At 28.4% G+C, this 63435-nt stretch overlaps 1 protein-coding gene and 1 pseudogene across 1 annotated transcript in view; both read right to left on the reverse strand.

Annotated features, from left to right (window-relative positions):
* GC2 (golgin Putative 2) overlaps positions 1-3269 on the reverse strand; it is a 10568-nt gene extending 7299 nt beyond the window's left edge. The window contains exons 1-4 of the mRNA XM_022910614.2: positions 2978-3269; positions 1654-2781; positions 406-516; positions 224-283 (exon numbers count right to left, since the gene is read on the reverse strand). Of these exons, the coding sequence (XP_022766349.2) occupies positions 224-283; positions 406-516; positions 1654-2781; positions 2978-3031 (1353 nt within the window). The 5' untranslated portion in view covers positions 3032-3269. The remainder of the gene's footprint in view (positions 1-223; positions 284-405; positions 517-1653; positions 2782-2977) is intronic.
* Positions 3270-35605: 32336 nt separating this feature from the next.
* On the reverse strand, positions 35606-36533 carry LOC111316981 (putative calcium-binding protein CML27 pseudogene; annotated as a pseudogene).
* Positions 36534-63435: the final 26902 nt, after the last annotated feature.

A 63435-nucleotide genomic window follows, 5' to 3' on the forward strand; every position in this document is an offset into this window, starting at 1 on the left:
TTATTTCTTGGCTATGTGCTTTCTATCCTTTTATCTTTTCTGTTATAAGCTCAAAAACAAGCATGGTTCAGAAAGAAAAACAAAAGGATGAAAAGCCAGATTTTAGAACCCAGACTAATGATACATTGTACAACGAGCAAAGAAATTTTCTTCCAAATTTAAAACTGCAATAAAGAAGAAAGGGGATAGGTCCAACCAGAACTAATATTAGAGTTTATCATACCTCCACTTCAAGTTTCTTCTGTGAAATAGCAAGTGATCTTGCAAGATCAGCATTTGTGGTCTGCAATTACTAGTGATATTTAGAAACAAGAACTTCCTGCCAAATGCAATAGACAAACAAAAATATGGAGAAAACTGTGTAACAAAATATGAAGTAGATATCTAAACCAATTGTTGCAGCACCTCTAGCTTAGCCAAACGTTGGAGGGCCTCCATTCTAGTATTATTATGTTTCTGCTTTTCTAACTCAACAGCTTCCATCATTTCCATTGTAGTTGTCTGCAGCTCTGAAGCCTGATACAAGTAAGAAGATAACAAACCATTAATGCTACAGTTGAAAGACAACTTCAGCTGCAGAACAAGGGAGAGGAAAAGAAAGAGGAACAGAGGATAGAGGGAAATAAGGAAGAAAGTGGGAGAAACAGAGGAACTTTTGGTAGACTACAAAAAATAGGGATGAAAATCAAGTAATAAGACAAAAAGTAAAAGTAGGGATAGAATCCAATACTCAATCTCAATATTCTTAAACCAAATATACTAGAAACAAAGTGAATAGATACTTATAGACGACTCTCTAAACCATAACATAAATACAAAATACCAAATATAACCTTACATGCTCTAACTCTAACAATTCCTTAAATAGTAAAAATCATAATAAAGCAAATCTCTAAAGATAGTTAAATCCGTGGATAAGCAAGATCTTGTCCCACTTCAACTTAATAGACATTCAGAACAATTGCAAGCATAAATTTAAGAGAGAAAACTAAAGGAACACCCAATTAGATGCAGCTTAGGTGTAGCGGCTAATCTTTAATGAAAGAAAGAGGAAAAGAAGAATGTAGAAATGGCTATGATCTCATTCAAATTCAAAGCAAATATTGATGCATTAGTGCAAACATTGTTCCAGGCTTTTCCATTCTTTGCTATATTGCAGTATTTATTTATGCCAAGTTGAGGCTCTAGCTTAATAATCAAAGTAAAAGAGGTAGATTCAGATCTTTGAGGCATAACACTTAAATTTTTAGTGCCCTAAGTAATGACCAGGTTCTATAAAGAAGAAAAAAAAGAGGGTTAAAGAGACTGGGGAGAGTAGCCTCTAAAGAAGTCATGTGTTCTATTCTTAACAATATACAGAATTTGTTTAGTTGCAAATCCTGCGGCATTAATGTTGTTAGTTTCCAATTGTATGGCACTACCTTCAGCCCCTAAACACCCAACCCTCCACTAAAAAACAAAATATAATGAATTATGTTTTTCCTGTGAACAGCAAATTTCTGGTAAAGTATTTCAAAGCGTATAATCTTGAAATTTGATAGAAAAGAAAATCCCCATGGTCAGAACAAAATATTTTCCTAGTCAACCTCAACAAAGAATGAAATAAAGAATGCATGCATGCATGTAATATTGTAAAAAGCCTTGTAATGTTACCTCTTGTGCTTGTTGTTTGGCTTGTTCCTCAAGTATTTTCTCTAAGCTCTGCTTTTCTCCCTCCAATCTGGCAACCATATTCTCTCGTTCTTTGATAGCTTCCACAGCTTTAGCGGCTGCTTGCTCAGCCAAAATCCTCTCCTTTCTCCTCCTCCTTTCCTCCCTCTCATGTTCACTTTCAGAGTCAGACGTTGAATCAGAACCAGAATCTGAATCAGAGCTTCCATCACTTGTGGGCTGAGAGCCCCTTTTTACATCATCCGAGACTGGACTTCTGGATGAACCAATGGACTTGGATTTCCCACTTACAGTAGTTCTCAACTGATCATGACCATCAGCCATTCCTATCTTCACTTCAGGTACCCCATCAACTTCTCCCAATTCCAACATCTTTTGGAAAGAATGGTTCTTGTTTATGGCCCGTGAAAACCCTTCCACATCGGAAGAAAGGCCTTTAGAATCCAATTTCCAACCATTTTCATCATCTGTTTCATCTTTCAGTTTCAGCATAAAGCTTGCAGCAGTGTCCTTGTGATCCAACTCCAACCCCTCCGAATTCTTACCATCATTATGTATATCAACACTAGAAGGCCTCCCAGAAGAGCTTGATTCTTCACCATCACTCGGCTTCCCATTCGACTTATTTCCCAAAACAATATCTGATCTCCTCGCAGACTTAATAACATTAACATTACTCTTTTGATTCCTCTTCCCTTCCAGCAGTGACAAATTAGACCCTACATTTCCTCTCCTCCTAGCATCTTTCCTCAAGCCCCGAATCCCAGACACCCCATTACTAGAGCTCGTCCCCTGACTAGGTGTACTAAGAAGTTCAGTCCAATCACTATCTGTAAGTGTGGGCTTAGGTTTGGATGAATCTTTCGTGCTCGAAGCCTCTTTGTCTGGATTCGAAATATTAACTGAATTATTACTATTATTATTACTAGATAAGTTAGCATTGGGATCATTGAACAATTTGCCATGATAATCATTATGTTCTTGTGATTTCTTTTTTAATTGATCCTTTAAAGATACAACCCCACTGGTTTTCGTTGGAGTATCCAATGCAATCTCATCGGATAGTGGCTTCTCATTCTTCCCAAGCGACTCCGCCGCTTGCTGATCGATCTGATCCGTCCATCACAAAATTCAGTTACAACTACCCTAAATCAAACTAATATTGTTTAATAAAAATGAAAATAAAATGAAATGAAACCAGATGGATAAATTCACAGTGCTCATTAGATCTCCCTAGAGAATAGCATGAAACTTAAAAAAATAATAATAATAATAATAAACTAATTATAAAGAAGAAAAAACTTGCCTGTTGAAGGAGAGTTTCAGCGACTTTGAGCTTGGACGAGATCCAATTTGCCATTAGAACCTTGTTCCTTTTTTTGTTTATTTCTATTTTTTTATCAGCACATTCTTGTGGTTTTGGCGAAAAATTTTGGAGTTGGAAGAGAAGGCGAAGGACGAAGGAATAGATTTGGAGGGGACTAAGATAGGTTGGTGAAAGCGTTGGTTATTGCAGACGCAGGGAGACGAAATATTGCTGTTCCCGTAGCGTTTGGGCGATCAAAGGCGTATGGAATGGTTAGTGGGGTGTCTGTGATGGTGAATGTCACAGACTGGTGTGAGTTTATTGAAACATCAGCTGCACGTGAAACGTCCACGCCAATGACTGATCACACGTGCGCGATTGTGACCGTCCAACAGCAATAGCCGGACCGGTCATCTAAAAGAGGAATCGTTATCGCTTGCCACCAAAAAAATTTTAGGTTAAAATGGCAAAAGAAAATCCTTAAATTATTTATTCAAAATAAATTTATATATTTTTATTGTACTTAAATAAGTTATTATTTTATTTATATTTAAGTAAATTTTTATTTTAAATAAAAAATTAATTTATATTAAAATTTTATATAGATACAAATTAAAAATTAAGAATCTATTTAAATACAAATTAAAAATTAAAAACTTATTTAATATAAATTAAAATTAAATATTTATTTAAATGTAATAAAAATAAAAAAAATTATTTAATTAAATTGATAAAATTTGAAAACTTTTTAATTATGTCAGACAAAACTTTACATTTACAAAATTATTATTATAATTATTAAAAAAACTTAAAAATATTTATCATTATTTCGTTTCTTACCAAGATTTATCTTTATTATTGGAGTCAGTGAATATTAAAAAATTATTAATGAACTATGAAATATTAAATAATTAATATCAATAATATTTATATATAGATAAAATATGATCTTTGTAAAGGTGAAGATCAACTTATATCAATGTAAATTTTTTTAATTTTGTATATATTTTTAACAATTTATTTCTACATATCTCAAAAATAAGATTAAATCATTTTTTATTTTTTTTAATTTGTGTCTCTCATCTTTTAAATTTATTAAAATTAATTATTAAAAAATATAAAATTAAAAAATTTTACAATAATATAAATTAATTTTGTAGCTCGCTATAAATATATATAATTGCACAAAATACAAATAAAATATATCATGTTGGACATATTTTGCATGTTATGATTTTTACATTATATTATAAAAAAAAACTTACACATTTATAAAACATTACATTAACTAAATGATTTGCAAAAAATCTAAACCTACATATCTAATCAATATGGGTCATGTTTGATGCATAAATTATTGATAAGATATGATGATAATTATCTTATATCATGTTTAATTTGTATCTAAGAAAATGATAGGGATCGCAATGAAGATTAATATCTTATTGATGTAAGATTATTCAATCATCTCCAAGTAGAGAGAATTATTTTTAATCTATAGAATTAAACTTACATGTTCAATTATACCTTTTAAAATTACATCAATAATTTAAATTGTATAAATTTTAATAAAGATAATTTTGATAAATAAATAAATTATTATATCATAATACTTGCATACATCAAACATAAAATAAAATGATATTATTTAATCTAATTTTAATCATAATATTATATTATCTTATTCTATTATAATCTTGTAAATCAAACATAACTATAATTTTTTCAATAGGAAAAACCTATGCCAGATTTCCTTCTTATAAAACTCAGAACAACAATTACCAAAATCCAAAAAGAAAAAATTCTATTCAAAAATCTACTTTCTTTCTTCAATATTGAATTATTTTTAATCATAAATTTATATCTTAATATGATTTTTAATTTTAATATTATTTAAATAGTATTTTTATGTTGTTAATTATATTCCATTTTTAATTTTTTTAATTTATGCTAATTATGCTTTTCTTTTTATTTTCTATTTTTCTTAAATCTTTTTTGTTGATTATTTTTCCATTATTTCTTAAATCCTAAGAAATGCAAATTGATTGAAAACTTGTTAATTTTTATTAAATAATTCAAATTCATGATTCCTTGCTAGAAGTTATTTAAAAACAAAAAATTGATCAATGATTCCGTCAATAATGTAATCTATCTATAAACTAAAATTTCGTCAACAATAACTAAATTCCTTCAGTAAAATCCATTGTCATAATTTTAATTTCATCTATAATTTGAATAATTTCATCTATAATCATTTGATAAACCTATAAACATGTGTGCTTAATTAAAAAAAAAAACTTATTATTTTTATTATTAATAATAAAAATAAAAAATCCATATATGAAATCAACATTATAACCATTAAATGAATCCAAATTATAAATTAACATTCTTAACATCTATAATATCCACAAAATATAATATTAAAAGTCAATTCATAACATCGATAAAAATATCCATAAAGATAAGAGCTCACTGTCTTGCTGCATCTTCTGATCCAAAATCAGTGTTGCCATTGTCAAGTCTAAAAAATTGTGTTGGCAAAAATTGTTTAAATCTTATAACTACATCATCTAATCCATAAAAAGACCTAAGTTCAATCTTCAACTTAGTCCTTAACTTGGTCCTTAACTCATTAATTTGTTTTTGTATCTGAAGTTAAGGAGGCACTAATGATGGACCATAAACAAAGTAAGACGTTGTTGCTGCAGCAATGGACTAATTTAAGTAAAAAAGGTCTTTAAATCTATCTGCAGATCCAAAGCTATATACATGAGTACGTGTAGCTTCAACCCCTCAAATAGCTTTAATCTATGCCTATGGATCAAAATTTAGATGATTGGAAGAGTCTTCACCATATTTTTTAGATAATGCAGTAACATAATTTTCTTACAAAAAATTTAAAACAATTATCATTCCAACACAAGTACAGTATCATTCCAACATAGTTCAATACCATTAGTCTTACAATGTTTAGGCTTTCAATTACTACATTATTTACTTCATCAATAATCACAATACACAACTAGAATTACAAAGCAAAATATGCAATAGTTTTCACTTTTCATAAAAGTCATTACATCTCAATAAGCACGATACAAAATATAGTTCAATATTAAATTTCCTACAATATTTTAGTCTTTCAAGACATAGGCACCGAGGCCAACGAGGATTACCAATGAAGAGAAAAGAGAAGAGAGAATAGAGAATAGAGAGGGAGGAGAAAGAAAACAAGAATTAGGGATTGGAATTAGGGCAAAAAAGAAAGGGGAAGGGAATTTTGACTAAAAACACACTTTTAGCAATGGATTACTGAGGATTTTTTGTTGGTAATTCAAAAATATTTTTTTTTTACTTTTAACGATAAATTACTAATAAAATCCATCATTAAAAAAAATTTTCCTTTAAAAAAATTAAAAAAATTTATTGAAATTCCTTTTAGTGATGAATTTTTTCTGTCAATAATTTATCGTTAAAACTTTTAGCCACAGATTACAAACAAAATTTTTTTGATCGGTAAATTCCATTGGAAAAAATTTTTTTTTTTTTGTATTTTCATCGGCAAACCATCGTAAATTAGTAAGTAATTAATAATGAAAAAATTTTGTCATTAAAAATCCATTGGTATTAGACTTATTTTTGGTAGTGTGTGACCTATGCAATACACATGATAGTTTTGTCTACTTAAATCTTTGTAAACACATAAAAATTAGTATTTTATGCGCACTTATGTAACTTTTAAATTTTATACCATACTTAAAATTCAAATATTGAAATGACATATCATAAAAAATAAACTTATTTAAAAAATAGATGGTAAATAATATTAAAATCATAAAATAAAAAATACAAATGATAAAAAAATAGAAATTTGCATTTGTACCTTTATGTTATATCATTAATAAAGATAAGTTATATTTATTTTAAAAAGTATGAAATTATTATTACGTAGGTTTTTGAGAAAATGAATTTTTGAGATTTTATCTATTTCCAATTAAATAAAATTAAACTTTAATTTTGAATTAAATAAAAAAATTCCATTGCTAATAACTTGAGTTACAATCAATAGTGATAATATCTATAATACTTCTTTACGCATTTTGCATTATGAATTGCATTATTAGTAATGCAAAATTCAAACCCTACTGAGCTTAATTGGCTTCTTACCTAACATGTTGCCTATCATTAACCGGTTTGTTAAGACTAGCTAGATCAAGTTTATTATGCCTAGTACATCTTTTTCATAAACTACGTAAAGTGAATGTAAACCTCACGCCCTTAACAAATTTAAGAGCTTTTACAACAACAAAAGCCCATGTTGTAATAGCATATGTGATCATTCCTTTAACTTAAGATTAAAAAGCACTAATAACCATCACATCCCTATCTCAAGCAACTCTATACCACCAATTGCATTTGCCATATAAATAGTTTCATCAAAATTAACTTTAATAAAATTTAACTGTTAACTATTTCACTAAATAAAAAACTTTAATCAAGATTAAATCAAATTAAAATAAAGAGGAAAACAAAAGAAAAAGCAACATGGATAGAAAATTTTTAAATTTTATTGGCATTTGTTGATTTGTTACAAATGTTACCACTAAAATAAAACAAAAGTAAGTGAAAGTAATAGTACAACTTACATTTGACTTTCTTTTATACTACATTTCACCAATCTTTATGACTTAATGGAATTGAAAATGAAGCAAGATGATTTGATTAAGCACTTAAAGGTTCCATTGACTTTAACTTGTAAAAGAGCTTTCACATGAAAGTCAAATTTTCAAATGTTTGTAGCTTGTATATTTTTATAGGTTTGTAGCTTTTTATCTCTCTTGCTTGAGCTAAAGTTAGCCAATTGCTTCTTCAGAATCTTTCATCTTTTTCTATGGTTGAAGCTCTAAAATCATTCTTTTTAGAAATGTTTCCCTTTTTCTTTTTTAGCTTTCTTAATTTATAAAAAAGTCCTAAGAGTTTGATTTTTCTTATATGTTAATGATTTGAATTTTAAAATCTTTAACCAAATCATATCACATTATACTGATTTAACAAATATTTATTATTTTCAATTTAGTTTAATTAGATTAACTGAATTAAATTTATTTAAACAGCTTTCAAAGGTTTATTTAATCTAAAGTTATTTATAATCCATATATAAGAAATAATATTATCATACGTAAATTTTAAGAGAATATTTAATAAGAAAACATTTGAGTCAAAAAGATAATTGGTGTTTTTGCTAATTTTGAATTAAGAATGATAAATTTGATTTTTTTTATTTTTAACTATAAATGAATTCAAAACATAAATAATTAATTATATATGATTCGGTCTTTACTTAAATTTTAAAAATTTTAAATAATTAAATAATCATTTTAATTTTAATTTGATAAATAGAATAAAAGATCTTTACTTAAAGTTTAAAAGATTTGGATAATTAAATAATTTTTTTAATTTATTTATTTGATAAATACCATAAAATTAGAAACCATTTTATGTATTAATTTTTATTATTATTTTGAATAATATATAATTTGATTTAGATATATTTGGATAAAAATGTGTTTAAATTCAAATCAATATTTTATATTCTAAATATTTAATATGATTTTTCATTTTTTGTGGGAAAACAAGAAATTAAATCAAGACTTTTTTTCATTTTTTTTCAAAATTTTCACTTTTTTAAAAAATAAAAAAATAAAATTAAAGAATTAAGATTAAACACTAATTAGGATATTAAACCAAAATTTAGGATAACATATAATCAATCTTTGGCCTAACTTTCTAAAAATATATCCGCAATGGAGCCACTGAGCTATTGCGATGTCTTGGGACTTGGATGTAGGTGATTCAAAAGTCGAACAAATGGGAAAATTGGGAAGGAGGCTAAAAATATTTTTGATGAAAACAAAATAAGAAGTTACTACCGATCTTTTTTAAGGTATAGTTGACCATCCAAAAAAATTTATCATTTTAATAAAACATTTTAAAACAGGTTTAAAAGTTTTATAAAAATAACAAATTTGCAATATGTGAAATCATAGTTTAGATTCAAAACTAGGTTAAATGTAAAGAAAGATTAGCACCACCATAGCACTTGTTAAAGATGGTACCAATTGATTGCATGTTATCTTTTAATTTTGGTTAAAACAGTCCTATTTTTCTTAATGTTTAAGATTAATTCATTTTTTTTTATTTTTAAAATTTTTGAATCAAAGTGAAAACACTTTAAATATCGAAACACTTCTTTCACTCTCCTATAATTAGGTAGAGCTTTAAAAATATTTCTAATTGAAAAGTTTTCAAATTGCCTCACAAAATCGAGATAACACCTCTCATAAATAATAATCACCTCGAGTACCTAATAGTTAGACCAAATCTCGATAACTATATTTAATTAAGTTGTTATCTTATTTAAAACAATTTTCTTTTGAAAACCAATTTTTGAAAAACAACTGTATGAAATGCATAAACATAAGAAAATATGATGAATGTATGATAATATAACATGAATGACAAAGTATAAATGCATGACAACATAAAAATGCATGTGATGAAAAGATAATATGAAATGTAAATGCACGATTGACTTGAGGGTTTAGGTTAGTTTAGGGTCTAGGTTTAGGGTTTAGGGTTTAGGTTTAAGATTTAGGATTTGGTTTAGGGTTTAGGGTTTGTTTAGGACTAAGGGTTTAAGATTTAGGGTTTAAGGTTTGGGGTTTCAATTTTTAAGGTTTTATGGAAATGTACATGAAATAAAAGTAAATTACAAAAACATCATTAATAAATGCATGTGTTAAACCTTTGTGCTAATTCTTTAATCACATTTTCACTCCTTTTCACTTAAGCATGCATTGAGCATCATAAAAATCAAGACTAAAAAACCTTTTACTTCAAAAAAAAGTCCACCAAACATGTAACATACTAAAATAGCAAGAAAATTATATCAACAAAAATACAAATCAAACATCATCATATACCACAAAACTAGTTCATAAACTAAAAAATAACAACTACACCATCAACCAAACACACATGGGTAGCAAAAAAACAATATAACATATTTAGAGAAGAAGCCAAAAAAAAGTTTGGCCATGGGAGGGAAGGTTGGCCGAACCTCCAACTTGGTTTTTCAATGGTGGATTTGTGTTGTTTTGTTTTTTTTCTAACTTTAATTCAACCATTGATTAATTGGATGAAATTTGATTCAAACTTTAAACAAGAAAATAAACAAAAAACCTTCAAGAAAATTGTCGTAACATCTAAATCTGGGGATCTATCGCTAGACATTGACTTTTAGGGAGTCGCCACCAATCTTTTTTATCTAGGTGCGCTTGGCCACCTAAGGAATCTATCCTTTCAGGGAACACCTAAGTTTAAGGGTCCCTAAAAGAATAGGTTCGGGTCTACTAACTAGAATAGGGTTCGGGAGTTCGGTTACGTGTGAGGAAGGTTATAGCACCCTCACAACGCCCATCAAAAGATGGTACCAGCTTAAATTTGTGTTATCCAATTAGCCTTAAAATCTTACCAAGTAATTAATTATTGGAAATTATTCTCAATTGACTCTAATACTTTTAGCAAAAAATTGAGAAAATTCCCTCACCTCAGGAGTATGCAAGAAAAACTACTGTTTCACTTGCAGAGGCTCCGTCGTCGGATTAATTAAGGAAAAATCAAAATCAAAATCAAAATAGAAAGGAAGGAAAGGATGATTGTTCTTGTGTAGGAAAAATTGATACTTTCAACTTTTCCCCAAAAATTATTTTTTTGAAATTTATTTTTAAGGAAAATTGATACTTTCAACTTTTCCCTAAAAATATTTTTTTGGAAATTTCAATTTTCAAGGAAAATTGATACTTTCAACTTTTCCTCAAAAATCCTTTTTTTGAAAATTTATTTTTAAGGAAAATTGATACTTTCAACTTTTTCCTAAAAATATTTTTTGGAAATTTCGATTTTCAAGAAAAATTGATACTTTCAACTTTTCCTCAAAAATCTCTTTTTCTGAAAATTTACTTTTAAGGAAAATTGATACTTTAAACTTTTCCCCAAAAATATTTTTTGGAAATTTATTTTTCTTTTAAGGGAAATTGATACTTTCAACTTTTCCTCAAAAACCCTTTTTGAAATTTATTTTTAAGGAAAATTGATACTTTCAACTTTTCCCTAAAAATATTTTTTTTGGAATTTTTTATTTTTATTTAAAGAAAATAGAATAAAAAAATAAATAAAAATAAAATAAAAAAATAAAGAAAAGTAAAAAAATAAAAAAATAAAATAAAGATAAAAAGAATATTAAATAAACCTAATCTAATAAATAAATTAATTAATTAAAAAAAAAAACCTGGAGCGGCTCGGCTATCGGCTCGGCTCAGCTCAAGGCAGGGAAACGGGTCGGGGGGAGCGGCTTGGCAGCTTGGCTTGGCTCGGCTCGGCTCGGAGGGGGCTGGCACGAGCGGGTCAGGAAGCGGGTCGACGTTCGGGTCGGGTCGGGTTTCGACAAAATACGCGAATCCTCTGATTAACTTAAAGCCAAAACGACATCGTTTTGAGAGGGTATAAAAGGCAGTTCCCTTCGTTTTTCGACAGAACGCTCCTCCCTTCTCTCTCTTTTCTTTTTTTTTCTCTCTCTTCTCTCTAAAAGCTGAAGAACACCGGTGAAATTTTCATCGGATTTTGGAAAATGTCGTCGAAATCTAGAAATTTCGTCGGAGGTTCACCGAAAGTTAGCCGGAAGATCACCGATTTCTAGGGTTCTTCGTCGAAAACTGGACAGGTCGTCAGAAACTTCAAGGTTGGCCGAAATTTTCGCCGAAAAATTCAAACTTCACTGGAAAATACAACCGGAATCTGGAATTTTCCAGAAATTTCCAAAGAAAAAAAATTTTTGAAAAATTCCCAAAAAATTTCTGATGATTCCTAGAACTTTCCTAAACCTTTTCTTAGCCTTCTATACTCTTCTCTACACCTTTTCCTCTCAAATCAGTAGCTTTGGCTCACTCTTTTCTTTTCTATTCCAGGAGGTCCCTTTTATAAGGATTGATCAGGAGTTCCTGATCAATCTCAATTCCTCTTTGGATGGGAATTCAATCTTTGAGTCCAATCTGGACTCTTCTGATTGAATTCTCATTCACAATGGGATTCTTCAACTTTCAATCCGAGCCCTCCAAAATCAAATAAAAAAAATAATAGATAATTAGAAAAGATAGGATAAAAAAAAAATAATCAGATAAAATTAACAGTTAATTTAAAAAATAAAAGAAGATAAACCCAAAAATATATTACAAAATAAATAAATAAATAAATAAATAAATAATAATAAATATATACATATAAATCTATTCTAAATAAAAATAAATAAATACAGATATACAAAAGAAAAAAAAATATAGGATAAAAAATTCAATTGGGCCTTACCCATTTGGGCCAGGCCCAATTGATTTAGGCTTGGACCCAATTGGGTGTCTACAGCTGCGCCTCTTTCCACATTTTCTGTGAAACAGAAATTGCGCAAAGACGTAGACACCCAATCCAGACTCAACTCAACATTGTCATTTTTTGTTTTTTGTATTTTTTTGTGTTTTTTTTTGTATTTTTTTGTTTTTGTTTTTTTGTTTTTTTTGTATTTTTTTGTTTTTTTGTTTTTACCAAAGCTCCTCTAAACGGAGGCTCAACGACTTTGAAAAGTAAATTGCTCCTCTAAACAGAGGCACCACGACTTTGAAAAATAAATTGCTCCTCTAAACAGAGGCACCACGACTTTGAAAAATTAAATTGCTCCTCTAAACAGAGGCACCACGACTTTGAAAAATAAATTGCTCCTCTAAACAGAGGCACCACGACTTTGGAAAAATAAATTGCTCATCTAAACAGAGGCACCACGACTTTTGGAAAGTAAATTGCTCCTCTAAACAGAGGCACCACGACTTTGGAAAAGTAAATTGCTCCTCTAAACAGAGGCACCACGACTTTGGAAAGTAAATTGCTCCTTTAAACAGAGGCACCACGACTTTGAAAATAAATTGCTCCTCTAAACAGAGGCAAGGAACTTTGAAAAGTAAATTGCTCCTTGACAATCATGTCCAAAGGAGTTGAAAGTTGTGTTTGAAGGAATTTCAGGGGTTTATGCCCAAAGGTCTTATAAATCAACCCTGATACCAAAAGAAATCCTATTTCAAGGATTAGGAACTTACCTGACAAGCTTTTTTTTTTTAATTTTGCAAAATATCTTCATATCTATCTTCTCCATGTGGGATGTTAGAACACCCTTGCTTCTTGAATTTATACACTCTACTTTTCTGAAAGTAGTGTATGCTATGCAAATGCATATGAATTTCAATGCATGCTATGCAAATGTTGGCCAATTAATTCCTATTCAATGTATGGTACTCGAGTTTCTCAAGCTCTTTTTCCTTTCTTGGGTGTCAAGCCCTTTGATTCTTCAAGGATCCAATTGCACTGCTCTTCTAAAATCGAATCAGTGTAGCTCTTAATTGTTTCTTCCACTCATATTCTTCCTTGTTTAGTTTCTCAATACTTTGGAATAAGCTTCATCAATCGATCATCACTTTACCATCATTCAATGAATTTCTCAGCACTTTCAAAACAAGTTTCATCCACCATCACTGGGTCTGGCGTTCACGGTATCTTAGCATTAACCATTTCAAAACAAACTTTGTCCACTGATTATTCAATCATAACTTGCAAGTCATATCGACCAATTCATCTTTGTACTCATCACTTTTCAAGATTTACCCCATTATATTCTTCATTTGATCACATCATATATCTTTTCAAATCATCTCTTTTAGGTTTCTACCATTTCTTCATCATCTTAGATTTCTTTTCAAATGGATGTAAGATTCTTTTAAACACATATTCATTCATTCATTATCATTTCAAATCTTGACAAATACAATGCAATCAAGCATTTTCTCAATTCATTCTAGGGGTGAAACAATGAGAGAACACAAGGTGAATTATGGTAAAGATAATCAATAAAGATATATTTTGGTAAAAAACAAATGGGAAAGGAAATAAATTGGACATATGTCATTGGGATGGATGGTATGTCCAAATGATGAATATTCAAACAATTCTCAACATTAATCTAGGATTCTTTTTCAAAAACTCATTCCATTTACTGTTGAAGTCAGCTTGAGCTTGGCGAACTTTACCCCAGTCTTTGAGGGATCTTCAGATGTCTTTGATCTTCCATTTATGTGAGCTGTTTGACCTAGATATTTTTCTATCAACCTTTTAGGTTTTCAATTTGAATCTCTTTTTTTTCATTTTCTCATTTTTTTTTCTTTTTTTTTCTTTTTTTTTCTTTTTTTCATCATCTTTTTTCTCTTTTCTCATTTTTCATCCATTGTTGATATCTTTCATACATCAAACTTTAGAGCCTGATTCCATTGCTTTCTCATGAGCATACCCTCGCTCAACATATGATCATTCAAGTTGAGTATTCACATTTGATCCAAATGGACTTTTCAAGGTTGTAATGTAGGCCAAGGTGAATGGTCATAAAAAAAAAGGATATAATAGGCTCAAAACACGCATTAAAAAGGTTCAAGACCAAAGTATCATTTGATGCAACTTGGTATTTTGCCCCCACATCATTTCACTACTTTTTTTTCTCAAAAGATTCTCATTACTTTGCCCCAAGTCATGTGTGGCATTTATTTTTTCTTTTTCTTTTCTTTCTTTTTCCATTTTTGAGACCTTTTGTGAAATTTTTTCAAAAATTGCCCCCCAGTGTAGAGGGTGATCCTTGGTTAGGGTTCTTCAGAAAAAGAAATCATAACAGGCTCAAAGGGGTAGCAATAAATGGTTTTTCGAATGGTAACAGAAAGATGGCCATTTTTCATCTCAATTGTGAATACTTTTCTTGAACATCATCTATTGAACAAAGCTCATGAACTTGTATAAAAGATTGCACATCTTCAAGACATATCTATTTCACCTCCATTAACAACTTACCCTATTTATTTTTGCTCAAATCATCTTCTCTGTGAATGAGTTCTCAAAATTAAATCTCAAAATTATTGTTATCATTGTCTAAATATTCATCATTTGAAATTTAAGAATGGGAGTATAAAGTTATGAAAGATAACAGGGCATGGAGTAATGATCAAGTGAAAGAGAAAAATGAAATGCATTAACTTGCCTTTATTAAAATGATAATAAGTGAAGTCATATTGCAAAAAAAGAAATCTAACATTACTTGAAAAGAAATCTTAGAATGACAAAAAAACTTTCAACCAGCCTTATCTCCATTCTTAAAAATTATCCCCCTATATGATCAGGTGAAAAATCTCTATTGACATATTACCCCTCAATTCATTGTGATTCTCTGGATCCTTTCTGTTCTTGACTTTCGCTCAGTACGCTAACATTAGGTGCTGTTGCTTTTTTCTGATCAAAACTTACCATTTCATCATTGATCAACCGTTGCACCTTATGCTTTAAAGTAGTGTAATTTTCAGTAGAATGGCTAGTAATTCCATAATGGTAGTCACAGTGGGCTGTAGGATCATACCACTTTGGATAGAGTGGTTTAAGCGGTTCCACATGGCTAGGGGCAATCAAATGACTATTATAGAGTTCTCAATATAACTCTGTATAAGTCATAGGAATTGGATCAAATACAGGTTTTTCTCGAGTAGTCTGTTGTTCTCGTGAGCTACTTGCTGGGTTAGTAGGATGAATTTAGGTTCTTACAGGAGCTTGAATGTTAAGGCTATATGTAAGATCTTGAGGGCTAAAATAAGGTGGTTGTGAAGCTAGCTGGTATGGGTAGGATGAGGCATTATTCACAGTACGATAGTATGAAGAGTAACCTTGGGATGGATAAGGTTGATAACCCCTGAATTGTTGTCTATCAAAGCTTACAGCTTGAGCTTGAGCTTTCTTCTTTTCTGATGCCTTCTTGGTTTCTCCTTCTTTCAACTTATCATTTTTTATGACACTTTCAATAATTTCTCCAGAGATCACCATGTCGGTAAAATTTTTTGTTGCATTCCCTATCATCTTTTCATAATAGGAAGGTTTTAAAGTGCTAACAAATAGCACTGTGGTCTTTTTTTTTTGTCAATAGAGGTTGTACCTGTGAAGCTATATCTCTCCATCTCTGAACGTATTCTTTAAAAGACTCATTTGCCTTTTTCTCTAGATTCTGTAAAGATAAACGATCAGGGGTCAAATCGATAATATGTCGATATTGATCGATAAAGTCATGTGCCATATCGCTCCAAGAGCGAATGCGAGTTCTGTCTAACTGAACATACCATCTGGCTGCTGAGCCTGAAAGACATGCATAAGAGTTTTTCATCATGCGAATGAGCTGCTATCTTCCTGTAATACATGGTGATGTGGGTTTTGGGGTACTTTGTACCATCATATATTTCAAATTTTAGTACTTTAAACTTATGGGAGATAACCACATCAGGAACTAGGCAGAGCCCAGCAGCATCAATTGACCCATAAAAGCTAAATCCTTTCACGGCCCTTAGCTTTTGCTCTAGCATACTAATCTTAGAGCTTTCTTGAACTTCCACTCTCATCTTTTCTTTCTCCTTCTCTTTTAAATCATCTAGATCAAAATTTGGTTCTGCTACCTTTTCAGTGAAGACAGGATTTACATAGCTGTTATAATGCCCTGAGTTGAAAGCTGATAGCATTCCAGGATATGCGAAATGTTGTGGCGGGACCTCTTGGGCAGATTGGGCCTGAGGTGGGCCAAAATTTGAAGGGTACAAAAGGTCAGCCACTTCTTGTAATAAGGGAACTTGCTGGCTTGTATTTCCTTCAACTCTTTTTCCTTTATTCATGTTATTAAGAGCCTCCAGAATCTTGCTTAGCTCACTTTCAATCTTCTCTTGTGCTTTTTCTATTTTTTTCAAATCTATGGGAACTTTCCTCCTCCATTTGCCTTGCTCTGGATCTTGTATTGTATCGATGGGCAGGATTTTCGCTAGATGGAGCTATCCTGGAACCTTCAGTACCATACTTATGATTAGAAATGTTATGCTATGTATGATGCTTTGATGAATGAAATGCACATTTTTTTGAATGAAATCTAGTATGAAATGAATGCAAATTGTGTTAAAACATGATCATGAAAATAATGCAGATGCATACAATCAGACGAACAGCATAGTTAGTTTCATGGATGAAATGAAAGTGATGCTGATGCATAATGTTACATAATGAAAATGAAAATGATACACAAAGTTAAATAATCAAAATGATTAGATAAACACCCTTTTTGTGTCTTAATTTTAGGGTATATCTATCATTGGGTAGAAAGGGCTCTATCCTAGGTTAGGCACACTTAAGGTTCACTATATATGGTTTTAAGGTCAAAGTCTAAAGGTCCTCAAACTGTTCCTTACATCCTTGTCCATCAAAGACTAGTAAGGCACCCTAATCCTCACCCATTACAGGCTACAAACGGAAAAGGTTCAATTTGAGTGGGAGTATTTCGCTAGCCACCGCGGAGGTATTAGACCTCACCAAAGCAATAGGTACTTTACTCCCTCCTAGAGGGCCGGAGCTCGAGTGTAAAGCTCATGTTATGCACATGCATATGAATGACATAATTAACAAAGTACACAAACATGAATGAATAATAACACATATATACAACAAGGTTCAATTTTATTAGGCTTTTGGATAACACAAATTATTTGCTGGCCTGACTCTCAAGGTCCTCAGCGGAGTCGCCAAGTTGTCGTAACGTCTAAATCCGGGGATCTATCGCTAGACATTGACTTTTAGAGAGTCGCCACCAATCTTTTTTATCTAGGTGCACTTGATCACCTAAAGAATCTGTCCTTTCAGGGAACACCTAAGTTTAAGGGTCCCTAAAAGAATAGGTTCGGGTCTACTAACCAGAACAGGGTTCGAGAGTTCGGTTACGTGTGAGGAAGGTTATAGCACCCTCACAACGCCCATCAAAAGATGGTACCAACTTAAATTTGTGTTATCCAATTAGCCTTAAAATCTTACCAAGTAATTAATTATTGGAAATTATTCTCAATTGACTCTAATACTTTTAGCAAAAAATTGAAAAAATTCCCTCACCTCAGGAGTATGCAAGAAAAACTACTGTTTCACTTGCAAAGGCTCCGTCGTTGGATTAATTAAGAAAAAATCAAAATCAAAATCAAAATAGAAAGGAAGGAAATGATGATTGTTCTTGTGTAGGAAAAATTGATACTTTTAACTTTTCCCCAAAAATTATTTTTTTGAAATTTATTTTTAAGGAAAATTGATACTTTCAACTTTTCCCTAAAAATATTTTTTTGGAAATTTCGATTTTCAAGGAAAATTGATACTTTCAACTTTTCCCTAAAAATATTTTTTGAAAATTTCGATTTTCAAGGAAAATTGATACTTTCAACTTTTCCCCAAAAATATTTTTTGGAAATTTATTTTTCTTTTAAGAAAAATTGATACTTTCAACTTTTTCCTCAAAATATTTTTTTTGGAATTTTTTATTTTTATTTAAAGAAAATAGAATAAAATAAATAAATAAAAATAAAATAAAAAAATAAAGAAAAGTAAAAAAATAAAAAAATAAAATAAAGATAAAAAGAATATTAAATAAACCTAATCTAATAAATAAATAAATTAAAAAAAAAAACCTGGAGCGGCTCGGCTATCGACTCGGCCTGGCTCAAGGCAGGAAAACGGCTCGGGGGGAGCAGCTTGGCAGCTTGGCTCGGCTCGGAAGGGGGCTGGCACGTGCGGGTCAGGAAGCAGGTCAACGCTAGGGTCGGGTCGGGTTTCGGTAAAACGCGCAGATCTTCTGATTAACTTAAAGCCAAAACGACGTCGTTTTAGGAAGGTATAAAAGGCAGTTCCCTTCGTTTTTCGACAGAATACTCCTCCCCTCTCTCTCTCTTCTTTTTTTTTCTCTCCCTTCTCTCTAAAAGCTAAAGAACACCGGTGGAATTTTCGTCGAATTTTGGAAAATGTCATCGAAATCTGGAAATTTCGTCGGAGGTTCACCGGAAGTTGGCCGAAAGATCACCAGTTTCTGGGGTTCTTTGTCGGAAACTGGGCACATCGCCGGAAACTTCAAGGTTGGTCGAAATTTTTTTTGAAAAATTCAAACTTCGCCAGAAAATACAACTGGAATCTGGAATTTTCCAGAAATTCCCAAAGAAAAAAAAATTTCGAAAAATTCCCAAAAAATTTTTGATGATTCCTAGAACTTTCCTAAACCTTTTCTTAGCCTTCTATACTCTTCTCTACACCTTTTCCTCTCAAATCAATAGCTCTGGCTCACTCTTTTCTTCTCTGTTCCAGGAGGTCCCTTTTATAGGGATTGATCAGGAGTTCCTGATCAATCCTAATTCCTCTTTGGATGAGAATTCAATCTTTGAGTCCAATCTGGACTCTTCTGATTGAATTCTCATTCACAATGGGATTCTTCAACTTTCAATCCCAGCCCTCCAAAATCAATAATAAAAAATAATAGATAATTAGAAAATATAGGATAAAAAGGAAAAAAAATAATAATCAAATAATAAAAAAGAATCAGATAAAATTAACAGATAATTTAAAAAATAAAAGAAGATAAACCCAAAAATATATTACAAAAAAAAAATAATAAATAATAATAATAATAATAATAATAAATATATACATATAAATCTATTCTAAATAAAAATAAATAAATACAGATATACAAAAGAAAAAAGAAAAAAAATACAGGATAAAAAATTCAATTGGGCCTTACCCATTTGGGCCTGGACCCAATTGGGTGTCTACAAAAATCAATAAAAAATTGGATGAAACACAATGAAAATGCAATGAAAATTATGATAAGGATGCAAAAATAGAGGTTGAGAAAGGCTACCTTCAAGCAAGCAAGCAACAAAAAAATTTTTTACCCTTTTTTTCTCACATTTTTTTCTCACATTTTTTCCTTTATTTTTCTCTTCTTTGTTTCACATTTTTTTCCTCTAGTTTTTTCATGTAAAAATGCCCCTTTTTTTTTAAGAAAAAGCCCTTTAAAATATCCCTTTAAGATTGAATTATAGCCACTAGATCAAAAACTCATCCAAGGGCCAAAATTTTTTCCTTGTTTTTATTTCAAAGAGCAAACTTTAGCCTTCAACCAAGATTTCTCATGTGATCTAATGTTCCACATTGTTCACTACAAATGTTAGATTTTTACAGTCATTAAATCAAGTGAAAATACAATTTTGCCCTTAATACAAAGTTTTTAGTTTTTAGGACATTTTCTTGGAAATAAATGTTCACATGCTCATTTTTGTGATTTTAAAATACCAAAAATCTTGAAATATTATGAAATTAATATCTAAAAATTTTTGTAAAAATTTGACCTCGAGAAGGTTAAATTACGAAATTACCTTTAAGAAGTATTTTGGTAATTTCACACCTTTTTATAGTATTGTTGTGATTTTGAATGCATAAAAAATTATCAAATATTATAAAAATATGATTTCAAAAGTTTTGCAAAAAAAAGATCTTATGAAGACTAAATTATGAAATTACCCCTAAAGGGTATTTTAGTAATTTCACTTATCCCAAGGTATAATAAAGGTTTTCAAAATTTTAAAAATCATCAAATAATATCAAACCATGATTTAGAGTGTTTCACAAAATTTCAACCTTGAAAATGTCAAATTACAAAAATACCCCTAAAATTACAAAAATACCCCTAAGGGTATTTTGTAATTTCACACCTCTTAAGGTGTGATCTAGGTTTTCAATGCATCAAAATTATAAAAAAAAAAAATTCAATTATGATCTAAAAATTTTCACGAAAATTCAACTTTGAAAAAGTCAAATTACAATAATACTTTTAAAGACATTTTAGTAATTTTACACTTCTCGAAGTACAATTAAACTTTTCAATGCTTTAAAAAATCATAAATTTCAATCTTAATCCATATTGATTCCAAATTGATTGTGAAATTTAAAAATTGACTTGGGTTCTAATCGTTTTGATCAAGTTTGATCGATTTTGATCAAGTTTGACTATATTTGACCAAATATAACCTTTGGGTATTTAGGTTAAATTGGCTTTAATTTTGATTTTAAAAGCTTGTCAAAAATAAAGTAATGTTGGATTTGAACCAAGTTGGATTTTAAGAGCTTCACAAATTACTGGGATTTTGTCCGAACAAAATTAGGTATCATTAAAGGTCACATAAGGCATTTGTCAAAAAAGAAAAAAAAATGGCATAAAAACAAAAGGTGAAGATATTGGGGTAACCTCTAGAGTTTGAAAAAGCTAAACTAATCTTGAACATTAAATTAACATGATCAAGGAAAGCATGGTATAAATCATTGATTGCATTTCTATTATCTAGATCTTTTATAGTGGTCACATGCATTGCATACATTCTTTTGATAAATTATGTTAAAGTTATTTCAAAGGAAGATGTTAAATGGAATCATATTGTTTTTTCAAAACAAGGTTTCATTAGCTTAAGGAAGAAAATTTACCCTTTGGTCATTTTTATTTCTTGACTTGTGGGTCAGTCTTGGTCATATTTATTTTTTAACTTGTAACTTAGTATTGGTCATTCTTATTTCTCGACTTGCCACTAAATTCCAATCATCTTTATTTTTTAACTTGTGGCTCAATGTTGGTCATTCTTGTTTCTCGATTTATGGCTCAGTCTTGATCATCCTCTCTTTTTAACTTACGGCTTAGTCTCAATCATTTTGTTTCTTGACTTGCAGCTCAATTTCAGTCATGTTTATTTTCTAACCTACGATTCAATCCAATCATCTCTATTTTCTAACTTGCTGTTTAATTCCCAATCATTTTTATTTCCTGACTTCTGACTCAATCATGGTCATTCTTGTTTCTCGACTTACGACTCAGTCTTGATTATTTTTGTTTCTTAACTTACGACTCAGTCCCAATCATTCTTATTTCTTAACTTACGGCTCAGTCTAGGTCATCCTTATTTTTTAACTTGTGACTCAGTCTCTATCATCTTTATTTTATGACTTGTGGCTCAATTCCATTCGTTTTTTATTTTCTAACTTGCAGCTTAATCTTGGTTTTTTTTCTAGACACCCCATTTTGTTTGAATTTTTTTTAAAATCGAAAACGGGCATTCGATAATAAATTGGCCTTGATTGGAAGCTTTAGACCCGATAGGATAAAAGCCTAAAATTTTTAATTTGATTTTGATTTTGATTTTACTCAAAAGTTAAAAAAAAAGGTCAAAAGTCAAAAGTTACAAAAAAAGGGAAATTAAAAAAATTAAAAAAAAAAGTAATTATTGTTTAAAAGGAAACCTACAGATTTAGTCTTGAATTTGATTTTGGGAATCATGCAAAATCAAATTCTAGAAATTAATCAATAGCATAACCAAATCAAATCACAGTAAAAGGAATATCCAATTGAATTGATTGATTTTCCAAATTAAAAGATTGAATCTTTATAAAAAGTACACAAAAATTACAAAGGGGGAAAAACTTAGAAATCATAAGGGGAAAAGCAATTAAAAAGGGGTAGAAATTTTTTGGTTAGAGATTTTTTTTAGTTTCGGGTAAAGTCTGTGGATGATTTTTGGATTTAGGGAATTTTAATTTCTAGATTAGATTATTGTTTTTTTTTTAAGTTCTTTATATAATTTTTAGGTTTGTTCAATTTTTTTTATTTTGAATTCTAACGTTTTTCTAGGATTGGTGTGTGGATTTCTATTTAGGAATCTGAGAAATTCTGGAAAAAGTTGTAATTTTTTTAGGTTTAGTGAATGAATTCTAGAATTTTTGGGTTTTCTAGTTTAAACATTTGAATTTTCAAGTAACAGTTTGAATTTTTCGGCACGTATCATGGTGGTCGAAGGAATTATGTTGTCCAGTTTCTCGATTTTTAGGTTGCTTATGAGAAGGTTTGAATTTCCCGATGACCGGTTGAAGTTTTTAAAGCTAGAATCTGGGTTACTTGTCCAGTTTATGCATTTGTTTGAATTTTTTTATGGACCTTTTAGAGAGAGGTTGGATAAAAAAATTAGATAGAAAGAGAAAATGTCCAACCGTTATTAGGAAACCTGAATTTTTTTAGCTTTTATATTGAGCTAATGTGATGCCATCTTGGCAACAGGCTAACCCGCGTGGATTTAAGCCTTGACCCATTTTGTGATCTGTCCGATTCATAAGATTTTTATTTACCATTTTTTTATTTTTATTTTTGTTTTTTATTTTTTTGATTTTTGATTTATTATTTTTGATTTATTGATTTTTTTACTATGTTTGTTATTATTATTATTGTTATTATTATTAGCAGCAGCAGCAGTAGTAGTAGTAATAGTATTTTAATTGTTAATTAAATTTGAAAAAATGAGAAAAAGAAATTTGGTAAGAGTATTTATGATTTTCTATTATTATATTATTGCATGATTATATTATATTATTGTATGATATTGAAGTGATGATTTTTTCATGGTAATTTTTGTTTCTTTTAATTAATTTTTTTCAAACTAAAAAAAGGGGTTTCAAAAGAAATAAATTTCCAATTCTACCAACCTAGTAAAGGATTTAAATCTTGAATTAAGTCTTACTAAATTATTGGAAGACTTAACGAATTTTCTTAAAACAAATAATTTTTTCAATCTTACCCACATATTGAAAGATAATCTTTGATAGAAAATCTTACCAACATATTGGAGAATATTTTTAATAATAATTTGTTTATATTGGATTTTGAATTTTTGACAATGAAATTATTAAAAATGTTGTCAATAATAATCTTTATATAAATTTCTAGGTGAGAAAAGCTTTTCTAAATTTACCAACATATTGGAGAATTTGGATTAAAATTTTCAAAACTAAGATTCTAAATATCATTTGCTGTCACAAATAAAAGTTTTTTACAAAAGTTAAATGAATCGGATGATGAAACCTCTTCAAAGTGGGACATTAGTCTCTATGACTATTTCTAAGGTGAGAAAATTATCTTAAATTACTACCAAACTATTCGAGTAATTTAAGATCAATTTTCAATAATTAAATTATTTGATAAAATTTTAAAAATGTTTAAAGGCTTGGATAACTTGAAATCAAACTAATACCATCCTTTAGATGGATGCTGTAATGATGGTATAGCCTTCTTCGCGTGTAACTGCACTCTTGAACCTAAATTTGGTTTCGTAAACTGGAGTCTACCATTTAAAGATACCTAAGTCAAGCTTACGACTTCTCTTTAAAATGTGACAAATTTAGTTAGGTGGCTAAATAAAAAAAATTAGTGGCGACTTCTGAATTCTATGTCTAACTATAAGTCCACATCTCTATACATTATGATAGTCTTTATTTCTCGACTTGAGGCTCGATCTCGGTCATCTTTTATTTTTTCACTTACGATTAATCCTAATTATCCTTATCTTTCAACTTGTAGTTTAATCCTGATCGTCTTTTATTTTTTGACTTGTAATTTAGTCTTGATTTTCTTTGTCTTTTAATTCATGATTCAGTCTTGATCATTATTGTTCTCTATTTTGTGTGTTAATCCTAATCATTTTTCACGATTTGTGGATTAGTCTAGATTATTTTTAGCTTAGGTAACAAAAAAAAAAGTAGAAAAACAAAAAAAAAACAAAAATGAAAAAAATGAAAAACTCTCTTTATGAAGCAACATTTGGACAAAATTATTGTCTATATCTTTATATTATTCCTAATCTATAAAAATATATAAAGAAAGAAAATTGTAGGTACCTAATTTTGTCTGAAATATTTTATCTTTAAAATCCATGCTCATTTTTGCAATTGGGCACTGATTATCATTTTTTAAGCTCATTATACAGCTTACTTTTAAATGCTTTTATAGAGAAGTCCATTATATAAGCCTGAATGAATACTTAAAATAGTCCGATAAAAGGCTTGATAAAAGACCTATCTTTAAAGCTCATTAATGGCTTATTATTGGCCATTAAACAAAAAAAAAACAAATAAAAACATAAAAACCAAATAAAAATATAATAATAAAATAAATAAATAAAATAAAGATATAAAAAAAGAGGTTGGTTCGAAAAAATAATATAAAATAAAATAAAAAATAATATATATAAGCTTGAAACTTCCAAATGAAACCAATGAAGCTAGGCCCTAATAAAACAAGGCCTAAAAGTATTAAGTTTTTATTAGTCCAAAACATAGCCTATTCGGTTTAGCATGGAGGAAAAATTGGTGCAAAATTGATGCAAAATAAGCCATGCATGGAACGTGAAGCTACATGTGGGAAATGAAAAACAGCACGGAGGCGTGACTGGTAACGTGGGTGCATGAAAAGAAAACTGAACAACCAAAGAAAAACCAAAAAAGAGGTAAGCATTCGAGAGAAGCCAAAAAAAATAGCAAAAAAAAAAAGATAATAGCAGAATACTAGGAAAAAGGGAAAAAAGCTCAAATAGCAAGCAGAAGAAAAAAAATAAAAAAAATAGTATCTCGTGGAAGAAAAACAGTAACGTGAACAAGTCAATTTTCGTAAGACATCTCCATATTGAGAAAGGGAAGGGGTTGCAATCTACGTAACTATGTGTCAAGAAAATGGAAGCAAAAAGAGAAATAGGGCATGCCAAACTAGAAGAGTGTGCTAGAATTGAATAAGAGTGGTAAAATTGAACATGAGTGTGTAAGATTTTAATAGTTACGTGATCGCTTCAACACTCTTATAAATTTTATGTGACATTAATTTTCAAGAACCAATCTAGGTGGTCCACCAATTTAGGTATTAAATTTAGTAACTATTTACATTTTTTTAATATAAAAAATAGTTGATTATTAAGTGTAAAAAAATTATTTTATTTTGTTCAGTAAGTTCTTAAACATGCTAGTGATCATAGTGAAAAAAATCTTTTATCAAATGGCATTACTTCAAGTCTAAGTGGTATCAATTTCATACATTTTTAACTTTTTAGTTAATATACTAAAATAATTTAAATGTTATTGTATTAAACTTTGTGTTATATGCATACTAGAACAAATTATGTATTTAGATATTTAAATATTTATAATATTCAGTTTAAGAATTTAAATTAGCTTTTATTTCCTTTAATAAATTTTTTATTTAACTATGTAATAAATATTGAAAGAAATAAAAATAAATAAATTTCCTAATTTAACAGATTTGTAGTGAAAAACACTACTAAATGACGAAATCCTCTATAATGGTCATAGGAGATTTTCTCTAAGGCACTTTTACGAAGCTTGTTCTACTTTCAAAGTCAATGAAATGGAAAAAATAAAAGTAAGTATCATGAAAATGAATGAAAAAAAAAAGCATTTTTCCTAAATATATGAATTTGAGAAAGGAAATAAAAAAGACACACGATGCACGCACGCATGCATGCATCATGAAACACAAGCTTGCATCATTAGCTATTTGACACAAGTATACACCATTAGCCCATTTGACAAGCATGCATGCATCAGCAAACACAAGCATGCACCATTTGCTATTTAATACATGTCATCCATAACCATCATTAATTGACACACGCACGCACGCACGCATCATCAGACACATGCATGCATCATCAACCATTTAACACACATGACCTAAAATGATTTTATTTTCCTTTGAAGGCTTTTGCAAGGTGTAATGTAAATTTTGCACCAAAACCTTAGAGTAGTTATATTTACAAATTATTGTGTTATTAGTTTGATAGTCACTTCTACTTTATTTATGTAGTATGAGCAAAACCTTTGAGCGATACCAATATTGTGCTTGACTACTCAAAACAATAGCCTTGAATGTGAAACTCTGGTTTTTAATCAATAAAATTTCATTTACAAATTTCTGGCTTGGTTCTGCAAGATTACATGTTGGATAAATGTTGTCATCTAAATTATTAGCCTTTCATGTATCATAAAAGTGTGGCCGTAACTATGCAATCTAATTCATTTATGTTCAATCAATAGCAATCTTGGCATGTTAAATATTCATTCATCTAATTTATATTAGACATCTAATCCCAACTTACAACTAAAATTGCATTAGAGTTATTGGCCAAATGGATAGCCATTCCAGTTTAAAAGCCAACTGTACCTCAACTAGGGATAATGGGCTATCCAAATAGGCTCTTAGTGAAGCTAATGGGTCAAAGCATGGGGAATATAGTAATTCATGCAACATTGAGCAACCATGATGTAAACTGCTGTTTAATTGTAGAAAATGAATTTTACTTAAAAGGTAGGGGAAGACTATTTGAATTTCTTTAACAAAGGTTTAAAGAAAACGTGCATGAATTGCTAGTCATTGTTGGACTGAATTCAATACCCAAAAGTGATTCCTCAAATGTTAATTCATCTAATTTCTATTAGACATCTAATCATATCTCATATTCCAAAGTGCTTTATCTAGACAACTACTATGTAATGGTGGTTTTGTTAAACATTGCTATGTTGTTGCAAGAAGAAAATATTTAAAATTTTTTTGTAGTTTTTACTTTCTCAAAGGTATTATTAAAGTAAAAAAAACGTATGTTGAATCTTGCTTTGAAATACTAACACATACATACAATAAGAAAAGAGAAATAATATGCTTAGAAAAGCCAATGCTTATACACATGGATGTAAATCAGTATATTAATAATTGTCAATATTATATATCCAAGCTAGTCTATTGATTCATGAATTATAGTTTAAACAATTAATTAGATCAAAAATGGCAAAAATGAATAAGGATAAAAAGAGTAACAAAGCAAAACAAGCTAATTAATGCCCTAAATGGTTTAAGAAATTCACACTAGAAATATGCATCTAAGGAACACATTGATACATTCTCAGACTATAGGCTCTTTTGGTGTCTAATTTCTTGTCACAACACCTAATCAAAGCAGGTAAATGAATAAACATCAGCTATGAAGCAATAAAAATGTTCTAAGTAGCATGCAACAACAATTCTTATCCAAGTTTTGGCTCTTATGCTTAGTTCTTGGGAGTTGAAATAAAGGTAACTTAAAAAACACAAATACATGGTTCTATAGAAGTAATTTGTCACATGATATGAATCACTGCCATTAGAATTCATGATATGATCATATTTAAGGAAAGAGCACATGTTATCAACAAATTGTTAAATATGATGACAAAAAAAATGAGATCCTAAAAATACTAATTAATTTGAAAACTAGAAAATGTATGTTTGGAACCATACCTCACAGAGAAAGCATTTAATTGCTTCTTACCTTGAAAACTTTGCAAGTGTCTATTAACACAAACATAAGTTCCATCTCTATTACATAGTGAAATTTAAGAATGTAAGAAGATAATATTGATGTAAAAACATTAAATGACATTCTAAAACACAAAATAGATAATGCTTAATTGGAACATCAACATATGCATGTGAGAAAAAAAAAAGAAATAATGTACCTAAAGAAGCCCATGATGGTGTGATGACAAAGGTAAAAAAGCAAGATGATGGCAAGTGAGACATGTGGAGAGCAACAAGATGAGGGTGGGCAAAACGCATGGAAAGTGGCAAGGACTAGGGCCAAGCCGAGAGTGAGCGATAAAGACGAAGAGCTAGATGACAAAGGCGAATAGAAGTCAAGCAACGAAATATAAGAAAGATGAAAGATAGGAGAGCTTGGTCAGGGAGAGGGTTTATGTTTAGGGATTCTACAGTTTAAGGTATTAGAAAAAGATTTGGGGATTTTACTTTTAAATAATTTAACAACTTATTACAGATAAAAATTTTGTCAGTAAACAAATTAATATATTTTTTAACAACTTTATTTTTTTTTACAAAGTTTTGTATAGGTGGAATAATTCGTAGGTAATTCTTTGCTAAAATATTTACCTATAGATTACAGATGGATAATTTCATTGGTGATTCTAGCACCAATTTATCCTAATCCTAGCCAAATATATATCTATGAAATACTAATGGAATTCTTTTCGTCAATATTCGATGGTATTCCATCAATGATTTTTGGGTTCTTTTATAATTATGGTTCATCAGTAATCCATCGGTAAGCCATTGGTTATTATTGATGGAATAATTTCATCTATAAAATTTCATCGATGATACTCTAATTTCTAGTAATGTTAGTACGTATCCTTAGGTTAGACATCCCAATCCTTAAGAAAACGATATTCAAAATAATTTTAATCTTTATTACTTGTGTGACTTGTCCACTTGTAGTTAGTTGGCATCAAATATTCAAATAAATCCAAAATCAGACAAAAAGGAAAACATTCTCATGAGAATTACTTTTTAATAAAGGTATCTATATTTGATATAACAAATGATCATTTTTCTTTTTTTTTTTACAAAAATGAAATCTTCCATTAGTGACCCTTTTTTAGCATTTTGATTTTTTTAAATAAACTCAAACCAATTATCATTTTTTATACCAAAAGCAAATTAAATGAGGATCTCTTAAAAAAAATAGATCCTAACACAAACCCATTACCAAAAAAATTGTTTATAAGATTTTATGTGATATATTCAATATCTTCATATGTGATTGACGTAATTTCTTTCTTTTGTAGAAAATCAAAGAAAACCAATGAAACATTCAAGCCAAACAAATATATCACCATCGAATAGCGAGAAAGGGATGTAGATGTGAAGTATGAGCTTGTAAGTATTTGCATACTTGTTTTATACTCATAAATGAATATTTATGAATATTCATTTCATAGATTTTGATTCTTATATTACGGTAATTTAATAAGAATTAGCGAGCTTTGGCACTAAAGTTTTCAAATAGGATGTCTAGAAATAAGGATGGATCCTTTGGAGATGAAGTAATTGAAGAAATGGCTAAAAAGATTGTATGTATAACTGCTTGTTTAACATCATGTATGATTGGCATTATGGTTGTATGCATGACTCTATATTAGCTTGTATAAATTTGTTGTTACAGCCTATCTTATTATTATCTTTCAAGATGATTATGCTGCTAAAGTTAAATCCGATGAACTGGCAATCCAATATGGCGAAGATCCATTGTCTTTAACATTATGAGCTAAAGAAAAGCTTGATCGAATTTGTGGGGTTGGAAAATTTGTGTTACTATCAAAGTTTTTTAGTAATCAACCCAAAATTCCACGAATGACAAATGCACAATATGAAGCAATCTTTGAACAACAACAGCAATAACTTGATGATCTGGAGGAATGCCTCAATGAATAATAGTAAAAACTTGCTACTTTGGAGGCCATGTTGGTAGCAATGCAGCATAGCATGCCTATAGGCCAGTCAGATAGCATCGTCTACGTAGGACAAGCTTTCGTTGCAAGTCAGGCAAGGAACCTAACCTCCGCTACTAGTTATGAAATATGATTTTGTTTATAAGTTTAATATTAATTTGTTTATTATATTTATTGATTTGGTTTTAATACCTATATTTCATTATATATTGTAGCAATATGTTGGGACTCAGAGCATGACCCTTGCTCTGGCTACCATGGATGAGTTATCTAATTAGTACTTGATCATTTATTTAGAGGAAATTGCATAACCATTGAGTCTGAAAAAGGGTTATTTGATAAACCATTATTTTCTTACATTGGTATGGATGAGGTTAAAGAATTTTATGAATTGGATGAAATATCAACTGTTGATATTGTTGCTTATATGAGGTTAGCTTATAAACACAAATATGCACACTCAATATGAATTAATCTATATTACGGTGTAATACTAACTAGTATTGTTGATTGTTATCGTGCAACTTCCTATATAAAATGGTCAAGACAAGATAGTTGACCCACAGATTTAGATTCGTTGACTCCAACTTCATTAGTGAGTAGAGTGGCACAACATTTTTCGTGCTAATTATGTGATTGAATGCATGAAAAAATTGGCTGATTATTAGTTGCTCCCGTATAATGCATAGTAAGTTATATTCAGACAAATAATTATTCCAACCTTACCTGAATCTGATATGATGCCTAATTTGAGTATATCAGTCTTATTATTTTATAGTCGTCATTAAGTGATTATTGTGATTGATACCAAATCCTTAACGTCATACTTACTTAATTTAGCTCAACCAATGGTGATGCCTAACCTCGAATTCAAACTTTTATAAAGAGGTATTACATGTTATTATATTATATATCTTATGTTTCTTCATAAATAATTTTATTTTTGTATTAAGCAATTTTTTTCTTTTCAATTCTACATTCCATAAGAAGGCAAAGAAAAAATGGATGTCATTACTAGTAAATGTAAAATTTATTCTTTTATGTTGAGTTTGTGTAGATAAATGTTTCCTAAACCCACTCAATTTAATTTTCAAGTACGTCGTCAACCTAAAAATACTGAATGTGGATATTATATCCTTTATTTTATGCGGGAGATAGTTTTATATGATTTTATGATCACCATTCAAGGTTAGTATAAATTTCATAAAGTCATTATATCTTCAAAAAAATAAAAAGCTAAATTATGTTTTCGTTTATTAATATTTACTTTTGATAATTTTTTTTAGTGGAAGAGTAAAAAAAGCTTCACGGTAGAGGAACTTGATGAAGTTCATAGTGTGAGTATGTATTATTGTTTATTGATAAACCATAAGGTTGGACATTGTTCATTGAATGTAAATATATGAGGATCATTTGTTATAATGCTTTTAACATGCCATGTTGAATGGATAATTTAAGTTTGTAGATTGGGGTATTGGTTTAATATTATTGGTATATATTTGTTTTATATGAATACACATATATTGAGTATGATTGTTTGAGAAAAGTATATTAATATGCCAACATTATTAGTTTTAAATTCAAATGTGTGGTCAATTTATTGAAATATAACAATGTTCATAATGTAAATTCCAAAATGTAATTCGTAGTATCACATATATAACCAAATGTTTTTTAGGCATAAACCTACAACTAACTTCAAATGTTTTCTGGGCATAAACCTACAACTGACTTCACATTTATAATTAAACCAAAGTTGTTTTATGGGATTATTGAAAGTATTTTTAGCAAGAAATATACCTTGAATAATCCCACCTAAAAATTTATTGTATGGATTATTAAAGGCATTTTGAGCCATAAACACCTTCAAGAATCCGTTTCAACTTTTTTATATGGATTATTAAAGGCATTTTTAACCAAAACTGCCTTCAATAATCATTCATGAAAATTTATTGATTAAATTATTCAAGGGGCTTTTCGACCAAAAATGCCTTCAAGATTCCGTTCTATATTTTTTCTATGGATTATTAAAGGCGTTTTTCTACTAAAAAATACCTTCAGTATTTCGTCTTTAAAATTATTTAAATCGATTAGTGAAGGCATTTTTGCCCACAAAATACCTAGAATAATTCATTACAAATAATCCCTTTAAAAACTCAAAAAAAGCTAAAAGGAGGGATCGAATCTACCACCTTATGGTTAATAACCGTATGACCTTTAAATTTTGATAGGATATTTATTGAAGGCGTTTTTGACAAAAAAATGCCTTTTAATAATCCTGTGAAATTTTTTTGTGGAATTATTAAAGGCGTTTCTTATAGAAAATATCTTCAATAATCCTATACTTTTTTTGAGGGGATTATTCAAGGCGTTGTCTACCAAAACCACCTTCAGTAACCCTTTATCAATTTTTTTAACTAAATTATTCAAGCTATTTTCTGCAAAAAATGCCTATAGTATTTGCTCAAATTTTTAAGATAGAATTATTCAAGGCGTTTTATTCGATAAATGCTGCTAATATCAAGTCTTGGGTGGTGTTTATAGGTAAAAATTCGTTATTTGAATATTTAGTGGTGCTTTGATAATAAACACCTTAAGTTTTATAAAAACATGGAAGCTAACGATGTTTGTAAGTAAAACATCGCTATAAAATTGCCATTAATCTTCTATTTTCTTGTAATGTACCAATAATTATTTATATTCTAATAATATCTTTTTATATTTGTTGTTACTTTTAATTACATTTAGAAGTATTATAACTTTTTTCTTAAATATATTATCACATTTCTAACCATTTTATGCCAAATAATATTGATTTTACGATTACTCACACATTTTTTTTCATACTATCACTTATTTTCTAGTTTAAAATTATTAATTTTTTGTAATAATAATTATTTTAAGTTGCCAAAAAAATTATTTATGTTACAATAATGTTTTTTACACTTGTTTTTCCTTTTTATTATGTTTAAATTTATCACAACTCTTTATTAGGGTATTACGATAATTCTAATCTAATTTATACCAAGTGACACTAATTTTATAACTATACTTACCTTTTTACGTTACGACACTTCTAACGCACTTTTGTTCCAAATGATTTCAATTTTATAATTACTCTCATATTTTTACATAAGCTTTTTTTTTGTTTAGAATTATTTTCATTTATAATAATAAATTTTTTATGTTATCAACTTAATTACTTATGTTATAATAATATTTTTTTCGCTTATTGTTACCTTTCATTACATTTAAGATTACCATAACTTTTCCTTAAATATGTTACGACACTTCTAATAATTTTATGCAAAAAATATCAATTTTACAATTATTTTTTATCTTTTTACATTAACACCTATTTTTTGTTGTGTGATTCTTTTTTATTTATAATATTAATTTTTTACATTACCAATTTAATTATTTACATTTTAATAATAATTTCTTACACTTATTATTACTTTTTTATTATGTTTAAAATTATCACAATGCTTTTATTAAGGTGTAACGATACTTATATCTATTTTATGTTAAATAATACTAATTTTACGATATTCTCACTTTTTTACATTAGTTTTTATTTTTTGGTTTAAAATTATTTTTTTTATTTGTAATAATATTTCTTTTACATTACAAACTTAATTATTTTTGTTACAATAATACCTTTTTATGCATGTTGTTACTTTTCATTATATTTATAATTATCACTACTTTTTATTAGAGTATTACGACACTTTTAACTTATTTTATGTTAAATAATACCAATTTTATGATTATTCTCATCTGTTTCCTTTAACATTTATTTATTGATTTAGAATTATTTTTTGAGTTTAAGATAATAATTCTTTTACGTTATTAACTTAATTATTTACATTACAATAATATCTTTTTACGCTTATTCTTACCTTTATAACTTTTATATTTATCATAACTTTTTCTTAGAGCATTACGATATTTCTAACACATTTTATATCAAATAATACCAATTTTAAAATAATTCTTATCTTTTTACGTTAATCAATTTTTAATTAAAATTTTTAAATATTATATTATCTTTTTTTTTAGAAAATTTAAATAGATTATATTTATTTGTTAAAATTTTTATTTTATTTAATAAATAATATTTAATTTAATTAATTGAAATTAAATTAAAAAATTAACAGATAATTAATTATTTTGATAATTAAAAAATTAATAATTTATATTAATTTTTTTACATCTAACTATTATTGTGTAATGACCTAGTAATAAAATTAAAATATTTAAACTTACGTAGAAGTTCCCCTACGGGCAGCCGTAGATGCCATCGCCCTCCAACGCTACCCCGTACATGAACCAACGTTCCTCCGTGTATCGAACTAGAAACTGGCAATCGAATATTCAAGTTATCTCTCTCTTTTTTTTTTTTTTGGGTATAGTCCCAATTTTCAAGTCACATCCAAAAAGTTATGGAAAGACTAAAATGTCCTTCAGATGTTCCCAAAATATTTTTTTTTCTTGTGATGAATTTTATTTAATTAATTTTTTAATCTTTATTAAAATTTCAATATATTTCAGTTGCTTTTTTTTACCCAAAATAATTTTTAAATTTAATTCTATGGTTAAACTATTCAAGCAAATTTATTATAAAAAATTAAAAAAAAAAGACAATCATTGTACTCTTAAATTATATTATTCAAAATAATTAATTTTATGTAATCCAAAATTTTATGATATCTTATTGTACTAAATTATGTATCTTACAAGTAGATACATAATAATAATTTAAAATTATTTATTTTTAAATTTTATTCCTGGCATAAATGCAAATGTATTATACATACATTGAAAGAGATAAAAATTATAATTAAGTAAAATATATAATATAAATAGAATTGTAGAAGTAAGAAATTAAAAGAAAAAAAATACTATTATTTTTGTATTATTCGTGAGTTTAGCCTTCCTTAACACTTTCTCCCATCAATAATACAATCAAAATCAAAGTGAAAAAAAAAAAAATCAGGTTTATGTTTTTGAACCAAATATTGTTGGAGATTGTATGAGACCATAAAATTGAAAAGACATGAAAGATGTTTTGTTCCCATCCTTCTAAATCAATGTAATTCAATTTTATTGTCAATTATAAAAGGGAGTTAAGCAACTTGTGATGATAAGTTATCGGTTTTGAGTTTAAAAGATAAAGTGAGTAACTGCTTATAAAATCGAGCGTTGGATGGCAGTGGCAGATGCGGCTGCCCCTAGCATTTCCCTTCAAACATTTTATCTTTGACTCTTATGCTACAAAAGCAACGTCTTAAAGCAGATGCTGAAGGTATTGTCTAAAAAATAAACACGTGACCACCCTTTACTCGCCCATGGATCCACCTTTATCGTTAACTGTGGAACCTGCTCAAACCCTTTCCAATACGTAAATTTCATTAAAATGCAGGAAAAAAAGAAGAAATTGGGCAAAGATAATCGTATCCATAACCCAATTTTCATTCCCATTCGATCAACTTGAGAATCCAACAACTAGGGTACATTCCATATGTTGAAGAATTATTATTTATGCAAACAACCTAAGAAAAACTCTAAAGATCACCTTTGATCCACGTCGTCTGAATCTATCAATTACCGTCAAGAACTTCCAATCCTATGGCTTAGATCCGTTGTCATTACTTGGAAGCAAAGCACTCATCATCTTCTCAAACTCCTCAAAATTAACATTACCATCACCATTGGAATCAACGGACTTGATCATCCTAACACAATCATCAACCGAACACTTCATCCCCAACCGGTTCAAAACCAGATGCAACTCATGTGCCGAAATCAGACCGTTCTTGTCCTGTCGTACGTATCGAAGGCGTCGCGTAGCTCCGAGGCGGCGGTGACAGCGTCTGAAGATGGACGGCAAAGGGAGGAGAATTCAGACAGGTTGATGAAGCCGTCTTTGTCGGTGTCGATGTCTTCCATTACACGCTTGAGTTCCTCCTCTGTGTAGGTGAACCCCATAGCTTTCAAGACATCGCCGAGTTCCGCTACGGAGATCTTACCGTCCATGTTGGCTTCGAATTGGTTGAACACTCTTTGGAGTTGGTCCATGTTTTCCAGGCAGACAGAAGAGGTTTTCTGGGTGGTGTTTGGAGCTGGGGTTGGCGTTATCGTCGCCGACATGGTTTTAGGGGATGCTTAAAGAAAGAAAAATGGAGGGTGAGTGACTATTTTTGTTTCCAAATTAGGCGGTGCGAGAGAAGTAGGAGGGCAGGGTGGGGGGTTTTATAACCGTGAAGGGAAACACAGAAACAATTAGATACATTACTAATACACTGTCTGTTCAGTTCTCATATGTTCGACCTCCTTTTTCCTATCCTCCCTTTGTCTTGCCGTCTTGCCGTCTTGCCTGAAAGAGTATAATTTATTATATGCTAGAAATGAGCCACGCAATGTGGCATGTTCGAATGTTTTATTACTTAAAATAATTAAATTATTTAAAATAATTTATAGTTTATTTTATTTTTATTATTTTAATATAAATTTTGATAAAATTAAATTTAAAATAATTTTTATATCATCATTTTTTATAAAATTTATCTAATTAAAAAAATAAAAAAACCAAATAAAAATGATATGTGAATGCCTAGTTAGCTTCCTTATCTCACAAAATTTTTCTAACAAAAAAATAAAAACAAAATGAAAACACAAAGAAAAACAAAAAATAAAAAATAAAAAATAAAAAAGCTCATTAAGGATGCCACATAGACACTTTATTAAGCTTAGAAAATTAATTTTTTAAATTAAAATATCAAATAATAACTTTATTAATATAGTACATAAATATAAATATAAACTTAATCTAATAATAAAATATATATTTTTATATATACCACGAGATAAACATGAGGCAAAGTATTCTGATCTTATTGTAGATCTTATTGTAAAAATCAAAACTTGTCGAAAAATTCAAGCCAAAACCCAAAAATTCATAAAAAAATTCAAAAATATCCCATAAAACCTAGAAAGTCAAAAAATTGAACTAAAATCAAACTAAAAAACCAAAAGCCCAAAAAATCAAAGATCAAAACACTTTTCAAGAAAACCAAAATTTTGAACTAAATTCGCAAAACCAATAACCAAAACCAAAAAGTTTTTTGTGCTTTAGCTACTGTGTATTGTGTACTAACTACTCTAATTGCTTGTTTACTTGTTGGTTGCTAGTCTCCTTTGATTGCAAATTTAGGATTTATATATAGGGATGAAATCCTTTTCAATTTGAAAAATCCTAAGTTTAACCAAATCTAACAGAATCAAGATTTTAATTCTTCAAAAGATTGCCTTACTTTTTTATGTGGATTGGAGCACAAGTTTTCCAAAATTAGCTTATGTTGAATATTCTTGGATCTTTGCAAAGATGAATTTGCCCAACTTTTCCTTTTTCAATGTTCCTTTTTTCTAATCACATGCCAAAAAACAAAAAATAAAGCAATAATAATAAAAACTAAAACTAAAATAGAAATTACCTAAAAAAACTAAAATAGAATTAAAAACTAAAATACAAAATAATAATAATGATAATAATGATAATAATAATAATAATAATAATAATAATAATAATAATAATAATAATAATGGATTAAAATAAAAATACAATTTTGGGCTTTTTGATCTTAAGCTTATAATTTAAATTCACAATTAAAGCCCAATTATAATTTTACATCCTATTATCAAAATAAAAGTTCAAAGGCCATTTAAATGATGAAAAATTCCTGGACAAAATGGGATGTTTACAGTTGCCTCTCTTTGCACATTTTTTGTGAAATAGGAATTGTACAAAGACAAGACATCCATTTTGTTCGGGCTAGGAAAACATTATCAAAGAAAATTCAAAAAAGCTTTTCTTTAATAAAGGCTTTAAAACTTTAGAAATTCAAAATACTCCATCTCAACATAGGTTTTGAAACTTTGGAAATTTTAAAATGCTCCCTCTTAATAGCGGCTTTGAAACTTTAAAAATTTTGCAACCAAAAGCTTTTCCTCAACAGAAGTTTTGAAACTTTAAAAATTCATAACCAAAAAGCTTATTCTCAACGAAAGCATTGAAACTTTAAAAATTTAAAAAGGAACCTGAAAGTTTTAAGGATCATGCAGTAAGGTCTTATAGATCATTCTCATATTTGAAAAAGCTCATTTAAAAATTCGTAACCAAAAGCTTATTCTCAATAGAGGTATTGAAGCTTTAAAAATCTAAAAGGGAACCCGAAGGTTGTAAGGATCATGCATTGAAGTCTTATGGATCATTATCATCTTTGAAAAAACTCCTCCTTAATAAAGGCAATGAAACTTTTAAAAAAATCTTTGTTAAAAGGTCTTACCTTAAAATGATTCTTTTCATCTTAATAACTTCATCATTGACCATCTTTAATTTTTTCTTTTTTGTAATCTTCCAAATATAATTTCTCATTTTTACTTTTCAAGTATATACAATGAATGAGGGCAATGTAATGAAAAGATCTTTCTTCAAAAAATCTTAACTCCAAATTTAATCACGAAACTCAAAGTTTAATTTTTCCTCTTTTTCAAACATGTGCAATGAATGCAATAAATGAATATGATTAATGCAATGTTATCAATATGATGCATGTAATGAGTGCAATGAATGCAATGCATGCAATGCAATACATAATGCAATTTTTTTGTCTTTTCAATTATGGTAAATCAAATAGTTTTCAAAGCTTTTTCCATATCTTCTCATTTTTTTTTTAACTTTTCAACACTCATAGTTTTCAACATAGGCTATTGAGCACTATCAAATTGTCAATTTTGTCATTCAAATCCAAAAATTCCTTTCTCCAACCAAATCTCAACAATTTATCCTGAATTGCTAGGGATGATATTTTTTCAAGCTTCTTTATCATTTTTTATTACAGTTACTATTTTTATTCTTTCTTTTAAAGTAATATGGAGATCTTTTATGCATTTTTATTCTTTTATCCATTATTATTATAATATCATAACAAACATAATGCAATCACGTGTTTCGTCAATCACAATGGAAAGAAATAGCTAAGGTGGAACATTAAAAGGTATTTATTAAAAGAAATAAATTTGATAAACAAAAGGACAATCAATCTTAATATTTGAATGGGTATCTATTATTCAAATAATGAGCATTCTAATAATCTTGAATAAACTAATCTAAAATTCTTTCTCAAAACATATTCTATCAACGATCTTTGACCATGTTGAGCTTTATCAAACTACTATGAGATCTCTAAATGATGTTATCTCATCCTTACATCTAAGTTATCTTTTTAGGTTTTCAACTTAAATCTTTTCCCTTTTGACTCAAAACTACCCTTTAAGTTTCACATTGAGTCATTTTTTTTCTTTTTTTTTGTTTATTTTTCATTTCATTTTTTCAAACAAAATATTTTTTCACAGCATTTGAATTGATTAGGTTTGGCAATTACCATCCATCTTTGTAAGAATTAATACACCATAAAAAAAATGCCTTTTTCATCACATATTGAATCTTCTCAATTTGGCATCCATTTTCCTTGATTGTAGTTGGTTTGGAAGGATTTTCTTCAAAACCAATTCCTCTTCTCGAAAATATTGAGGGTGAACTTTCTTATCTTGTGCTTGCATCTTTTTCTTTTAATACAATTGACTATGGCATAATACTATCATTCTTTTTTCTTCAACGAGATTTAGTTGTTCATAATAATTTTTAACCCATTCTATTTTTTTTAATTTTGCTTCCATTATAAAACTCAAGAAAGGAATCTCTACTTCAATTGGCAACACAGCTTTTATACCATAAACTAGTGAAAATAAGTAGCTCTAATGGATGTTCTCACTGACATCTTGTAAGCATGTAATGCAAAAAGTAATTTATCATGCCAATCCTTATAAGTATTATCATTTTTTTCAAAATCCTTTTTATGTTCTTGTTAGTAGCCTTTATTGTCCCATTCAACTTTGGTCGATAGGATGCATAATTATGATGTTTGATATTGAATTGAGCACAAACTTCATTCATTATTTGTTGATCAAGTTTTTAGCATTATCAAAGATGATCATTTTGGTAATCCATATCAATATATTATCTATTTTTTCAAGAATTTGGACACCACTGCCATAATGACACTAGCATATAAGGTTGTTTCCACCCATTTTATAAAATAGTTTGTCATCATAAAAGTAAATTGATGCTCATTTGAAGCTTTTATGGGTAATAGGTCTAATCACATCCATGCCTTACATAAAAAATGCCTATAGAGGTGCTAAGACATACAAATTGGTTGGAGAAGCATTAATCTTATCTTTATTGATTTGAAATTTATGGCATTTTTAGCATAGTTGATGTAATCATTATCCATTGATAACTAATAATATCCTGCCCTCATTATTTATTTAACCATCATATGGCCATTTGCATAGGCCATATAGATTTCATCATGCACTTCATCAAGTATCATTTTTGCTTCAATGACATTTACACATCTTAGAAAGACTTGTTCTTGACTTTCTTGTCTAGCACTTTTCCATTAAAAAAAATCCCATAGCCATTCTTCAAATGATTTTTTTGTCATTTTTCTATTGTATGCTTGGGATGTTATTGACACTTGATGTATTGCATACTATCATGATACCAAGGTTGCCCATCAATTTACTATTCAACATTTTAAAATTAAGCTAGCAAGTCTTTTACTTCCAACTTGATAGATTAGATCTTAGAGTTCTCATTTACCTTAGCAAAGGCATCAATAATTTGATTTTTTTCTCTAAATAAGTGCTTAAATTGAATCTTTTCGAATTGCTTAATCAATTTAGAAATGTATTTTTGATATCACACTAGCTTGGTGTCTTGTGTCCCATTCCCTATGCAATTGATAAATTACCAATGTCGAATCATCATACACCTCTAACATCTCAAATTTTTTTTTCAATTATAACTTGCAGACCCATAACACATGCTTCATATTTAGCTATTTTATTAGTGTAACTGAAATTCAATTTAGCTATGATTGGATAATAATTGTCATTTGGAGAAATCAATATTGCCCTAATTTTATATCACAAAGCATTTGAAGCCCTATCAAAGAACATTTTTTATGATTTCTCTATGGATCCCTCATATTCTATAGTTATTAAGTCTTTATAAAAAAAATCAAGCTTCATTGGTTGATAATCATTAGTAGCTTGTTTTGCCAAAACTTAGTTATCACACTTCTTTTGATCACTTCCTAGTAATATAGATAATATTGTATTTTGGAAGCATGAATTCCTATCTGGTGAGCTTCCTAGATAATGAATGTTTCTAAAAAATATACTTGAAAGGAACTAATTTTGCAACAAACCAAGTTATATGGTACAACATATACTACTTGAGTCTTTGAGTTATCCAAGCTAATACATAACAGATCTTCTCCAAAGGCATATATCTTGACTCACAATTAGTAAATTTTTTGCAAAAATAGTCTTGTTCTTTTTGCCTAATTTATCATATTGCCCTAATACTCTTCTTAGGAAATTCTAGTTCACCATTAGATATAATATCAAAGGCTTTCCAATAACTGGCAGTACCAATAATGGTGGGCTTGATAAGTATTCTTTGATTTTTTCAAAAGCCACTCAACATTCATCATTCCATTCACTTGGTTTATTTTTGTAAAATAATTTTAAAATGGGATCACGTTTCAACATAAGTTAAGAGATAAAATGAGCAATGTAATTCAATCTTCTAAGAAAATCTCTCACTTCTTTTTGTGCTTGTGGAAGAGTTAGATTTTGATTAACATATACCTTATCTAGATCAACCTCTATTCCTTTTTCGCTAACTATGAACCATAACAGTTTTCCAGACTTTGCACTAAATGTGCATTTGGTAGGATTAAGCTTGAGTTAGAACTTCTTTTGTCTTTCAAACAACTGTTAGAGATTAGTGACATGATCCTTTCTTTTATAAGATTTGACAATTATGTCATCAACATATACCTCGATTTCTTTATACATAATGTCATGAAAAAGAGTTACCATTGCTTTTCGATATGTAGCTCTAGCATTCTTTAGTCTAAAAGGCTTTAGTTTGTAGAAGAAAGTTTTCCACATTGTTACAAATGTAGTTTTTTTCATGTCTTCAAGAGCAATCTTAATCTAGTTATAGTTTAAAAAACCTTTCATGAATGAAAACATATACTGCTTGGTAGTGTTATCCATAAATGTATCAATATGAGACAACTGAAATTTATCTTTTGGATTTTTCTTATTCAAATCTTAATAATCTACACACATTTTGACCTTGTCATCATTTTTTGAGACTGGGACAATATTAGCTGCCCATTCAGGATACTTGGCTACTTCAAGAAAACCAGCATTATATATTTTTTTTTTACTTCTTCTTTGATTTTCAACAACACCTCAGGCTTTATATGTCTTATTTTTTGTTGCACTAGCTTACATTTGGGCTTTAATGGTAGCTTGTGTTGTATAATATTAGTATTGAATCTTAGCATATCTTTATAACACAGTCTTAGCATATCTTTATAAGACCATGCGAACACATCCACATATACTTGAATAAATTTTATTAACCTTTTCTTATTTTCTGGTGATGGTATTGTGTCAATTTTAATCTCTTTCTTATTTTTTTCTTCCCTTAAATTAACCATATCTAGAGTTTTTTTTATGTGGTTTAATTGGTTTTTTCCTTTATTCCATTAATCTCATTAACTTAGAGGGTAAAGTATAGTCATTTAAAGCTTCTTAATTGTGAAATTCATCAATGTGAATAGAATTTTTAAAATCATATCATGGATTATTTGTCATGATTGCTTTTGCACTTATTATTTGGAAACATAAAAATGGGTGCAATGGAAATGATGTAGGTAAGTGTATATGCAAAAAAATGAAAGAATAAATATTGAAAGAGAAAATGTAATGATAATGCATTATGCAAGTCATTTTATTGGAATAATAATGGATAAATTTAGCCAATACATAAAAGATACCCTTTAATGATAAGGCTTAAGCAGTTAGGGTTTAACTCATTGCATTACTTTTTAAAAGGTTCAGAGATAGCAGGTAACTTTGTCATCTTTCAATTTTTTAATTCAGTGTATGGTAGGGATAGATACATAAATTACCTCTCTTTTTATCATTCAATTGCTTCATCATTCACAATTTATCCACTATTGCATTCATTATAGTTTCTTTAAGCTCCTTATAAAACTTGATTTAGGAGGTATCCATCATCTTTTGTAATTTTTAACGAAAAACATCACAGTTCTTGATAAAGTTCTTATGGCCCCATATGATACTTGCGGGATTGAATCAAATTAGGCTTGTCACAACAAACCTTATGACCTAAGGGTATTTGATGAATCATGTCGACTTTCATAAAAGTATCAAAGACTTGATCCAATAAAGTCTTAACATCATGCACGCTTATTTTGATATAATAGGCTTCTTCATCACTTATGGCATTGGTCATTCTCCTAGCATGATGTTGTAATGGATTTCTATTGATGTTGGGACCTTTTGAAGTATCAAATTCAATAAACCATCCTAGATCAAATATTGCACCTTATATTTTAGAGTAGGAAAGTTCTCAATTAAGTGGCCTATATTCCTATAATGTAATCACATTTAGCATTTACATTATACCATTTGGGATAGGATGGTTTTAAAGGTTCCAAATTGATAGGTGCTATGAGGTGACTCTTTACTAGTTGATAGAATAACTCAGTATAAATCATAGAAAAATGGTCAATAAGAATCTTTTCTTAAATTTTTAGAAGCCTTTTAAATAGCTAGTTTGTGCATTTGGTTGGGTTATAGGAGTGGGTGTAGGGCATGTATAGGACTTATAATTTAAGGTTGAAAACTAGGCTAATAAGTAAGTTATGCAAGATGGTAAGGGTAAGTGTTTGGTGAGACATTGTGTGTGAAATGGTAAGGGTTTTAGTACATTGGGTATTGAGGATATTGAGGATATCCTTTGAATTATTGCCCTTTACGGAGCATAGCTTGAGTATTAACCTTTTTTTTGGTACAACTCTTTTCTTTGCATTGGATGTATCACCACCTTCAAGCTTCCCATTTTTAATAGCATTTTTAATGATTTTCTAAAAAATTATCATATCAGTAAAGTTTTTGGTAGCATTGCCAATCATTCTCTCATAGTAGGGAACCTTGAGAGTATTGACAAATAGGATTATGGTCTCTTTTTCAATGAATGAGATTTAAACCTAAATAGTTACATCCCTCTATCTATGGGTATAATCTTTAAAGCATTCATTGGCCTTTTTTCCTATGCTTTGCAAAAACATACAATTTGGTACCAAATCTATGAAATGCTTGTATTACACAATAAAAGCCTTTGCTAATTCCCTTTAGTCACGAATACGAGATTTATCCAATTGTATATACCTTCTAGCACCAAACTAGTGAGATTGTCTTAAAAAAACATGAATGAATAGCTTCTCATCATGCACATATGCAACCATTTTACGACAATACATTGTGACATGTATTATCAGATACTTAGTTCCATCATATTTTTCAAACTCAATTACCTTGAATTTGGGTGGAATCACCACATTAGGAGCTAAGCATAGTCAAGTAGCATCTATTAATCCATAAAAATCTTTTTCTTCAATATCGTTAATCATTTTGTCTATAAGGTCTATCTTTTGTTGGGATCCAAAGCCTTTTTCAGTTTTTATTGTGCCTATTTTCAACTTCTGTTGCTTTTTTAAACCATCCAGATTAGGAACTTAAGTTGGATCAGATGTTTTAACATTAAGAATAAGAGCAAGATATCCTTAGAACTACATGAGAATGATAGTTATTGGTATGACATTATGTATATAAGGGTAGCCTCCACTAAATGGCATTTGATGTTAAGCCCCTTGAGATGGTTGTGCTGGGTATGGGCTAAAACCAAAAGGATACAATAAATCACTTTCGTTTTGGACCATCATCTCTTCCACTACTTTATGTTCTTGTTATGATCTTTTGGCAATTCAATGATAGTTTCTACTTGGCCCTTAAGCTCTTTTTGTGCCTTTTCTAATTTTTAGAAATGAAGAATGTGCTTTTCTTCTATGATCCTTGCTTGATATAAAGTGTTATAGCATCTTAGATTGTTCAAAGATTGAGTTATCCTTAAACCTTGGTTTACCATAATTTTAAAATTAGGATGACATGTTATCATGTATATTTAAAAAAATATTTGTGAAATCATCCCAACTTTAGATAAGTTATGTATGAGAATCAATGAATAAATGAATGCATGCAATAAGGAGGATTTATCACATAACAATTGTTAACAAATAAAATCTTTATTGAACTAAGGAAGATTTTGGTTTGAGCGAAAGTTAGATTTCCCTTGGAATTTTACTTTTTGTAATATGATTCCCACATTTGGTTCACAATGCCTGACTCCTAGGGGTATTCAAAGATTCTAACAGTATCCAAATATCTTGAAATCAGAAACCTACCTTTTTGTGGGTTTTTTAAGATTTTGGGAAAAAAGTTAATTTTGTCCCACAGTTGACCTCAATAATAAATTTTTTAGTCTATTTTGTCTTTGAAAATCAACTTAATTGCATGATAAATGTAGACCCATTTTGACATAGAAATGAGCATTCATAACCACATGATTGGGTAACAGTGAAATCCTAGCCACATGATTGGACATCTGGCACACGATTGTATACCTAATATATTAATATAATAAAAATAACATTTTTAAAAGAACAAACCTAGTAGATAACTATAATTTTATATTTTATATTTTTTTTAATTTTAGAAAGCATTACGTTTTTTATATTTGAAATGTAGTAGATCAATTAAAATAATAACAAAATAATATAAATATTTTCCTATCAACGACATTTATTAGTTTGAAATATAGTAATTGATGTAATGAAAAATATTTATTTTAGTTAAAAACATTTATTAGTTTAAAAATGTGGTTGATAATCTATCAAAGATCACATTTTTTTGTTTCAAAACATGATTGATAATGAGCAAAAAATTTAGATGTTTAAACTATGTTTTCATGCTAGAAACATAGTCTTGAAAACATAAAGACCACATTTTTTACTTAAGAAATGCAGTCTTTGTTCAACAACCAAATATCATGTTTTGACATAAAAAACATGGTAGAAAAGCAAAAAAGACCACATTTTATGCTTAAAAAATAGTCTTTTAACACATATGGTTCACTTGGTTGACAAGCTAAATTGTTTAGACTACATGTTTTTGTTAGAAATGTGGTCTTTGAAACAAAGATCACATTTTTTATGACATTTTTTGCTTGAAAAATGTAGTCTTTAACACATTACAAAGATCACATTTCTAACCTAAAAAATATAATCTTTGTAAAATTCATTTGAAGACCACATTTTTTGCTTTCAAAATGTGGTTGATAATGAATAAAAAATAACATAATAAACTTATATTTGAACATGATAAACCTAGTTTCTTTTTTTAAACTATATCGTAAAGCTCTAGTCAAACTTGTCTATTTCACACAACATCAACTTGAAGCTTTGCGATTTCATCTTTATGAGATTCATTTTATCAATAAACGGTTAGTCTACTCTCTATTTGGTATGACCTGTTCTGCATTATTTGTTTGCATAATATGTCTTCTTATTATATTGGTATGTTTGTGTTAGATTTTGATTGAAAAGTTGTTGATCTATCATACGACTTTTTGCTATTAGTTTTTTGTTCTTGATCCATAAATGTTTTGTTGCTATTTCTTATTCTAATAAGTTGTTTTCTTGCTATTTCTTTTTTGTTGGATGTAGCTTAGATCTCGATCTATCAAATGCATATTTTTTCTTTCGACACATTTTCAACATTAATAAAAATTTTACTTGTAAACAATTATGGTACATTTATCAATAAGAAAGAAGATACAATTGATAACAATGCTTATTTTGCAAATGAACCAAATAAAGAGTATGTTTCAACTGTTGCTCATTGTTGCTATGACATTAGTTGCAATGAAACTTAGAAAAAGATGTAAAATATCTTATGGTGTGAAACTCGTGATAGGCTTTAGATTAGGTTATTGAACTTAAACAAAATAATTTTCGAGAGTGATATATAGAGTGTCGATAATTGTAAAATGGATAAGAGAGTTTTTGCAAAATTATGTCGATTGCTTTAAACACAAGAAGAATTAAAGGCATCTAGACATATGTCAATGGAATAAATGATTATTACCTTCCTCCACATCATTATCTATCATACAAAAAATAAGGTTATGAAGCGTCAAGTTGCTAGATCTAGAGAGATAATTAGTAAGTAATTTCATGTTATGTTGAATTTTGTTTTGAGATTGTATCCTATTATTTAAAAAATTAGAATGATGCCAAAGAATTTAACAAATAATAAATGAAAATGGTTCTAGGTAATGCATTATTCATTGCTTACCCTTAATAAATATTAATATATGTTAATGTTGTATAATGCATTAATCAATGTTGTTGGGTTTAAGGTTATTTTGGTACCTTAGATGGAACATACATAAAGGTAAATATACACTCAGTTGATAGGCATAAGTATAAGACTAGAAAAAATGAAATTTCTATCAATGTTCTTGGTGCTTGCACACTTGACATGCAATTCATTTATGTTTTAATAGGATGGAAAGGTTTTGCAATAGATGGCAGAGTGCTCAAAGATGCTATTACACATAAAAATGATTTAAGGATCCCATAAGGTATTATATTTAATATTTTGATTTTAGTTTTGCATAAAACACATATTAAAAATGTATATTAATCTTGTGACACTGGATTAGGTTTTTTCTATTTATGTGATACTGGGTACATAAATGGGAAAGCTTTTTTTACACCTTATAAAGATAAAAGATACCACTTGAATGATTAGAGGCTAGGACACCAACTTATGACACCCTTAGAATACTTCAATATAAAACACTTTCAAATAAGAAATTGTATCAAGAGATGTTTTAGTAATTGAAAGCTAGTTGGGTAATTTTAAAGGAGAAATCATTTTATTTAATTAAAACATAACGTAGAATCATTTTTGGTTACTACTTTCTTCATAATTTTATTAGGTTTAAGATGCTAATTGACCCTATTGAAGGTGATGTTGTTGAAGTGAGTAATAGTTAAGCAAAAAGAAATGATTTTCAAGATTTAATTAGGTATATTGAGCTAAGTGATGCTTGGATTGAGTTTAGAGAGAACCTAGTACAAGAAATATTCACAAATTAGTTGTAATCCAATGGTTAAGAACATTATTTTATTTATTTTGTTTGATTCCTAACATTGATGTGTGTAAAAATATGGTTAAGTGTACTATTTGTTTTTTACATTTGTTTTTTTTAATGTACGATATAGTTGATTATTGTTTGCAATCAGATTTGTAATAATATTTATTTTGTTACCATGTCTATTGGTTTTATTCCTGCACTAATTATTGGTTTATCTTCATTGATTTTTGGTTTGATATGCATTTGTTGCATGATATCTAACTATATGATTAGGATATCAAAATATCATCATCTGACGCCAACATAAAAAGTACATGTATAAGAAGAAAACATATCTCATCAGTAGGTAATCATACTTGGACAAAAGCTAAAGATGTCATTTTTGTCCCATGCTTACATATTTTAGCTGATAATCTTAGATAGAAAGCTGAAAATGAAATTTTCAGAGTTAGCTATCTAGGACATTTGAAAAGAATGTTAGAGGCTAGAATTTACCAAGCACAACTGAAGCAAACCCATAAATAGAGTCAAGGGTAAATTTACTAAAATACGATATCATACTATTTGTGATATGGTAGCCAATGCAAATAAATTTGGTTGGAATGATATAGACAAATGTGTATCGTTGATAAGGATGTTTTTGTTCAATGGGTTTAGATAAGTAGTTAACATGAATATGGTTTAGTTACTTTGATTGTTGATTTCTTATCAAAATATTTGATACATATTTAATTTAATTTTTGTATAAACTTATCCCTATGCCAGAGGGTTAAGGAACAAAGTTTTCCTTCACTTTGATGACTTCAAAATTATTTTTGTATCCGATAAAGCTACTAATCAAAAAGCTTAAAAAATAGCTAATGCAATTGAATTATTTAACACTAATAATGATGCTGACTTGGGCTATAATGAGAATGAGGTCGACACTGATTAGGAGGGAAAAAGATTAAAAGATGAAGAAGTTGGAAGTTTAGCTTATGCGACAACTTTAACTATAAGTAGAATGTTGTTAGGCAAGAAGTATTCTTACCTGCAAGCGTTTTAGGAACGATGATGAATTAGCTAAATTTGTTGAGCAAAATGATAATATCGAGGCTGCATATTGTGAAGCAGTGTAAGAAATCAAAGATATTTTATCTTTCTTTAAGGAAAAAGTCAAGAGTAGTGATATGTGGATGTTGTTTTTCACTAAAATTATGCAATTAGATGGTTTTTCTTAAGATGAAATGCTTCCTGCTGGTGAGAATATTTAAGGGATGCTCACAAAGTTAATTTTTTCTTTTTGCTATCACATGAATTTTGAAAGGATTACATATAAAACCAATTAAATAAATGTAATATCTATCGACCATAATTTGACTTTTCTCCTCCCAAACACATGTGTTAATTTGTTGTATTGACATTGTATTTGTTTTATATTGTTAAGATATTATAATTACAATTTTTTTTAACTTATGGATATGGTTTATAGTTGAAATATTATAATTACATAATATAATGGTTTATAGTTTTATCTTTTCAAACATATTGACATACTTTTTCACTTGACATTTTATAATGACATCTTTTTTAAAAATATCATCTATGTATATTGTTAGCTTAAAGTATTGAATAAACTAGGAAGATGGTTTTTTTTTTTATATCAAATCATTTTTCATTAGAAAAATTGCTAGCAAAATTTTCTTTTTGACTTAAAAACAATTTATTCCAAGTTTTAACAATATTGTTTTATCATTTCAAAATAATCATCAATTCAAGGTTAACATATATCAAACATATGTTGAATTTGGATATGAACCATATATGAATGAAAAAAGTTGGACTTCTTTCATCATAAAATTTGGACTTGTATAAATGAAAAATTTTGGATTTCTATATCATTTATTTACATTAAATTTACATAAGCCAATAAAGGGAAAAGTGTTTTGTCCTCATGTTACACTATAAATCTGAATATATAGTCACACCATTCATTATACACTTCATCTATTTTTTTTGTGTGAATTTTTACTTTCCAACCCACTATAAAAGAAAATGAATTAATGTCAATAAATATGCATTTCACTATTGTTTTTAGTGTAAAAACATGTATCTATACTTTAAATTTATGCTAAGCTTATTTGGTGTACTGATAAGATCATTGCAAACTATTTTTTTCATAAAATGTAGGACATAATACCTACTTTCTAAAGTTTCTGGTTGATAAAGAACTTGTAAATCATTGTTGAGTTGTCAAGTACTTTTAACTAAACCCTAAACAACTAAAGAAAATAGAATAAACAAACTTATTGAAAATGTAACCCACTTTATTCTTTATTTTTATGACAGATATTCAATCCCCTGAAAAAATCATTGTAAACCTAATATTTTACTAATAAATAAATCATAAACATAATATAAATTATTTGACATTACTAATATAAGTACCTCGTTATCACATCTAGTTTTTATGATGGTTTTGGGCTACTTGTCCTGTGTTAAAAAAATAAACTATATAGGTTGCATATTCGATGATAACCAACTATCAATGACCCCTGAAAAAATAGTATCAAGATCCATGTAAGAATGTAATGCTTTTAACGATTACCAAATCAATCTAAACCAATATAAAATAACAAAGTAAACAATGAACACATACGTAGGATTATAACACATGATAAAGTATTATGATTGTCTTTTTATTGCAGATGCCAAAGCAAATACACATTTAGTTACTTTGCCCACACCATTTGATATTCTATTGAGGTTAATGAATCTATAAGCATCAGTCATCTGTCTCTCTTTCACACATTTATAAAAAAGGTTACATGATAAATAAAAATCAATTCTAATACCGGTATAATACACAATGTATGAATGTTAGGTAATATATATTTAAATGAATATATAAGCTAACCCCACGTACACCAATATTTCTATAACTATTATCTCCATCATTGAACAAAATCTAATAATCTTTTCCTACCCAATCCACGTCGCCAATAGATAATTAAATAGTTCATCCTCGATTTCTATGTTAATTTGCCATCCACCAAGTAAACTTTGGTTCGTATAATTTTAAAGCGCTTGCATACTGAATTTCGCAGATGGATTTTGGATAATCTCAAATTTGAAAATCTGTTACAAACAAAAGTAAATTCATATAAAATCAAATAACACTTAACAAATAATTAAATTAATTAGTTCAAAACATGTGTTATCAGAGAAAAAGATTGGCCAAAATCTTCATCCACAAATTCATTTCCTACATTCTAGGTAAATGACTAACCCATTATGTCAATTACCATAACTGCTAGTTATGCCTCCAATTAGCAATTCATTGATTTTGTTGAGTTATTATGGATAAATATTTGGTAGTCTTGGATGTGTGAGATTTAAGTTTTGTTTTGAAATAATTTGTTGGACTAACAAAACTCCCAACACTTCTAACACGATCAAGTCTATCTTATAAACTGAAAGATAAAGCTAGCACATCACACCATCACTAGAATGAATTTCACTGGATGTGCATTTCATAGTTATGTTATACTAAAACACAAAATGCTTACGTAAATATACGTGATATATTAACATGCACAAATAGATAATAGTAGCAAATGGGATATAAATCCGATATGAACTCTTCTTAGCCATATCTTCAATTACTGCATCAGTATACTATCCAATTTTTTATGTATGTATTTTTTTCCAAACATCTCATCTTGATATTTCATTACTTGATTTGGATGTTTCTTATATCCATAAGACAATGTAAGTTTGCAACTTGAAAGTTATTTGATTTCATATTACTAAAATCATATGTATAATACATAATAAAAAATACTTACAAGTTCATGCTTTAAATTTGCATACCCTTTTCTTGATGCTCGATGTGATACTCTTTTTAGGTCTTTATTTTTTGTTGGGCATCTTTTATTTTTTGTGACCAATAAATTCAATAACATATGAAACAAACAATTTTAATAACATATAAAACAAACAACGCAGCTTCAATAACTATTCAAAAAAAAAAGATTGCTATGTATACACTATATTCATCGATAATCAAGCTAAAACAAACTTCATCCACTTTGCATCAATAATGACATATGAATATAAGGTTGGGGAATGAGCCAACAGTTTAGAATTGTTATCATTAGTTAATATATATATTTGAGTCAATTTACTTTTAAAGTCTCTAAATTTCAACCAAACAAATTGTAATATAACTTTTTTATACTCAGCTAGGACATCAAAGCATTCTTATAAAGAATAAATTAAAACATTTTAATAAAGTAGTGTAATTGCATTCAATAAGCAATAAACATTAAAAATCAATAGTTTTAATTTGATTAATATAACTTACCACAATCAATTCTCATAATTGGTCCTTTTTATCTACTAGAACATTCTTCCAACTATTGCAGTTAATAGTTATCATTTGTCAGATGAGACATCCAACATAGTTAGCCATCTTTGGCCCCCACTTAAGATAGGATGGCTATCGGCATTAAACTCAATGTGTATTACTTTTTGGTTACTTTATATCATTGTCTACATTTCTTTTCTTTCGAACATGTCAACCAAATGTTATTCTTCATGTTTGATTAAGGTAAACATGTGTTTTTCAGAATCCATTATATCAACTAATCTATACAAATAAATATGAAATGAGAAAAACAAAATAAACATCTATTCTTAAACATGGGAAAACAAGATCCATTATATTAACCAAAATGAACCTGTGTTCTATATTAACCAAAATAAACCTATGTTCTTACAATCTTTAAATAAATCAAAATAGACAAAAAAAAAACACCCTAAACAAAGATACTAACTTATAATCTTTAACTAAACTAAATAATGCATGAAACATAACATGATAAACTTAAATAAATGGAATGACATAGGCTAAATGCAAGGAAAAAAAATAAATGAACAACATACTTAAAGTTAGTGAATGCAAAATGAACAAGCATCCAAACATGGATTGATTCATAACATAAATACTATTGATTTTGTTGGGTTTGATAATACAATAACATATTATGAATCGATAAATTAGTTACTTAAAATGGTAGCAATGACGGTGTTAACGGCATTAATGATGACGGCAATATAGGTAGCAACAATGACATCAACCATGATAGCAACGAATGTGACCATTACTACCTGGTGGCGAGTCAAGGGGTAGGGTCTTTGCTTTTAGGTTTAAGGAAACAGAGTCACTAGTTTTGAATGATGTTTTGTTTTGATGAATGGGTAGGAAATAAAACTTTATAAAAAAAAATCAAAGACTATGTTTCTACAATAAAAAACATAATCTTTGTACAATAAATTTTTTTCCAATTAAAGACCATGTTTCAACTTTAAAACATGTAGTTTTTGTATAATAATTATTTTTTTCAATTAAAGATCACATTTTCACTTTAAGAAGCATAGTTTTTGTTCAATAATTTTTTTTCAATTAAAAACCATATTTTCACTTTAAAAAATGTATTCTTTGTACAATTATTTTGTCATTTACAATTAAAGATCACATTGCCACTTTAAAAAATATAGTCTTTGTACAATAATTATTTTTTTCAATTAAAGACCATATTTTCACTTTAAGAAGCATAGTTTTTGTACAATAATTTTTTTTTTCAATTAAAAACCACATTTTTACTTTAAAAAATGTATTTTTTGTACAATTATTTTGTCATTTACAATTAAAAACCACATTGTCACTTTAAAAAATAGTCTTTGTACAATAATTTTTTTAATTAAAGATCACGTTTTCAATTTACAAAAATGTAGTCTTTGTAAAAATGAACCAACTTATTTTTAACATTATAAAAATGAAAACCGTCTTTGTTTTGGTTCTTCAATGGTTGTCACAAGTTTAATTTTAATAACATAATAGGCAGTTAAGATGTTGATCATGTGTAATTCACATGTAATAAAGGTCATTATAGTAAAAAGCCTTTATTACGTAATCTAACTTTTTCTCAAACTAAACATAGGAATATAATATTCCCATAACATAAGAATCACATATTGCCAGGAGTCCACACTTACCCAGAGATCACTTTTCCTTCTGAAATTTAAGATTTCGTAAACCAAATGCCCCATAAAATATAATTTTTATCAAATCCAAAATTACATCCATAAAAAATCTAAAGTTTATTATGGAAAACAATCCTTAATTTGTTGATATTGGCCTTGTACTTCATTGAAAAATTCTAGTAGTCCTTGACCATGCGTTACAACTTATGGCACCCTAACCTTCCACTCCTCAATCTTTTTTACCATGTCTTTGGCTTTATAGTTGCTATAATGATATAATCAAGCAAGCATTCCAACTAATCATGTTTCCTTACATATGCCTTTTTTGCTTGCTCACATTCCTCGATCAAAGCCCCCATTTGTGTTTTAATTTCAACAACAACCCCATTCAACATTTGGATGTGCTTTTGTGCCTCAAATAATACTTTTTTGCTTTCTTGCACTTTCGCTTGTATATGTTTATTTTTTTTTTTTTAGGAGTTGTCCTAATTCACAAGTGGTGGATGATTATGTTATGTTAAGGTTAACAAATAGGTTCTTCCATTCATCCATTTCTTGTCTAAATGCTTAAACCTTTTTATCCATCCTCTCTTATAATTCCTTTAATAGTCTCAATTACCATTAGTGGATCAAGAGATGCTAATTTAACTGGGCCATTTGAAAGTATTTCTTTAGGACATGCAATGTCTTTACCTCGCCTAATATACCACATAAAGTATTCAGGGGTAACCTCATTTGATTGCCTTTTTTTGTTTTCTCTTTAAGGTAACTTTCATGTTTTTATGGCTTTTGGTATCTTTATAAAGGCTTTGGTTTCAATGTATGAGAACTCCATCCAAAAGTAGCTAGGATAAATTGTTCATACCTATACTATCTTTGCCCCATAATGAAAGAATAACTCATTATTCCCTATAAGCCCAAAAGCGAAACCTAATGCTTATCTTAACAACCATATAATACTGGTCCATAGGGCATCCAAAATGCTTTCTATATCATATCTTGGTTACTAAGCTTGTGCAAAAATAAGATTCATGCTTCTTTGGATTTTTTTTATAGGTCGATCACTCTCACAAAATTCTTTGATAGGAATGCTTGAAGTAAAATATGGCTTGTGAAATTTACCTAAATTGCTCTTGATATGATTTTTCATACAAATGGTTAACAATTATGCACATCTAGTAAAATGCCCCTCTTTACTTTGTTGACAATGATTCAAAGATCTTATAGTTTCAACCAAGATTGTAGAAACAGGATTGATTTGATAACAAAGCTGGTCGAAGAAATCAACCATTACAACATCAATATACTTTTATGGCTTTTGGAAATATCACTATCCCATAAAAAACTAATGCTATCAAATTCATTCTATTTTTAGTGCCCAAATGCTTTTATATTAGACATGAAAAACATACTAAGGAATGCCAACACCTTCACCCTTTCCTTTTACCTAGGCATCAATAGTTTGAAAATCTACTGCTATCAACTGAGCAAATTTTTTCTAACAACCTGTCTTCTTGTTTTTCCAATATATCTTGTCAGGATTGCAAAAGGTCTAAATGAAGTAGAGTTGAATTTTCTTCAATGGTTTACACCATATCAACTTTATTGAACACAAAGTAATGATATGAAGGATCCTAAAATTGAACCATAGCTTGAATAAAGGTGATCATCAATAATGACTGAGAGAAGTAGTGCAAGATCCCCAAACTTCTTTTAGAAGGCTTTTTTAATAATGATATCTCATCAATTCTAAATGTTAGGCAAATCAATAAAATTATTTCTTTTAAGATTGAGATGGATTCTAGTTGGGAGTAGACACATAATCAATTGGCAAGCAATCACCTTTCTTAAGTTGAGCTTCCTTAGATTCTATTTTCAGGCCAATAGAAGATTTTGTTTAGCTTTTCATGATGTAATTAAGATTCTTTTTGCTAAAATTGCTTTGTAGTAATCACTCCTTATGATATATCTGATGATGAAAATGCATGAACATACTATGAAAAAAAAACATTAGTAAATATATTCAAGAAGCAAAATACAATTTTATAAGTAAAATAGTAAGAAATGTTCTTTCATGTGCCATATATAGGATTTTCGACACAAAGGAGAGGGCATGGTTCTAAAATAAGTTTAGATCCTTAAGGTTTATTTACATATTGGGTTCAAAAGTTTTGACAATTTAAAAGCTTCTAAATTATTCTTTGCATCATCGTTCATTATAGACTAATAAGATACCCCAATCCTCATTACCATGATAAACTCAAACGAAAAGGGTTCAATCCAAGTGGGAGTTTTTGCTAGCTCACATGGAACTTATCACCTCATAGGAGCATAGGTGCTTGCTCCCTCCTAAAAAAGGACAAAGCTCGAGTCTAGAGCTTATGCATGAATGCATGTGTAGTGTGTGCGAATGAACACACCAATTCGAATGATCAAATAAATTAGTACACATGAAAAATCAAAATCTACAAAATAGACAAATAAATTAGTACACATAAAAAATTATAAGGTACAAAATAAACAAATAGGTTATTGAACACGAAAAATCATAAATAATTACATAATAAAACCATTAAAGTAAGGCTTAAGATAACACACAACTAACTAATGACTTGACTCTCAAAAGTCCTTAGTGGAGTTGTTAAACTATCACAATGTTCAAGTTTGAGAACTTGCCATTAGTCATAAAAAATATGAAATCACACCAATCTATGTTATCTAGGTGTGATTAGCTATCTATGTGAATCTATCCATTTTAAGGTTGTTCTAAGTTTGACTAAAGGTTCATGAAAAAAATAGGTTTTGGTCTACATTATCATAACTAAATTCAGGAGTAAGATACACATAGGAGGGTTTTAGCACCCTCATAGCACCTAATATTGGTACCAAATTAATTATATGTTACCTTATTTAAGTCTTAATCAAAGATAGTTTTTTATTAGTTTTGATATATAAATATTGGAAAAAAAAAGTCTTTAGGTTTGTACTAGAAAAAAAATTTTCTCACTTCAAAAGTATTCAAGATAAACTCATCGTTCACCTAAAGAAATTCCGTCATCAGATTTATTAAATATCTTATGGAAAAAATCAAATTCCAATTCTTTTTATTAATTTACAAAATAATGTCATACAAAAATACTATAAAAAATACGATGGAAAAATCATGCAATAATATCATAATTAAAGCATGTAAAATACAAATTCAAGCAACAATGTCATGCAAATAAATATAATCCATGCAAGAATATCATAATAAAATCAAACAAAAAAAATCATGCAAATAAAATCCATACAAAATCATGCGAAAATATAGTAATAAATCATGCAAACAAAATCCATACAAAATATTATACAAATAAATAAAATCCATGCAAAATATATCATGAAAGTAAATAAAATTCATGCAAAAGTATCATAATAAATCATGCCAATAATCATGCAAAGATATTATAAAAATCATACCAAAGTTTCCCTTTTTTTTTTTTCTCATCACTTTTAATTTAGTCACAATTAAAAATAATAAATCAAAAAATTAAAAAAATCAAAAAAATCAAAAATCAAAAATCAAAATCAAAATAAAAAAAGAAAAAGAAATAAGAAAATATACAATCAAGTCGGGTTAATAGCGGGTTGACGTGTGAGCCGTCTTGGGTTGGAGCGTGGTTTAAAAGTCTCCAAAATGATATCGGCCCAAGCTGGTATAGAAGCCAAAAATCTCTATTTTCTTCAAAATTGCCTTTTCTTTTCTCTCTCTAACCTCTAAATGCTTTGCCTTCTCTCTAAAACCACCGTTTAAAAAATTCAACAATTTCCTAGAAACTAGCCAAAATCCTAGAATTTGGCACCGAAAAATTCAAACAGTGCTGAAAAATTCAAATGAAACTAAAAATATTCCCAGAACCTAAAATCCGGCCACCATCTTTTCCTCCAACCACTTTAGATCTCACTGGAAAAATCAAAGCTCATGAAAAATTCTAGCTAAAACCCATAAATTGAAAAAAATAAAAAAAATCCTAGAAAATCCAAAAAAAATTAAAAAACTAAACTAAAAACCAAAATTTGAGATTCAATTCCAAAAATCAAACTAAAAGACCAGAAACCCAGAAAATCAAAGACGAAAACACTTTTCAAGAACACCAAGAATTTAAACCAAATTCCTAGAATTGAAACCTAGAAAGTTTTTTTTTTTTTTTTGTGTTTTAGTTGCTATGTATTGTGTACTAATTACTAATTGCTTGTTTGCTCGTTGGTTGTTTGTCTCTTCTGATTACAAATTTAGGATCTTTATATTGGGATGAAATCATTTTCAATTTAGAAAATCCCAAATTCAATCGAATCTAACAAAATCAAAATTTTAATTCTTCCAAAGATTGCTTTTCCTCTTTATATGGATTGGAGCTTAAGTTTTCCAAAATTAACTTGTGTTGAATATTCTTGGATCATTGAAAGATTGATCTACTCAACTTTTCCTTTATCAATTTTCCTTTTTTTAATCACATGCCAAAAATAAAAAATAAAGCAATAATAATAAAAATAAAAACTACAATAGAAATTAAAAACTAAAATAGAAAATTAAAATACTAAGAAAGAATTAAAATAAAATTACTATTTTGGGCTTTTTGATCTTGGACCTAAAATTCAATTTCACAATTAAAGTCAAATTACAACTTTACACCTTATTATAAAAATAAAAATTCAAAGCACATTTAAATGCCAAAAATTTTTTTGGACAAAATGGGGGTCTACAGATTCGATATAGATTTTTTTACAATAATGCTTATATTGAATTAGGATAGGTTAAAACCCATCAGATATTAATTCTTCTGCCATTCTTATCAATCGTTTCATTTTGTTGTAAGATTTATCTAGTTAAAAAAATGAAAAAAATGAAAGGAAAAAAAAATTTGGGGTATTATGTGAACACTTTCATTGACATTATTTTCTCAAAAAAATCTAATTAAAAAAATGAAAAAAAAGTAAAAAGTAAATAAAAACAAAAAAGGAACAAAGAAAAAAATATTTCTAATCAATAATATCAAATGAGTCCAACCATAAATTTAAAAAATATATTATTTATTAAATACGGAGAGTAGACAAAAAAAGAATATAAAAAAAGAGAATAAAGGAAGAAATAGAAATAAGAAAAAGGAAAAAGAAAAAGAAAATAAAAAATGAGTTAAATGGGTGATACGTAGAGGTAAAAATGTGCAAAATTTATATTATAGATAATAAAATATATACTTGTATATGTACCTTGAGGTGGATTGGGGTATAACACCATTAACGTGTCACCAACCCTACTTCGTTTCTTTTTAAAAAACTCAATTTACCTTAACTCGATTCCTATAAAAAAAATTATGCCCCTATCATATTGGTTGAATAAAAACCCATCAGATACAAATTATTTTTTTATTCCTATTCATTGCTTCCTTTTGTTATAAAATTTATCTAATTAAAAAAAAAAGAAAAAGGAAAAAAGATAAAATAATAACTTTATTAATATAATACATATATATAAAAAGGAAGGATCAATTTACATTATGTAAAACTAAAAACGTTTTACACATTTTTTTAACCATTGATTTCAACAGATCAAGGGATGAGATTAAATCATTTTTTTTTTTTTTTATTTGTCTCTCTTATCCTTTGAATAAATTAAAATCAATTGTTAAAAAAATGTTAAAAACTTTTTTTGTTTTATACTATGTAAGTTGAGCTCTCTCTATATATAAATATAAAATTAAAAAATAATAAAATATATATTTTTATATACCTAGAAAAGGCGAAATAACTTAAACTCGCATTTGACCTGACTTTGATTTTTTGAAAAAAAAAACTTGATTCGATCCCAAATTTAAGAAAAGACACATATTAGATCAAGACGAACCGAATCTTATTGCATACAAGTTATTTTTTTATCTATATCTTCATTGACATTTATCTTAAAAAATTTATTTACCAATTTTTTTTGTTGCAATATTTATTTAATTAGAAAATAAAAACAAAAAACAAAAAAAGACGAAAGGCAAAAAAAAAGATGCTACATTGGCACATCTATAGGTTTTTTTTTCTTTAAAAAAAATTGATCTAATAAAAAAAGAAAGGAAGAAAAAGAATAGAAATGACGAAAAACATAACAAAAAAAAGTTGTGTTGCCATGTGTCATTAGCAATGATAAATTGTTTTTGCAAAATTTATATTATGAACTTAAAAAAAAAAAACTTTACAAAAAAAAAGATTGAAAAAAAAATTGGATGCTATGTAGACACTTCCATCAATATCCTTTTCTTACTAAATTATCTAATTTAAAAAGAAAAGTATGAAAAAATATATATTTTTAATCAATATTATCAAATAAATCATAAAAGAATTTAGAAAATATTTATTAAATATGAAAAAAAGGAAAAATAAAGAAAAAGAAAAAGTAAATAAAAAAGTAAGAAAAAAAAAGTAAAAGAAAATGAAAAAAAAGTGCTTGACACAGTATTAAATGGAAAATACAAAAGAAAAAATTTTAAATATAAATATATTAATTATAAAAAATAAAAAAATAAAAAGAAATCAAGGGGAGTTGACCTATGGCATCTCAAAAGGGCTTTATAAAATTTAAAATATTTATTAAATATGAAACAAAATAAAAAAAACTGATATGTGTAACTGAAATGTGCAAGATTTACATATAAGATTTTCATGAAATTTTGGAAAAGACGATTTGAGCTTAACTTGTTATGATAGAAGAGCTGATAATTTGAGTGGAAGGATATGAGCGGATAGATGAACATGAGTTTTATTTGAGTTTTTAAATTTATTTTTAATTTAAGATTTAATTTTATATTATTGTTGCAGTTAGAAAATTTTTTATTTGAAAAAAATATTTTTAAGAGTGTGGTTAGAAAAATGTTATTAACAAATTTTAAGTATTTAGTATAGATGCAAAAAAAGTATTGTTGGTGTATTGAAATACTTTTAAATATATATATAAATAAAAGTTTAAAGTTATAAGAATAAAAATAATTTTACCAAGAATTTTTAAATTGCAAGTAAACTTCTATTGAGCTTTTGTGTTTGTGTTAGGTTTGCAAAACCAAAATTTTTTATCGCAAAATTCAAAATTTTCATCATGCATAACACTGAGATTGCAATGGAAACGAGCTTTTTAATCAAAAGTATTTTTAGTTCTCAATGGTAAACTATAAATGAGGACTTAATCATTTCAAGTCCAAGTATTTTAGATTTAATTACAAATCACCTAATTTTGTTTATTTTATTATAGTTCCATTTCTGGTTTCTTTAATTTCATTATAATAATAAAAGTTAATTATGTCCAAACTCTTTTATAGAAAATGAAACATATAACTTAGAAAGTCTAAATTGAGTAAATCATATCAGTAAATGTGTTGAAAAATAAAATATACTAAAACCAATTAATAAATTCGAAACATAGAACGATTTCTTAGAATTTGGAAAGCAAATAATATTACAAATAATGAAAAATCAAGAGAGATTTTATCCATAGATCTTTCTTTATCCATGACGGGAGAAAAAGGTGTGGAGGTGGTGGAAGTATGGGGGCAATTACTTAGAACTTGCATTGCACCGGCTTCCAATGCCAAAAAATCTATTTATTTATTTATTTATAATAATAGTAATTATCAGATAAGAGTAGCAGCTTCCAAAATGTAAATAGTTATGGTAAAAAGTTGGATTAAAGAAATAGAAAGAAGAAAGCGGAAAGCGGGTGCGAGCCGCGCATGAGCCGAAGGCAGGCACAAAAGCAAGCGTGTAATTATTAGATTAGCTTTTTATTATTTGGACGCGGGTTTGACGGGCCTTTTACTCTACAAAAAGACAAACAAAATTTGGGCCTCCGTACTACTTACTTGCTCATTGTTAATTATTTAAAATCATAATATTTTAATATAAAAAAATATGATTTAAATATAATTAATAGTACATATATTTGATTTTTCATTTATTCTGAATTTTTAATAATTACTTGAATTTAACTTTCAAGCTAAAAAAATATATGCATATATTATTTTCAAAATATTATCCTCATATTTGGACTCATTAAATCATTTTTATCTTAAGAAAAATTTTGAAAAAAAAATGTCACTAAAAAATCCAACTCTAATTATTGACAAATTTTATAATAATATCATTTATTATTATTATTATTATTATTATTATTATTATTATTATTATCAATTTTCTATATAAATGAATAAAATCGTTAATTCTAAATTAAACATTAAAAATATACATATATATATAACACAATTTATATATATGTAATAAATAGTAAAAAGTATGCTATACAATATTCTTAAACTTATTCAAATATTTATTCCTATACACTTTATTAATTTATCAATTGGACGGAATCAAAAAATTTAGGTTTAATCATGTTAAGATCACTTAACATTTACTTTCTCAATTTTTTTTCTAAAATATTACAATTTATTCTAGTATAAAAGGCCACTAAACCCTTAGGCTTCATCTTCCCCCCTTTTTTTTTTCTCACTTGTCGTAGTCGTCCATTAACCTCTGCCTCCTTTTTTATTTTTTTTTTCTATTTTTAAACTCTTTAAGCTTATCTTTCCTCTTACACTTTTTCCTTTTTATTTCTTTTTTCAATCTTTCTAATCTACTTATCATTTGATCATTCCTTCAATTGATGGTTGATTCTAGTATAAGGGTTTAGTGGGTGGTTCATAGAGGTAGTCTATGAGGTAGAGGGATTGAGGATTTTTGGTTTCAATCTATCATGCTTGAGCTTTATGCTCTGTTCATATGAGGAGACTATGGAGAATGGTATAGTGGTGCAGGAATTTCAAGTTATGATGGGAAAAGGGTTTTTGCTTGTGAATTTTTCATCTGTGTATTCCTTTGGTTTTTTTTTTTTTGTGTTTTTAAATTGCTGTGAGCTATTAGACTTTAAGCTTTTTTTTTTTTAAATCTTTAAATTATTTGAAGACTTAAAAAAGATTATTTTAGTCTTAATTCTTATGCCAATCAA

The sequence above is a fragment of the Durio zibethinus genome, chromosome 9 (assembly GCF_047325235.1).
Source record: "Durio zibethinus cultivar Kanyao isolate XHJ-2024 chromosome 9, ASM4732523v1, whole genome shotgun sequence".
Classification (NCBI taxonomy): domain Eukaryota; kingdom Viridiplantae; phylum Streptophyta; class Magnoliopsida; order Malvales; family Malvaceae; genus Durio; species Durio zibethinus.